The sequence below is a fragment of the Oryza sativa genome, chromosome 7 (assembly GCF_034140825.1).
Source record: "Oryza sativa Japonica Group chromosome 7, ASM3414082v1".
In the NCBI taxonomy this organism is placed as follows: Eukaryota; Viridiplantae; Streptophyta; class Magnoliopsida; order Poales; family Poaceae; genus Oryza; species Oryza sativa.
In genome coordinates this window covers 7,792,884-7,862,363 of record NC_089041.1, presented here as the reverse complement: position 1 = coordinate 7,862,363, position 69,480 = coordinate 7,792,884, and the positions used below count along the sequence as shown (strand labels likewise).

Here is a 69,480-nt window from a genome sequence, read left to right as displayed (position 1 = left end):
GATGAAATTCGTGGGTAGCGTGACCCTTATACCCTCTTTTGCCACTTCATTCCATCAGGCCTAACATCTACAACCTCCCCTCTACATCGTAAGACCAACCTTACCCCTAGATGTACACGTCTTCTTCCTATATTCATCTTCACTTCTTTTTTCCATGGCGACTCCTAAAATCTTGCCAACTTAAAACTTTTGATTGAAATAAAAATGGCCAAAATGTCATTAATATAGACAAAATTGTTTTTTTGGTAAGAGTGTAGGACATGTTTGCAATCCATTGTAACTGCGAGGGATGAATCTCCATTCATCGTATGACAATCTAACGGTAGGGGGAAACCATACTTCTTGCATCAAAAGACATGGCAGCTCAGAGGGTTGATTATGTTGGAATGGGAGGTTGAATGTGGATCGTTAGATCTTGATCGGATAGAGGAAAAAAAATCTACTGATTGGAGGGGAATTTGATATGAAAAACGACTAGTATTAATATCTGATATGAAACTGAAGGGACAAGACAACATTAACTGATTAATGGAAGAGTTTTTCTTAGCATTGGTCTCGCTGCACGCTTGTAATATGGCCATCAAATGTGAACGGAGGGAGTATAATATCAGAGAATTAATTAATGACGCTTAATGAGCTTCTCCACTCAAACCCAGGCACGAATTAGGGGGTGTTTGGGAGAGATCCCTCTCTCAAAAAATAAGTACTAAAGTTTACTCCCTCTTTCCCAAACACCCTCTTAGCCGTAGCACTTTTGATCACGGCCGGCGAGAAGAACTCCTTAGGGAACAGCACGGCCACGACGGAGAGCCGCCACTGCAGCCGCTGCGGTCGTGGTCGAGCAGTGTCACGGCTGCGGCGTGCCCGCCCCGCGACCGCTATGTCCGCAACAAGTTAGTGGCGCCGAGTAGTCCGCACGCAAGCCCACAAACTTCTGGCGGCCTTGCTGCAGGATCCGTTTACCTGCCCGCCTGCCCGCTGGTTCTACTTTGCCCAGATTAAAAGAACATGCGTGATCAGATAATCAGCTTGCTAAGAAGAATTCAGAATAAGCACTCAATCCCAAACAACGAAATTTCATCCAAGATTTTGAAGATGGCAAACAGAATGAAAGAAGTCACAGAACCGTTGCATTGCTCACTGAATTTACAATATTAATGTGAGTGGAATAATAGGACATTATGAATATCCTAATGAAGATCAAAGTAACGATTGTATCAATAACACAAGACTGTACATTGCAGCTGCTCTACTTCAATGCCTAATGGTGTTGAAGCTTGCAAATCCTCAGATTCTGCATATTGACAAATAATGATTATATATGAGTTTTTCATCAGAAAGCACCACTTCGTGAATATTTGAAAGAACAAAGGATGTATGTTGCTTGCACTAGTTCAGACAAAAATATGGTACTGCCAGCAAAAAAAACAGGATCCCAGGATATTAGCAAGCAGCCTGCTAACCATAAAGAATCAGAAGAATCTGCAGGTACCAAAGAGTTCCTTTTTGTAGGTACCAAAGAGAGAAAACAACCTGCAATTCTGCAGAATTGAGTTCTGCATAGGAAGTTTAGAATGGTATAACCAAAACTTGGTAAAAAAAATGTGGGCAATTCATGGCAAAGAATATAAAATAAATCAACATTCAGACAATTTGGAGGCTGCATTCAGCACAAAACCTCAATGTTCAGACTTTCTTCAGGAACTTCTCAGGAACTTCAGTACGAAGGTCCCTTGGAGGGCGCATTGGAGGCGGCAGTGCTGGCGGAGGTCTACAAGATCACCAGGAACAGCGGCGGTGGCGGTGGCAAAGGGGGCGGAGGAGGAGGCGGCATCGAATCCATGGCGACAGCGACTAGGTTTCAAGCCACAACAGTGACGAACTTGTTCCCCTCATCCTCTTTGACTCCTCGTTCCTCCTCTTTCTGATGCTCCCTCGATGTGGGCTGTGGTGGCGCCGCCGGACGCGGTGGGCTTGCCGCATCAACCATTTGGCCTAAGTGGGTAAGTGGGTAAGTGGTGCGGGCCTGCCCAGCGGCTGCATCAGCCCACGCATAGGGATGTAAGTGGCTAACCCGCGAAACCCACTTATAGGCTAAAATAAGCCGCAAACCCACTTATTTTGACCTATAAGTGAGTTCGCAGCTGACCCACTTACACCCCTACCCACACACGCCACTGCCAGCCTTAAGTGTGACGTCCACCTGCGTGAACCTCATGGTGTCGTGCTCCGTCACGAGCGTGGGCTGCACTGGCCGCTCCACAGCCATCAGCTCTGGCAGCAACATGCGCTAGCTCGAATGCCAGCAGTCGCGCCACCGCGCGCGGGCTCGCTTGGGCGAAGGAGATGTCGGACGGCGTGAAGGTGCTGATCCCGCTCCCGTACACGCAAGCGCGCTGCGATGGTCACGGTGGCGATGGCGCACCTTGAGCTCCTGCTAGAGCGCTGCCACGGCAATGCGAACATGCCGAAGTGGCCCGCGTCCAAGAGGAGCTACGTGACGTTCACGACACTGCCATGTGCAGTGGCGTACAACGGCGACAGTACGAGAAGGGAAGAGACGGCAGCGTTCTTGTTCATCGTCGTTAACCCCCCAGTGTTTCATTCCATTAGTAAAAAAAAAAACCCAGGCCCCAGCAACATTAAATGCCCTAGTTCTACATGTGTGCGTATTGGTATTTTAGCTTTATATAACCCGTCCGTTTCATTTAGAATTGAATATTTTGAAGGAAATAAAGGGTATACCTTAGGTCCTTAGCACTCATATTTTTCGTGGGAATTTCAGAGCAATTGAACTGCAAAATCCCGCATTTAGAATGAGCCAGTAATTCCTAAAATACCCTCGATATATCAACCGACAAAATAGAAAGATGCATCTTGGAGGAATTTTACAGGATTTTCATAGGAACTGACCTTAATTATAGCGAAATTTCATGAAATTAGATGTGTTCTATTGTTGTTTGGTTTTGGGGAATTTCTCAGGGTGTTCCTCACTGCACACCCCTTCATCTTCCTTCTATTCTTAAAATATTTTACAAGTAGACCATCGTAACATTACATATTTACACCAACACTCCCTCTCAAGATGGGCAAAAGATATCAATCATACCCATCTTGTTACATATTGATTGAACTTCACTAGGACCTAGCCCCTTAGTTAGACAATCAACTAGTTGTTCACATGACTTAATATATTCTAGCCCAAGCACCCCACTATCAATCTTCTCCTTGATGAAGAACCTATCAATCTCCACATGTTTAGTGCGATCATGTTGAACTAGGTTGTTTGCAATGTTGATGGCTGATTTATTGTCACAATGAAGCATCACAGTATCACTTCTTAACACTCGAAGCTCAGACAACAAACCCCTCATCCATACCATCTCACTCAAGCCCAGAGCCATAGCTCTGTATTCTACTTTTGCAGTAGACCGAGCCACCACTGCTTGCTTCTTGCTCCGCCAAGAAATAAGATTACCACCAACAAACACACAATACCCCGATGCAGACCTTCTATCATCCATACTACTTGCCCAATCAGCATCACAATATCCTTCCACGTTTAGGTGTCCATTCTTCCTGAACCATAACCCCTTTCCTGGGGTCCCTTTCAGATATCTAAGAATCCTATGAACAACATCTAAGTGACCAGTTCTGGGATCATACATATATCTACTCATAACACTTACTGCATAGGAGATATCAGGTCTTGTGTGACAAAGATAGATCAAACGTCCCATCAACCTTTGGTAAGCTTCCTTATCAACAAGATCACCTGACTGAGCACACAATTGGTGATTCCTATTAATAGGTGTAGTACTTGGACGACACCCCAGCATTCCTGTATCTATCAGTAGGTCCAACACATACTTCCTCTGAGAGAGAACAATCCCCTTTGATGAGCGAGCAATCTCAATCCCAAGGAAGTAGCGAAGGGGACCAAGGTCCTTCACCTCAAACACCTTTCCTAGCTTTTCCTCCAGGCACCTGATTTCTTTTACATCATCACTAGTTATCACTATATCATCAACATACACAGCCAAGATGGTAATGTGTGCTCCCCTATGTTTATAGAAGACAGTGTGATCTCCATTACATTGAGAATACCACATATCACACACCACTCGCCTGAACCTATCAAACCATGCGCGTGGAGACTGCTTCAACCCATACAACGATTTCTTGAGTTTACATACCTTTCCAACTGCCTGGCTATTCCCAAATCCTAGAGGGATCTCCATATAGACCTCTCATGTAAATCACCATGAAGAAATGCATTTTTCACATCAAGTTGATGAAGAGGCCACCCAAAGTTTACTGCACAAGATACCAAAGTCTTCACTATGCCCATTTTTGCCACTGGTGCAAATGTCTCATCATAGTCGATTCCATATGTTTGATTATAGCCTTTTGCAACTAATCTTGATTTATACCTATCCACCTTTCCTTCAGGAATTTGTTTCACTGTAAAGACCCACTTACATCCCACTGCTCTTTTACCTGGTGGAAGTCTCACAAGTTCCCAAGTTTTGTTCTTCACAAGAGCATTCAGCTCATCTTTCATTGCATCTTTCCATCTTGGATCTTGTTTTGCACACTTCCAATCGTTTGGTATGGACACTGTCTGTAATGATGCAATGAATGTTTTGTATGGTGTTGAAACATGGGAATATGAGATATAGTTTGCAATGTCATGCATACAACTAAGATGCTCAAAACCAAGACGTATAGGAGGTTTACCAGCATTTGATCTAGTCTCTCTACGATGTGCAAGAGGTAATTCTACTTGTTCAAGAGTTGGAGAAGTGTTACCAATTGTCTCAAGAGGAGCCAAGGAGGCTGGAGGAGAGAGGCTCTGAGAGGACTCTGGGACTGGGTATTCTGGGTGTGGCAACTTTCAACTTGATCTTGCACTGATTTCTTTCTTTTCTCCCCATGATTATCAAACCTCCTCCTTTGGTAAACTAGCATATCCTTTTGTTTCACCTTTTCGGTTTGCTCCATAGGACATGGAATTGTCCCTACAACCACTTCTCCATCTCCCTCATGAAGCACCACTTCTCCATCCCTCTCATGAAGAACCAATTCTCCATCTTTGTCTTGTGTAGCTTCAACAAATTTTTCCACCTCTTTACTCACACCATCAATCGAGCATGGTATTGATCCAACTACCACTGCCTCTCCATTCTTGTAACCAACATTTTTTTCATGTGTATCACCTCCCTCTGTCTCCCCCTCTCGGCTGTCATCCTCCATGACAGTCGAGAATTCCTCAAGAAATTGGTCGAGATCTCCTTAACTCTTATAATAGGGCTCAAACTCACGGAATGTCACATCCATACTCACAAACAGTCTCCTCCCAATGGAATCCCAACATTTATACCCTTTCTGACTCGAAGCATAGCCAACAAACACACATTTTACTGCATGAGGATCCAGCTTGCCAACAAAGGGTCGATGATCTCGCACAAAACATACATAACCAAACACTTTTAGAGGAACCTTGTACTCTCGCTTACCCAAAAAAAGTTCAACAGGTGACTTCATACCAAGTATCCTAGACAGCATCTGATTGATAAGATATGCAGTTGTCATCACAGCCTCACTCCATAAATATTTTGGCACGTTCATCTGGAACATTAGAAATCTTGCCACTTCTAGCAAATGTCGATTTTTCCTCTCAGCTACACCACTTTGAGGAGGGGTACCAGGACAAGTAGTCTGGTGAATGATCCCTTCATCTGAGACATATGACACAAATTCATTATTGATATACTATATGCCATTATTAGTCCGAATAATCTTAACTTTTGCATCAAATTGGGTTGTCACTAATTTATGAAAGTCCTAGAAGCATCGAAGGACCTCATCCTTGTGCTTAAGCATATAAATCCAAGTCATACGAGTATGACAATCAATAAAGGTGACAAACCACTTGAAACCACTCACAGAAGTAACGGGGCATGGTCCCCAAACATCAGAATGTATTAATATGAATGGTTCATAGCTACGAAGGCCAAGCCCAACATATGTAAAGCGAGTATGCTTACCAAGCTCACAATCATCACACACCAGTCTATGCATATCCACTCTACTAAAGAGGTCTGGATACAACTTACTCAAAACCCCAAAAGATGGATGTCCTAACTGACAATGAAGCAAACTGATCTCCTTCTCAACATCTCCAACCACCGCAGCTAGTCCCAGTTCCTCATGATTGATGTACCACAACTCATCATGCCTGACTGCAGTCCCAATCCTCCTCTCAGTTCCCTTCTCTTGGAACAGACAAGAGTTATCATCAAATACAACAATGCACTTGAGTTGATCAATAGCCGAACTAACTGAGAGAAGGTTAACTGGAAAGGAAGAAACATGCAGAACAGAAGATAAGTTCATTGATGATGTGCACTCTACCAACCCTATACCATGAATAGGTTTGGATGTACCATAGCGATTTGGATAGTTTCAGAGTGGATATAAGGGGTGTATGATGTGAAAGTATTATGCAATCCTGTGACATGCTTTAATACTCCTGAGTCTATGATCCAATCTATAGGATGTCTATATGTAGATGAAGTGCCTATGCCTGAGTACCTTCGCCCACTTGGGCGTAGTTGGCAAAGTTACCAAAGTGAGTGGTGGTGTTGGAGCTCTTATTGGTCTTGTTATTCTGCCATTCTTCCCACTGTGTCACCTATTCACCTGTTAGGGTAATAGCTTTACCCTCCTCAATGGTTGCATTGGCCTAAGGAGCACCTCTGCCCCCACCACGACCTCCACCACGACCCCCTCGGTCACCTCTTCTACCACTGCGGTGTCACCCAAAGCTACCACGGTCTCCTTCAAATCCACCACAGGTTCCACCAAATCCACCATGCCATCCTCGAATTAACCCCTTGCCGCCAATGTTCCAAGGAGTGGGACAATTGTAGCTCACATGACCCACTTGTCCACAGTTGTAGCATTCCCTATTATCAGCAACAGTGTATGTTGATCTTATAGGATTTGTGCCTCTCATCAGTTTCAATCTCATCTCCTCCTGCACCATAGCAAAAATAGCCTCTTCCATAGTGGGCCAATGTAGCCCGGTGGAACATAGCCGCTCTTCTATCCTCAAATTCCTTGTTCAGCCCCTTCAAGAAATGAATGAGTCTTCGCCTCTGCATCCATTTATTTCCAATCAAAGTGTCCTCCTCATGCTTCAATTGTAGAGGATCATACTGATCAAGATCTACCCATAACTATTGCAACTCACTAGCATACCCTTAGACTGGTCTCCCTTCTTGCTTCAAATTCTCTACTTTGTTCTAAGCCTCAACCATCATCATTACATTTCCCTCTCCAGAATACATGTTGCTCAATGTCTTCCATACAATTGCTACATTCTGAATAGTTTCTATCATCCTACCAATAGAAGGAGCCACCAAGGTCATCAACCAAGATACCACTGTTGAATTTGTTGTATTCCATGTTCTCCATGCTTGGCTCTCCTTATCAGAGGGCTCTTCACAACCCTCTTGCAAAAAATGATCCACCCCTTTTGCTCTCAACATTAGTTGAGATCTCCTACACCAACTCAAATAATTTTTGCTCCCTTCCAACCTCAACTTACTTGGCATCACTTCTAGTTTTAGTTCAAACCCTCATGCTACATTCCTCTGACCTATCATGTCCATCTTCAACAAATCCTCTAGCAAATCTTTCATATCATCCTTAGTGATAATGATGAACCCTGAGTTCCTCTCGACACTCAAGGCAGTTGTTTGGCCCGATCTTTCAGTGTGTTGATGATAACTACAATTTGGGAGAAACGTTGACGATCCGACTAAAACCGTATGAGACGTTGCGTTGTGCCTTAGTGATCGATACACCTCTCTGTGAGTTGTTGATCTTGCCGGTGCAAATCAACCCTATTCCTGCAAGCAAATCGAAGAAACAAGCAAAAACAAGATAAAAGCAATCTGATATTGCAAATAGGAACTGAATACAAATGATAAGTTGGGGTTCCGAAGAACAAGCAGACGGACGGTCTAGCCGACACGTGCGCTGCAAGCAAGTAGCAATGGCTAAACTTCAATCTATCAAAACCCGAGAAACCCTGAAGGGGTACCTAGCTACTTATAGGGGTGGAAGAATGACTAAGAGGGTCCTAGGGTCATGCTCCACCTGGTTGGGGCGCACCCCACATGGCCCCACTTGGGCCGGGGTCCCAAACGAAGTTACAAGCCCAAAGGCCCATCACAGGTGATGCTGCACCTTGTTTCTTCATCTGCGGTTGACTGGGATGGAATTTGGCGATGAGGCTGGATCCGTTGGAAAGAGGACTCCGAGAGCTTTCCATCAAGTACTCACGGGCCAAAAATGGAGCTCGTATGGAGATTTGGCAGCCGTTTGAAATCAACAGTGCAGCAGGTGGCCGAATCGGATTCCAGCACTTGGAGGCCTTGACCTTGATGTCTTCTTGTTCATCCATGATGTGAGCAATGGTTGTATCCATAGTAGCCATGGTCACATCATCCTCCCCTTCTTCACGGAAAACCGTCCTCAGTTTTTCCATATGGTGCTCTTTATGTAGTCCATTTACAACAACCTGTTTCTTCCAATCAAAACAAGCCAAACTCGAGATAATTTGGTTAGCAATAACATTTCTCTCTAGCTTGCATGTTTTATCCACATGTACAGGAGGTTCTAAATCCGAATATATGTAAACTCTATGCACCAAATATACTCCAACATCATTATTTTCGCCAAAGATATGAAAAGTAACATCGGTTGGACATGGCAAATCAGACATAACAAATAATTTCTCCTTCAAATTATCGAGCTCACAAAAATCATCAAACTGAACATAGCCTAAAGTATTTAAAGAAGATATCAATTGACGTTCCTGAACTTCATGAGCAATGTGAACAACATGCTTAAAATTAGCAGAATTAACATTAGGAATAGCAAATTCATTAACTTGTTGTGGCATTGATATAAGTAAAGCATTATCACACAACTCTTCTTTATCACAAGGAACAGCAAGTAAATCCACTTGTGACAAAGGAATTTCAGCATTTGATTCCACTAACGGTTGCTCTACTTTAGCATGAAAAGTGGACAAATTTACTTCATTAACAACACACTCACCTAGATTAATTTCAGCACCATTTACTTTACCTTTGATGTCCTCTTCAGATGATGGAGGTGCCTCGAACTTGAGTGTGAACAATGGAATTGGCGGCTCTTTCATGTCTCTCTCCTCCTTTTTGTGATTACGCACTTCCTGCAAATGGTTAGTAATTGGAGGCAAAGACATAGCATGTTTCTTTTTCATGTCCTCCTCTATTTTATTTTCAGCATTGCAAGCAAGACGAAACAATCGGGTCATATTAATGTAATCTTTATAGTCTACGATGTCATAAATCTCGCGATTTAAACCACCCAAAAATCTAGCCATGACAGCATCCTCAGTTTCCTCTAAATTACAACGAAGCAAGCCCATTTTTAACTCCTGATAATATTCCTCTACACTTTTTGCACCCTGTCTCAATTGTTACAACCTATTTAGCAAGTCACGTGCATAGTAAGAAGGAACAAATCTAGTCCGCATGACCCGTTTCAACGCATCCCAAGTTTGTGGCATGTTATTAGGATTTTTCTTGCATGTCTCGACGAAGATGTCGATGTTGAGCTAGGTCATCTCCAATGGTCTTGCATATCCCTGCCATTGTTAGTAGAAAACAAGAAGCATACACAAATATATGCACGCTCCTATCAACTACTAGGTAGTGGTACCTCAAATATTACACACACACTCAAGCTTTTAACCAAGCTCTTACAAGATCTTACCAATGCAAGCGGAATGGTGATATACACCGACTCAACCAAGCACCCCAACGGAGTTTGGATGTATCGATGCCTTGGCAAACACTTGCTGTATGGCTCCAATTAAATCTGTGGAGCTCTGGGTAGGCTTAAATATGTAGCAAAGGAATAGCAAATGCTCAACTCAGATAATGCAAAGTTGAATAATTGTTCAAACTCAAGTACCGTGCTGGTCCTAGGCTAGATAGTACTAGAGACGCGAGCCTAGACACAAACGGTACCACAAAATAGCACCAGAAACAACTCAAGCACACTCTGATGTATGGCAAACTCAAAGATACAACTAATTTTTCTTTTTCGCTTCTTTCTTTCTTTCTTTCTTTCTTTTCTATTTTCTTTTCTTTTTCTTTTCTTTTTTTGGTGCGGCTTTTCTTTTCTTTTTTTATGCACCTTTCTGCCTTTTTTTCTTTCTTTTTTTTGATTTTCTTTTACCAAAAACAGGCTCAAAGACCTCAATGTAAGATCACAAGGACTCAATTGCAGATATAAAAATTACAGGGACTCAACTGTAAAATTCCAAACAAAAATCAGAACTATACAAAAATGGAATGCTCAAGTTATGTCGGTTCCTTTTTTGCAAATGGATCTTGAATCCGACACCATAATAAAATTTCACCAAAGTGTTTGACCAACCCGGACAGAAACAATCATGAGGGAGTGTGCGTCGGACTCACAACTCTCGGCCACGAGATGACGCAAGGGAAGGAATCTCACTCGGCCTCGGTTTGGAAAGGTACCAGGTGATAAATAGAAACAGACTCGGCACTAAATAGAAACCAAACTAGTCAATCTAATCTAATCTCCACGCGCAGCTTCCTCACGCGCAACAAAACGACCGAATCACCACATGCGCACGGCGACCACACAAAAGAAACCCAAAATGCAACTCCAAAACTGACCGACAAAAACTTCTGAAAACTAAAAAAATAGAACACTGGCAGCGAGGCGGTTCCGTTTTCGAAGATCCCGACGACAACAAGCACACGACGATGACGATGACAGTGGTACAAAATGTGACCAGAACTCGAAACTCTAAACGAACTAAACACTAGACCAGCAACACGACTCGACGATGAAACGCAAACTCAGCAAAGCAAAAACTGAAAAGAACAATGCAATGGCACAATATATGGCTTGGTACAGGATACAATTTTTTTTGTATGGCAATTTTTTATGGTTATAGGTAGATAAAAATTCACCGAGCAACGAAAGCTCTGATACCACCTGATGAACCCTAAGTTCCTCTCGACACTCAAGGCAGTTGTTTGGCCTGATCTTTCGGTGAGTTGATGATAACTACGATTTGGGAGAAACGTTGACAATCCGACTACAACCGTACGAGATGTTGTGTTGCGCCTTAGCGATCGATACACCTCTCCGTGAGTTGTTGATCTTGCCGGTGCAAATCAACCCTATTCCTGCAAGCAAATCGAAGAAACAAGCAAGAACAGGATAAAAGCAATCTGATATTGCAAATAGGAATTGAATACAAATGATAAGTTGGGGTTCCAAAGAACAAGTAGACGGACGGTCTAGCCGACACGTGCGCTGCAAGCAAGGAGCAATATCTAAACTTTAATCTATCAAAACCCGAGAAACCCTGAAGGGGTACCTAGCTACTTATAAGGGTGGGAGAACGACCAAGAGGGTCCTAGGGTCGTGCTCCACCTGGTTGGGGCGCACCCCACATGGGCCCCACTTGGGCCGGGGTCCCAAACGAAGTTATAAGCCCAAAGGCCCATGACAGGTGACGCTGCACCTTGTTTCTTCATCTGCGGTTGACTGGGATGGAATTTGGTGATGAGGCTAGATCCGTTGGAAAGAGGACTCCGAGAGCTTTCCATCAAGTACTTACGGGCCAAAAACGGAGCTCGTATGGAGATTTGGCGGCTGTTTGAAATCAGCAGTGCAGCAGGTGGCCGAATTGGATTCTAGCACTTGGAGGCCTTGACCTTGATGTCTTCTTGTTCATCCATGATGTAAGCAATGGTTGTATCCGTAGTAGCCATGGTCACATCAGATAAGTGAGGAAGCATCTACAACCTCCTTTCCAACCGCTGAAAACATTTCTTTCTTCTCCTTCTCTCCTCTCTTCAGCAAGTAACATCAAATTTACCAGCAGCAAGTAGCAACCACACACTACAGCAAGATCCCAAATCTACCAGCAGCAAGCAGCAACCACACACAACAGCAAAATAAACCACACACAACAGCAAAATCCCAAATCTACCAGTGATAATACTCCTTTCTCCTTCTCCTCTTCTTCTTCTTCTCTTCCTTCTTCTTCTCACCCTTCTCCCTCTTCTTCCCTTGCCTTCTTCCTCTCCTCTTCTTCCTGCACGCACGCACGCTGTGGACACCGCCGCCTCACGCGCGCTGTGGACACTGCCGCTCCGGGCCCAGCGCGGCCCACGCACACGCGCCCCATCGCCGCCTCACGTGCGCCCCTCTGCGCGCGCGCCTGAGAGCGACACCACCGCTCCGGGCCCAGCCATCTTCCTCGCATACTCGCAACCTCCTGCTCTAGGCCCGACGCAACCCAGCTGCCTCACCCTGCACCGCAGATCGCCGGTGAGCTAGGGTTTGGCTCTGATACCATATTGTTGTTTGGTTTTGGGGAATTTCTCAGGGGGTTCCTCACTGCACACCCCTTCATCCTCCTTCTATTCTTAAAACATTTTACAAGTAGACCCTCGTAACATTACATATTTACATCAACATGTTCAAAATGGTTCCTGCTCATAGGTAATTTATAAGACAATGTCTTTGGTAGCGAATGGAGTTAGCATTTGAAAATAAAAAAAAACAAAAGATAGAGAAGAGAACATATGTAACAGACATTCATTGTAGACTATACTCAGAAGGAATCCAATAGTTATTCAAAAGAGTGTATAGCAGAATACATTATTGGACTAAGTGAATAACCATATTGGAAAGAACAAATTAAGTAAAGTTATTTTTGGCTAAAATATATATAATGTCTAATTCTGGTGTGTTTGGAGTAATGTGCGGATTCATCATTTGTTTGCAAAGTGGACGTTCAAATTCTGCAAAGAGTTGTGTATGAGAAGGGTAGGCTTTTCTACGTTAAAAAAGAAAACCCTAACATTAGCTGAGATTGCAAAGAATGAGTATGTAACTGAAATCACAAAGACGCAATGTGTGGTATTTTTTTCTTAGCAAATAATATTATGCACCAAATGTTTATGAAAATATATTAGCAAATAGAAAATTATTACTATCCGTCTAAAAAGAACACATTTCTGGCAATATCTAGACAATGGGACAATGGTAGTACTTGTTTCTGCACATAATTGTTGAGCCACTTATATCTATTTTAATTGTCCATTGTTTGTGAATTCCCCACGAGAAGTGTATAATGGTAATTTTGGGGAAAAACAAAAACATATATATTTGTTTCTTTAAACACCATGGGATCGCTGGAGAGTAAGGGGTGCCACGTCATATGTCAATTTTGCCAAAAAAAAAGCCCCTGCAATTTTGTTAATTACATGTCAAGCTCCATTGCCTTCGTTCGGTGGATCTCGCCTAATGTCGATCTGACCGTCCACATGTCCAATTGTGGCTGCCCTTCCTTAGTCGTGCACTCATGCGATCGTTGGCTCGGGAATGAACGGCGCAGATGTCGCCACGCCGCACCAAAACCCTAGCTGCCCTCCTCCTCCTCTTCTCACCCGCGTCGTCACAAGTAGCAACGCCACCCTACCTCTCACGCACCGCCTCGACCTCCTCCTCCCCTATGCGCGCCTTTGCCACCACCACCCATCCTCACCCGCGTGCCTCCTCACTCCCCCCTAGCCATCTTCACCACGCCTCCGCTGCCGCTACCGCTACCGCCACTCTCTCTGAGAGAGGCTGTCGCATCAGTCACCGATGGATCTGTCCACAGGGAAGCGAGGGACACGAGTCGTCGCCACCATCTTCTCATCTTCAATCTCCACTCCACCATCGCCTCCCTCTCCCTCGCCCTATTCCAATCGCTCTCTGCTTCGTTCAGTGCCAGGTCCGAGCGATGGTTAGGACGCCGGGGACGAGAAGGGAGATTGGGAGCGGTGGCTCGGCCACGACTGTACCAACGTATGGCGATGACTTGGCTAAACCCAATTTGGTATGCAGTTCTACTTAAAGCAATGAACATTTTTTCCCTTTGTGTTGTACTACGATTTCCATCTATTATATGCACATGTACCTATTTGATCTAAGCCACTGATCCATGTTCTTTGTTTGCTGCTCATTATTAGTTCAACATGAATGATTTATGTGGTCCTATTTAGGTTTAGTTGTTTTTGCTATGAGCAGTTTTTATTTGTTAATTTGTTGCCCGCTATTTTTGTACACAGGATGATAATACATATGCATCGATGGTATTCTTTGCGGATGATCTTACAATGGCAATGGTTCTCACGAAAGATTCTATGTATACCTGACAATCTTGGCATACTATCACATCCAACCTTTCAATTTGGCCACTCTGGAGGTACCATTTTTTTATTCTCCATTTTTTGACTTAATTTCTTGATCTGTATATAATAGCAAGTATTTACCGTTTTTATTAACTTAATTCCTTAATCTCTATGTAGTAGCAAGCTTATTCCAGGTCTATGTATTATACATTAATAGTTTTTTCTTAATTAGCTTCGGCTTATATTGATTTATTTTTCAGCATGTACTGGCTTCAGTGCCTAAATATATAGGGATCTATTTGGAGTTGTCGATGCGCTTTTGTTGTTTTCTACCAGCTGATGTACTGTATGGTTGTGTGATTGCTCATCAAGATTATTTAAGTTCAGTTCCATGCTAGCATCTGCTGTTCATCAGATTAATTAGCTTTTGTTTAGTGTTGGATCTATTGAATGTCCTCTGCTGCCTTCCATTTTCTTAATCCCTTGCCGCTATTGTCGTTGGCAGATTGACAGAAAGCATTTGCATCGATGATGTTCATTATGGACAATCTTACATTGGTGATGTTGATACATATGGCATAGAGGACTCTGAAAATGTGGCAATCTCAATATATTATAACATCATACCTTTGAATCTGACCACCCTATAGGAGTATAGGTACTGTTAGTTTGCATCTCCTTTTTGTTTACTTAAATTCTTGATTTCTATACGCATTCAGAGATAGCAACCTTAGTTATTCTAGGTTCATAGAAGATGGGATTCGCTCTAGCCTTGGCTTAAGATTGATTTTTGAAGATATTAACTTGATATGTTCAGCTATTTCTTTATGACAAAAGCTACAATATTAATGTGATCTCCCTTACCATATAGTCATATACTTTTATATGATTCATGCATTTTAGATGATGCTGACTATAATAGTACACATACTGATATTAAAATTTTCTCCAACGTTTCATTTTTCTATTTCTTTATCTCATCGTATGATTACTTTATGCATTGCTAATAGTTGACATGTACAGCTCAGTGCAATGCAAGAAACAAACGCAGTACTCTTGCTGCTCTTCTGATGCAAATATGGTGTAATAACTTCCTACATGAGGTAGTGGTCTGAATTCCAATGTGGAGTAATACACCCTTTTTCTTCATTTTTTGTTTGCATAGATCAATTTGAACTTGTTTCCATAAGTGAGAAAGTTACTTATATTCCGTGCAAGCTAGGTGATCTACAACGGGGAGTTTTCTTCTTTGAGCAAGGAGAGGTCTCTGTACCTTTTTTCTCCCAAGTTTTCTTTAATTATTTTAAAAATAAACTCTAAAATGGCTGTATGATCTGAAAAAAAAACAGACAAGATCATTAGCTCAAAATAATTCACATGCTCTGTATTATGGCTAATATCTTTGTCAAACCAAACATATAGATTGTACAATTCACCTTATAGTCAGGGAATGCAAATGAACAACCAAATTAAATATTTCTCTCGGCAAATTTTCCATCTCTGGTTGTTTGGATCGATCAAAGATTTGGAAATTGGTCAAAATTTTACTAGGTCAACATAACTACATTAATATTGTTTAATGTCTTCTTTCACTAAATCAGTTCAAGTTATATGCAACAATATAACATTTTCTGATCTACTATGTGATCCTATTATAGTGTGATTGACTCTGTAGTTTACATTCATCTCTAGGTGTTTCACATCCAGCTAACCACAAAGGATCAATGCATAGATTAACCCACAATTATTGCAGCCCTAGAAAGTATTGTTGAACTTCTCGTCATGGAAAGAGTATATGTACCACACAAAAGATCAATGCCTTGATTATATGCTGGCATTTGATTCAGTATAATTAATGTGATTCTACTTGAGTATTACTTTCGAACGTGTTGGGCAACTTTCTAAAATATCTGCCTCATTTCAATTGAGTTACAATAGGGCATTCTATTATATATTCCAATAGGGTGCACATGGCTTTTTTTTTTCTTACAGGCAACATTGCTGATGTGATGTGGTTTTCCTGCTCTAATGTTTTCCTGCTTTTAGAATTTGCTACTGATCTATCCTTTTGAATTGAGATTTTGCTTTCATGGACATGTTTATAAAGTGATAATTATTAAGTATTCATTATAGATTCACTTGCCAGTATAATTTCATTAAGATATCATCTTCTGACCATGAAATGTTTTATGGAACCCTTTTTGGAAGAGGGAGATATATATATGCCATGTAGAACTTACATATTATTGATTGCAAAGCAACTGCTATGTTAAAAGATTGCAACGGTTGATGAAGAGAAGTATGCGATGATGTTGCAAATAAAGAACCACCTTTTTATGATTGTGGTTATAGCACCGTTTCAGTTCTCCCATCCACTCCATTGTATGGTTACAGCATTTTGTTCATTGTATGGTTGCTAATTTTGCTGAAATGCATATGATTGTACAAATAGTGCATAGACAGATCAATAGGAACAATTCATATTTGAATCTTTATGGAAAACCTGATGTGTATGCCAGTTTGTTTTCACGGAATATTGACAACTATATATGTTTTGTCTTGCTTTTGTTATCGAGCACGCAGCGTAGCGCGTGATTATTGCTAGTTATTTGTTAATGGAGAGAGTATATCTATATTCTTAAGAGTTTGTTTACAAGGAATTCAATACTTAAGAGTCTAATAGATGAATACCTTTGGGGATTAAGTGAACTTTTTTGACAGGCTGATGCAGCAAAGTTATTTTGGGCTAAACAAAACAATTCCACAATTTTAGTGTTTCTTTTTAAAGATGAATTTTAGTGTTTCTGCTGTTATCAGTAATATTTTTTTGGGGGGAGGGTGTGTTAGAGGACAAAATCATCTTTTTATGTGCATGGTGGAGGTGCAAATTCTGCAAAGCCTTGCGAATGATCAGAAAGACTCTGTTTGTAGTTTGATTTTTTTCTAACCAGAGAAAATGCCTGTGCGTTGCAACGGGTGAATGCTATTTTAATTTTATTATTGTTATATGGTTTAGTTAATGTGAATTTCACTGTAGAAATTCGCTTGGATATATTTTTTTAAAAAAAATCATGAGTTGCAGTAAGGAGCCCGACCGTGTAAGTTAGAATGTGATTTTTTTAAAGAGATTTCTAAAAGCAAACGAACTTAAAACCCACTCAAATATGGATATGTATTTCTAAAAGTAAACAAACTTAAAAACCGACTCATACACGGATGACGTACCAAAGTACCGGCAAAAACATCTTCAATTTTTATAATAGTAGAGATGTGTGCATCACAGACTGGACTAAGTATTTATTGGTGGTTTTTATATATTGCTAGTATTAAATTAAAGAAGCACCATGTCAATTTGTACTGATCTACACGCAATTGTTCACCAGTCGCACTATAGAAAGCAGCTGCTTAGTTTCAATGGTGCATCACTTCGCAGGCGCTTAGTAGTGATAATGATTATTCATGAATGATGTTTGTGGCCCATAGCACATTAGCGGCAGGGTTTCATACCGTTTTCGTATTTCATAACACTAAGCATGTTAATTCTTCATATATAGATGTTCATCAGCATAACAAGGGACAACATGAAAGTGCCTCGAAATCCCTACTTGATTTTTTTTTTTGAAAAAAGTGTATTTCCCACTTTGAATCCTAAAATCTCATCAGAATAGAAATCAACATAGTAAAGGACAAGATGACAGTGGCTCGAAATCCTTACTTCTTGGGAATTAGAAATGCCCTTGTAATCCAATTCATGCATAAAATAATGTTGTCAGAAATTAAAAAAATGTATTTTCCACTTTGAATCCTAAAATCTCATCAAGAAAAAAACTTAGAAAGCTGAGATACTATTCTGTCACTTCTAGATGAAATTCATGTAGTGTGACCCTTATACCCTCTTCTGCCACTTTATCCCATCAAGCCTAATACCTATAACCTCACCCTCTACATCGTAGGACCAACCCTAGCCTTTGATGTACACGTTTTCTCGCTAGATTTGTATTCAACTTTTTTTCCATGGTGAATCCTAAAATCTTGCCAACATAAACAACTCTTGATTTAAATACAAATGGCGAAAATGTATTTAATATAGACATGATTGTTTTGGGTAAGAGTGTAGCATATGTTTGAAATACACTGCATACATATAGATGGGATACCCATTCTTGCCAGATTCGTCTTCAATTCCTCTTTACCACGGTGATTCCTAAAATATCACCAACATAAACAACTCTTGCTTGATATAGAAGATATTGTTTTTTTTTTCTTAGTGTGTAGCATCTGTTTACAAATTAGGCTTCCTCATTTACGGCAACTATGAGCGCGAGGGATTAATTTCTGTCCATCGGATGGCAATGTAGCTAACAGTAGTGGGGAAACCGTCTATATTTGTTGTATGATCATAATTTGGCATCAACATGGCATGGAAAAATCTTCTAGCAGCCTCCGTCATCAAGCTAGGGAGGAGGACGTGTGCCACGTACCGTACGTGTCTAAGATGGCGGTGGTGGTTGTGTAGGAGTTGGAAGAAGCAAGGGTTGATTATGTTGGAATCGGAGGTCGAGGGCTTGTTTGGCGGTGCTCTAGCTCCTAGATTCAGCTTGAGTGGAGCTGGAGTAGTCCAACCAAACGGGGTCCAGATCTACCAAAAAAATAGATCAGAGCAAGCGAGGTAGAGTAGCATTTTGGGCACTCCATGGCTCCAGGTCCGACCGCATTACATAGCTTTTAGCCAAAATTACCTGCAAAATAACACTGCCATATCCCTCCATCCCTCCCTTTCGTACCGTTTCGTCATGCCTCCTCCAACATCATCTCTCACATAACAGAGCAACGCAAGCGGGGGAGGTAGAAGAGCAGGTGGAGGAGGAGAAAGCAAGCAGCGGTGGTGGTGCACCGCCGAGAAACAGGCGGCAACACGCAGGATTCACCTCCTTGTGTGTCCCTCCTCCATGTCTCCTTCCCATCTCCATGCACGGTGGTTGAGGGCAGGTCCAAAGGCGGCACACAACAGCTGATGGAGGCGGTCGAAGGTGGAGGGCGAGCACAGTGGTGCCAAGTGGCACTGTCCACAGCCGACGCCACCACCTCGCCTCCCCTTGTCCAACTCTTTCAGATCTGGAGCTTTCTAGCATGAGTTAGTACTAAAATATATTGATTTAATTCCGATTTGAGGTGGTTCGTACTGTTGCGCATATGTGCTTGTGGATTCTAGCATGGTGGAGGTGCAAATTCTGAAAGTCTTGCGTATGACTCTGTTTGTAGTTTGATTTATTTTAACGTGTGCATCACAGAATGGACTAAGTATTTATTGCTGGTTTTTATATATTGCTAGTATTAAAGAAGTACATGTCAATTTGTACTTCTACACGCAATTGTTCACCAATCGGAACTATAGAAAGCAGACGTTTCAATTTAGTGGATATGTTGATGCAAAAAACATACACTGGCCTGGAAGATCTGCTTAACTTCAGTGCAGGTCCAAAATCTTGCCTTTAGGTTCGTGAGCATGCCAGTTGATTTGATCCTATAATCAACAAGAAACAAAGACAAAAGAAACCGTGGTTAAATCCATAAACGATAGCCGATCGGCCAGCCGCCGATGACATATCATTTATTCTTGAGCCGATGTCATATGTAAATCGATCGGCAGTTATAAATAAGCAAAATAAGACTAAATCTATTCGATCGGCTGTAGATATTAACGCTATATAATCCTTCTGTCGATGTATATTTAAACCAAGTGATTGGGATAGATCGGTCGCCATGCCGAGACAGTATAAACCACTTAGGTCGAAATGTACATCAACATGAAGATTATAAATGCCTATAGCATTGCCGATCAGATAGATCTAGCATGTATCGGCTAATACTTTGATACCACTCTACGTTAAGATATTAAAACAGATAGAATATATCAAATAGAAGCCTAATATAATTTATTGTGACAAGATCTTAACATAAAGGGCAGACTTAGCATATCAATTAAGCATATAAAACATAAAGCTAAATCAGGTAAGATCGGCTGAAACCTCGATACTATCTCTATCGATAATCATAAAACAAGCCAGATATCACAATTATAAATACTACTTAATAGATCGAACTCAATCGATGCAGCATTAAGCATAAATATAAGTATGAGATCTAAGCAGGATGATGAAAATCTACAAGAGATGGTAGATACACGATACAATCTAGATTAATAACAAAACATAACTCTACCGGTTGTTTCCTAATGATAAGAACTACTCGATAACAAGTCATATAGCGCTATTAACGTAGATTGCAACATGTATATGATAACTCGACGGATTACATAAACAGGGTTAAAGTATCATAAAGATGGAAGCATTAACCCTGAGAACGCAAGCCGCCATAACAAGCTTTACCTTTAGTTGAAGATCGAATCGATGCAGCTCAACCCGAAAGCAAGAACTCGTCGAAGTAAATGAAAGTAAAAGAGTGGCGATGCGCCGAGATTGTATTGAACGATTGTTAATTGATTACATGGGTTCGGGTCATATTTATACTCGAGATACAAAATATGTCCTTGCCGGACACGACACTTATCTCTAACAAACTCTAAAATACCATAAGTCTTTGCGGCTGACTTTTGCCCAAACATATCTGTAAGGAAGTTACATGAAATATCCTAATTAATAGATGCAATTGCCTATCCGAGAGCCCTATCTCCATCGCGGCAATCTTCGTGAAGCACCTTGATTGATTCTAGAAACATCTTTGAAACCACCATTATCAGAATCGGCTGCATCACCTTTATCGGTTGTATCAGTTATCCTCTGTCCGATCCATCTCAGTCGATGCAGACTCCAGCCGATGCCTTCGCAGCCGATACATACTCTATTTTTCAAATCAATCTCTTTATCGAATCTGCCTCGATCCCAATGTCGAACCCGGTTCATGACCTACCAAATTTGGTTGTCAACAGCTTCGTAGGCGCTTAGTAGTGATCATGACAATTCATGAATGCTGTTTGTGGCCCATATCAAATTAGCTGGATAGTTTCATACCGTTTTCATATTTCATAACACCAAGCGCATTAATTATTCATAGATGTTCATCAGCATAACAAAAGGACAACATGAAAGTGCCTCGAAATTCCTACTTGAATTTTATTTGAAAAAAAGTGTATTTCCCTCTTTTAGTCCTAACTAAAATCTCATCAGAATATAAGTCAACATACTAAAGGACAAGATGAAAGTGGCTCGAAATCCTTACTTCTTGGGAATTAGAAATCTCCTTGTAATCCAATTCATGCATAAAATAATGCTATTAGAAATTTAAAAAATGTATCTTCCACTTTGAATCCTAAAATCTCATCAAGATAGAAAATTAGATAGCTGAGATGCTATTCTGTCACTTTTAGATGAAATTCATGTAGCATGACCCTTATACCCTCTTCGGCCACTTCATATCCCATCAAGCCTAATATCTATAACCTCACCGTCTACATCGTAGGACCAACCCTAACCCTAGATGTACACGTTTTCTCGCTAGATTTGTATTCACTTTTTTCCATGGTGACTACTAAAATCTTGCCAACATAAACAGCTCTTGATTTAAATACAAATGGAGAAAATGTATTGAATATAGATTGGATTGTTTTGGGTAAGAGCGTAGCATATGTTTGCAATACACTGCAAACATATATACAGAATATCCGTTCATCGGATGGCAATCTAACGGCAAGGTGGGGAGCCGTTGCCGGCAGCCTCCAGCGTCAAGACAGAAGGCACGTGTGCCACACCCTGCATGTGAGATGGTGGCAGCGTCTCGGTGGGAGGTGGAGAGGCACTAGGTTGATTATGTTGGATTGGGAGGTCGAATGTGGATCATTACCTCTTGATCAGATGGAGCAAAAAATCTACTAATTGGAGCGGGAATTTCATGTGAAAATAGTTTGGCAGTTTTCATGATTATTACACTGTAGCCCCACCATGTACACCGTGGCACTAAAACCTATCCCTAGATCTACGACTCTTTCTCGTCAGATTCGTCTTCAATTCCTCTTTACCATGGTGATTCCTAAAATATCACCAACATAAACAACTCTTGTTTAATATGGAAGATATTGTTCTTTTTTCATAGTGTAGCATCTGTTTACAAATTAGACTTCCTTATTCACTGTAACTACGAGTGCGAGGGATTAATTTCTATCCATCGGATGGCAATATAGCAAACGGTAGGGGGAAACCGTCTATATTTGTTGTATGATCATAATTTAGCGTCGACATGGCATGGAAAAATCTTCTAGCTGCCTCGGTCATCAAGGGAGACTTTATTGGTCCAAATTACATTAGTTGGAGAAAAAAAATTATTGTCCCATATGAAGGGGTAATTTCATGTGAAAAATAATTAGGCGGCCCCTCCTCTGGCTTCACTATCTGCCATCATTTTAGAAAGGAAAAAGTACGTTTTACCCCCGTGAACTATCGCAGTTGACCGAATTACACCCTTAAACTCAAAAACCAGACATTCTATACCCTCAACTATTGAAACCGGACAAATAAGGCCCCTGAACACTGTTTTGAGTGGTTTTGACTTGACCTTGCACACGTGGCGCCAAAGTGGCAATCTAACCAGCAAAAAAAAAACATGGCCCACCTGTCATACCTATCCTCAAACCAATCTGACAATCTCTCAACCATTCAATCTCTCTCACGCACACACTCGGGCAAGGCAGCGGGCGACCGGCGGCGGAGGTGGAGCTCCCCGGGCGGCCGGTGTCTGAGGCAGAGCGGGCGACCGGCGACGGAGACGGAGCTCCCCGAGCAGCAGGCGGCGGAGGTGGAGCTCCCCGGGCGGCGGGTGGCTGAGGCGGAGGTAGAGTGGGTGACCGACGATGCCGTGGTAGAGAGCGCGGCGGTGGCGGCGATGCGGGAGCAGGCGTGTGTGGCGTGCGGGTGATGGCAGCGCGCGGGGCCGGGCGGTTGGCGGCGGCGGAGGGGGAGCTGGAGCCGACGACGGCTCGGCGGGCAGCGGGCTACGGCGTCGCCGAGAGGCAGCGCTTCTCTGCCTCTCTCTCTCTCTCGGTGAGCAGATGAGGCAGCTGTGGCGCGGAGGCAGAGGCAGCTGCGGCCGGAGGGGGTGGAGGCAGCTGCGGGCGGCGGGCGATGAGTCAAGGACGACAGCCGGAGGCAGCGAGGGAGATGGCATGGGAGCAGCTGCACGACGACCGACGAGCCGCCCTCCGTGCGCTCGGCATGGGCCTCATCATGGGTGGCGACCTCCTCTGCGCCGAGCTGGAGTACGCCATCACGCGGGTGGTGTCCGACCGTAGCCGCGGTGGCGGTGGCGGTGGCGATGGCGCGGGAGAGACCGTTGCCTCCGTGCCGCCCGCCTGCTGCCGCGCGCAAGAGAGAGAGGAAGAGTTAGAGAGAGAGGAAGAGGAGAGAGAGGAGGTGAGAGAGATTCGGCGGCCGGTGCGACGAGATCCACGCCAGTGGCCGCTCTCCATGGCCTTTAGCCTTGAGCTCCGCTGCCCACACCCATTCTGCCCTCTCTCACTCTCTCGTATAATCAGAATAGGTGACTGACAGGTAAGGCCCACCATTTTTATTATTGTTATTTCTATGTTGGACTGCCACATCAATCAAACTAGTGCCACGTGTGCGCCACGTCAAACCAAACCACCCCGGATTGACTTAGGGGGGTAATTTGGCCGGTTTGAAAAATTTAGGATGTAAAATAACTGGTTTTAGAGTCTAAGGGGGTAATTCGAACGACCCAAATAGTTCAGAGGGTAAAAGGTACTTTTTCCTTTTAGAAAAAAGAAATTGAAAATATAACTTGTTTCTGCCATCATTTTAGAAAAAAGAAATTGAAAATATAACTTGTTTTTGAAGTTTTTGCGATTATATAGATGTTTTTAGAAGAATTGCGAAAATATATACGTCCCGCACGATGGAAACGTAGGACCGACTATTTAGCACAACATCAAAACGCGTCCGATCTAACCTCTTGGTACTGTCTATCTCTCTTTCAAATCCTTTGTTTTTTTCTGTGTAGCATCTAAACGGTTTCTTATATACTTTTTATGTGTTTTCCATTTCTTAGAATTTAAGGTGTGATGAAATTTTAATCTTGCATTTTTTTTTCTTGTTCTTATGTTTTGAGAATCCTGCTTTTCAAATTAGCCCTAATATTTATATGAAATTTCTTAGGACCAAATGAGCCCCTATCCTTGTTATAAAACTTTGAAATCTTATTCAAATATAAACAAAATCAGATTTGAATCGAAATCATTTTCATCCTAGGAATTGCTTTTTTTTCCCGGCCCACGTCGCGCCCCTCTCGCCAGCTTCTTCGCTTCGCTCCTCTTCCTCCTCGCGATAGCCGCCGCGGCGGCGGCCGCTCGCATCCGCCTCGTCGCGCGCGCTCCAGCGCCGCCATCATCGCCTCCATGCGCGCGGCCTTGATCGCATCGTTCCCTCGCCTCCACGGCTCCACCGGCGGCCAGCGAGCTCGTGATGTGCGCGGCGAGGAAAGCTGCGGCTCGGCTGCTCTCGCCGCGGGCTTCCACGCATCCCTTCTCTGCGGCCCTCCTCCTGCGGGGACGAGCCGCCCGCGGGGGATCCCTCGAGGCACGCTTGGCTACGGTGCCCCACGAGCGTGCCTCGGTTTTGCGGTTCTGGGTCAGACGCCGCAGATTCCACGACGCCCGCGGGGTGTTCGACGAAAGGCCCACGAGGACCGCGCCCGTGTGGACGTTGACGATCTCGGGCTGCGCACGGCGCGGCCGGTATGCGGACGGAATGCGCGCGTTCGCGGAGATGCTGGCCGAAGGTGAAGCCACGCCGAACGCGTTCGTCCTTGCTGCCGTCGTCAGGTGCTGCGCCGGTATGGGCGATGTGGAGTCCGGCAAGCGCGTCCACGGGTGGATGCTGAGGAACGGGGTGCATCTGGACGTGGTGCTGTGCAATGCTGTTCTTGACATGTACGCCAAGTGTGGCCAGTTCGAGCGTGCCAGGCGGGTGTTCGGAGCAATGGCCGAGAGAGACGCCGTCTCCTGGAACATTGCCATCGGTGCATGCATACAGTCCGGTGATATCCTTGGGTCGATGCAGCTTTTTGATGAATCGCCGCTGCGTGACACTACAAGCTGGAACACAATCATCAGCGGCCTGATGCGGAGTGGGCATGCTGCGGACGCCCTGAGCCACCTGCGTCGAATGGCGCAAGCTGGAGTGGTGTTCAATCACTACACTTACTCCACAGCGTTTGTCTTGGCCGGCATGCTTCTCTTGCCAGACCTAGGCCGGCAGCTCCATGGCCGTGTTTTGATTGCTGCACTGGAGGGTGATGCATTTGTTCGGAGCTCTCTCATGGACATGTACTGCAAATGCGGCTTATTGGAGGCAGCTGCGTCAGTCTTTGATCATTGGTCACCACTCACTAGAGACATGAACTTTGCCTGGAGCACAATGGTTGCTGGGTATGTCCAGAATGGCAGGGAGGAAGAAGCTCTTGATCTCTTTCGAAGGATGCTGCGCGAAGGGGTTGCTGCTGATCGGTTTACCCTCACTAGTGTAGCCGCAGCTTGTGCAAATGTTGGGATGGTTGAGCAAGGAAGGCAAGTGCATGGCTGCGTGGAGAAGCTATGGTACAAATTGGATGCACCATTGGCATCTGCCATTGTGGACATGTATGCTAAGTGTGGCAACCTTGAAGATGCTCGTAGCATATTCGACAGAGCTTGCACCAAAAACATTGCTGTCTGGACTTCAATGCTGTGCTCCTATGCATCTCATGGCCAAGGCAGGATAGCTATTGAGCTCTTCGAAAGAATGACAGCAGAAAAAATGACTCCTAACGAGATTACCCTTGTCGGTGTTCTATCTGCCTGTAGCCACGTTGGATTGGTCAGTGAAGGAGAGCTTTACTTTAAGCAGATGCAAGAGGAGTATGGAATTGTTCCAAGCATTGAGCACTACAATTGCATTGTTGATCTTTACGGGCGATCTGGACTGCTTGACAAAGCAAAGAACTTCATTGAGGAAAACAACATCAACCATGAGGCTATTGTTTGGAAGACGCTACTGTCAGCTTGTCGACTTCACCAGCACAACGAATATGCAAAATTGGCTTCTGAAAAATTGGTTCAACTGGAGCAATGCGATGCTGGATCATATGTTATGCTGTCAAACATATATGCAACCAACAACAAATGGCACGACACTTTTGAGCTTAGAGTTTCAATGCAGGAAAGGAAGGTCAGGAAGCAGCCTGGTCGATCTTGGATCCACCTGAAGAATACTGTGCATACATTTGTTGCAGGGGATGCGTCACACCCACAATCAGCTGAAATTTATGCTTACTTGGAGAAGCTGGTGGAGAGACTGAAGGAGATTGGGTACACAAGTAGAACTGATCTTGTTGTTCATGATGTAGAGGATGAACAAAGGGAAACAGCTCTTAAGTTCCACAGTGAGAAGCTGGCCATTGCATTTGGGATCATCAGCACTCCAAGTGGGACTCCACTTAGGATCTTCAAGAATCTGCGTGTTTGTGAGGATTGCCATGAAGCGATCAAGTACATAAGTCTGGCCACAGGTAGGGAAATAGTTGTTCGTGACTTGTATCGGTTTCATCATTTCAAGGATGCTAGTTGTTCTTGTGAGGATTTCTGGTGAAATTTTGTTGACCATTCATGATGACTAACTGAGTAACTGAAGATTGTTATGTACTGCGTCGTGCACGTGCATGGCTGTACTAGAGATTGTGGCTCAAATGTATATTGATTTAAGGAGAATTCCTTATTAGCCATCTGATGCCAAGTATATTCCTCATCTGCGGAGAAGCGCATTAACAGGCTACCTCACCTTGATGAGCCAGACATCCTCACCTCCACCTACGAACCATTATCATCGGCAGTCGGCATGGACTACTCGCCATTTAGCAAGGCTGTGGTGAGGCAGGCGGTGGATAACCTGGTGAAGGCCAGCAACTGGATCATCCTGATCCATGTCCTTCCCAGAGGAGCAGATGCCAGCCACAAGGAGCTCTGGAAGAGCACCGGCTCACACATGCAGAGGCATTGCAATTTTTCTGCTGCTTCTCTTGTTCAGCAAATTCTGACTGCTGCTTCTCTTGTTCAACAAATTCTGACGCAGAAAGCTTAACAGGTTTTGTAGCTGATCTACCATTGCTTTCTGACTTTCTGTTTCTCTGAACACAGAAGCTTTGATTCATGTTCTGTGGTTAACGTGCAGGGAGGTGTTGGGTCAACCCTGATAAGGAGGTACTAGCGATCCTGCAAGCTGAATCGAAGTCCAAGCAGGTAATGACTCAGCTTTGCCAGAAGATCACCCACCTTTGTATTTGGGTGGTTTGTGAGGAATTCTGCATAGGGGACAGGCGAATTATGCTTGATGGTTCTATAGTTGTAACAATCTGCAACTGCCTGGGCGTCTGTACAGACTATGCTTGAGGTTCACCATTCCATTTCCCATGCTGGCATTCTCATTTTTCTTGGTTAGGACAAGAGCTTCTTGACATTCATTGACAAGTGTATTGAAGGTTCTTATTTTGTAATGTCATAGTAAATTCCTTGTTTGGGGTCATGTCTGCAGTTTGCAAGGAGTCCAGGGAAGGTTCACACTTGAACCCAAGCAGTGGGCTGTTCCAACCAAATGAGAAGAAGGATGTGGTAACATCAACTGGCTAGCAATGGTTGGGATTCTCGCTGGTTACCTTTGTGATGGGGCCTCTTAAGATGTTAAAGCTCTATGCTGTTCCTTACATGGTAAGAGCATGATGTTATAATTAGTTTCTGCAAAACGATAGTCGGGATCGATGGGAGTGTATGCCAATTACATTTTATGAACCCTCGTGCAGATATTGTCATGTGGTTGGATTTTGTCACATACTTGCACCATCATGGCCATGAAGAAGCTTCCCTGGCACCATGGAAGAGTAAATAACATTATTAATGTTGTGGGATTGCTATTTGTCAATGATGCAAGGATGGCCACTAGGGTATAGTCCATTTTTGTTCAACATAGGGCATAGTCTAGTTTTGTTCAACATAGGGCATAGTCCATTTTTGTTTGCTAAATGGCAGAAGGTTTATTTGTTCAAACATAGGTTCTGCGTGTAAAAATTATTGAGTAGAGATTTATGCCTTTAAAGATAATTAGCTGAATTTCCCGTGCAACTAAACTAAATGATTATGTGAAAGTAGAATTGTATTTGACATACAACTCTTGCATCTATATATGTAAATACAAACCATACATGCTGTTCTGACTACTTTGTGTTTTTCTACTATGTGTCTATGTATATGATTTTACCAAAATGCTGACATTGAAAGGATTTTTTTTACAAAAATTATTCACTTGAAATTAGTAAATTCTGTGCATTAGGTTCTCTTTCCATTCCTACAAGCAGGTAAGCAGCTATATGTCATGTTAGATGCCCTGATACAGGACAAGCACAAATTTTGCCACATTAAGTGATTCTTTCTCACGTTTTTATCTCTCCTAAATGTTTGACCCCTTGGCATGCTTCTTCTAAACAAACTTTGAATATGATACTTCTAAAAAGAGAAAGCCACTAACCAAAAGCAAGAGGAGGAAACGGGACATACCTCTGTTCGAGATACAGCGAATCGAATAAATAAGTCTTTGGATGAATGTTGAAGACAGACAATACAAAACCCAACTAGGAGAATACATTCATCCATAATCTTGCTTAGATCCGTTACTTACAGATTCAACTGCTTCACAAATTGATGGAAATGAACTAAACTGTTTCAACTGTTGCACCAATCTTTCTGATGAAGTAAACAGTTGCACCAATCTTTCTGATGAAGTGAAAGAAAAGGTTTTGAAGATTTTTCTCTATTTAGTGCTGAGATGGGGACTGTTATTTCAGACATGAAAAGAACAATCGTAGTAATGCCAGCTACGCCGATATATATGGCTTTGCACCCTGTATCTGCACATACCTGTGTTGCTGCTACTCATGATCTAGTAGTCCACCCAAATAGTAATTTTCAGATGGCAGTTGCATGATCAGAAATATCGTCAGTTGGAATGAGATTATGGGCAAAGATGATGGTTGGTATGCATTATTTGTTCAATGAGTTTTCTTTTTTGCTTGGTGCAGAATGCTTAGATCTCTGGGCCAAGATACTAAATTGGGTCATACAGGTACAGGCAATTGTTGGGAAAATGTAGGCATATCTGATGATCCTCTCCAGACTACAGTTACCGTCTGAGAATGTTGGCATATCTGATCTAACTCTGCTTTCTTCCTCATGTAACGTCTAGATCAGTGTACTATCTGCTCGATGGAATTGTGTGCGAAAATTTGTCTGTTTTATATCAGGCCTGTGTACAGGAGAAAGGGAGGAATTTTAGCCTGTTTTGAAGATTTTGCTAAGGTGGATAAAGGCATAAAAGCAACCATTGTTATTCTGGTGCTTACGGAATATAGAGCAGACAAATAGGCATTCATTTCAGAAATCTGACAGAGGAAGGTAGTCATGCCAGTAATCCTCTCTAGAGATTAGTTTCAAAAAATCATCCCGAGAGATTAACCGTTTGTTTTCAAGAATATACCTGTAACATTAATTTCATGTACTCTATCTTAGGTCCTATTTAATACAGCTTCTTATCTTAAATCCACGATAGATTTAAATTTTATATATTAAATTATGTGGTTTAAATAGGCAGGTCCAACAAATTTTGAATTCGGAGATGTGCCAAAGAGGTCTTATGGGTTCTTGGTTGTTCTTCACGAAACTTGGCAAAAATGATCGTCTATGAATTTCTTTTCAAGCTATCAAAAAGTTAACCCAGTTAGATATTGTTTGACCTCATAAACTCACATTGTATAAAATAGGATAGGTACTAAAATATGTAGACCTAAGTCGATAAACCTTTACTCAAATATAATACTCTTCTCAATGAACTCACGAAGTTTGATAAACCTTTACTCCAATCATGCTTGAGTTTCCAATTGATAATTTGAAGAGGATTAGGTAAGAGCCATCAGGCTAGACATACTTCTCTTCTTCTCCACTCTCCTCACCCTCTAGTGTTTTTCCTATTTCATATTTTAAGTTCCTTAACGGTTAAGTGCAAACCTTCATATAAAGGGAATTTTAGCCCAATACTTATCTCGCGTTTGTACTAAAGGTTATATATCGTTTTATTTTATTTAAGTTTGTTTCTATAAGTTTACAACGTCAACCATGGTAGCATGGCAAGACAATGCAGTGCCGCGGTGCAACGGAAATATTTGACCATCAAAAAGAGGTTCTCTACTATTTTTTTTTTCTAATATAAAGTTTTAAAAGTAAAAAAGATTCTGCACACCTATTCGTGTTGGAGGAATACTGTTTTACGATCCGGTTTCCACTTCTCACCCGATCCCTCTGACCTCCGTTTTACGAGTTCGGTTCGAACGGAACGGATCGGGGCGAAGGCGAGGCGAGTGTGTGCGAGACCCGAAATAAAAATAAATTAAAAAAAAATCTGCTTCAACGAGAGAACCCAGAAAAAAACCAGCAGAGAGAAGTCTCCAGATTCTAGGGTTGGGGAATCGCGGCGAGAGGAAGTAGCAGCGGCGGCGGCGGAGGGAGGGGAGGTGAACCAGCAGCCTGAGCAGGAGCGGCGGCGTCGGCGGCGGCGGATTCCAAGTGAGTAACGATCTCTCTCCCCACGTTGTTTGATTGAACCAAAACCCTAGGATAGTTGCGAGCGGTTGAATCAAGGCAAAGTTTATCGAGCTGTTTTTATGAAGGTTTAACCTTCACCTTGTAGTGGACTAGTAGCAAGTCGTGAAGTTTCTAAAAAGAAAATATAGTCCTGTTTAGATTGATGGGAATTGGGAAATTCGGGGGGGGGGGGGGGGGGGGGGTGTGAATCGCTGTGTGTGCTGTGAGCCACGCAGACTGCATTGCAATCCGATTTGCACGATTCAAGCACCGGATTGTAGATCATTGAGTAGATTTTGCCATCCTTATCAGTGGATTGATTTGGCTGCGTTTTCACCGCAGCTCTGGGTGATTGCTTTTTCTTGACCCATGGATGGCTATGATATTTAGGGGATCTAAAATTGGTTCTCAGCAATATGTTCTAGATTGGTTCTATATATTTTGGTTGTGTGTGATGCTCTGCTTTTTCTGGTCAATGCCATGCACAGAGAAAGTATTCACTATTTCATATGAAGTTCATGCCCAAGTGTCCATCACAATACCTGAGCAGAAGGGCCTCTAAATCCAATAGGCAAGAAAATACTTGGCAAAGGATCTGTCGTTCTTCTATGCTTTAACAAAACCTATCGATCTGCACTTCACCTTTTTTTGTTGTTGTTGCCCGATTTGGCTGTGGGATTCCCAACTTTGCCTCTCAATGCTGGTGGAGTGGCGGTGTGCTGGTTTCTTATAGCATTGAGGCCTATGCTTCCATTTTTTTTATTATGTCCTGGGACTGACTGATATGGTTATTTCGGTGAACCCTGGAGACTTAATTTTCTTTTTACCTATTTCTGCATAAAATAAGTTATTTCCTATGAAATATGTATGAATTTCCTGATAAAAGAAACCATAATGAATTCCTTGTGTTCCATACTACTATAGGCCCAACAATCCAAATGTGCTTCCCTGTGCTGTAAGCCTTAACTAGGAAAAGGATTTTATTTTTCCTTCATAAAAAATTCTGTAGGACTGAGCCCAGAATCTTATGTTAATTGACAAGAACTTCCAGAACCATTTCATATTTGCAAGTTCAAATGCCAAAAACATGATTTATTATTTGTATTCCAGCGCCCAGAATCTTGTCACGATTTACTTGAATTACACTATAACCATTCGGTATGTATGTACTATATGTTGTAAATGGTTTCCTAAACCCTGTTGGGATTCAGGTCGTTATGAATTATTTAGAGAAACTGAGCTCAATTTTTTCTGGGTATGATTAACAGTGTGCCTGACAGATTGTGCCCATTGCATCTGCCCAGCTGGGATGCCCATGAAGCATGCCTGATCTTGGCTTGCCCATGAAGCATAATTGATACAATATCAGCATTACTCCACAGTCCACAATACTAGTGAATTTAGTGCCTGTAGGGAATGTTTCAAGTCTAGTTGAAAAGCTAAATCAGTGCTACTCTTATGCTTGGATGGGGTATACTGTGGTGTGTTTTTAGCTTTCACAGATTGTATAAATATGTTTCTGTAGATGCTAAGAAACTTATCGCCTGTTGGAATTGTTTCAGGTCTTCTTGATGCTAAACTGGTGTTACTTAATTTTATTATGCTTAAATATGTTATTATGCCATGAGTTTGTTTAGCTTACACAACTTGCATTAATATGATTTGGAGAAAAATATTCTGGCAACAAATATAATAATGCTATCAGTTTTTATTCTGATCTCACAATCAATTCATGCTTGTTGGGTGCATTAAATCTGTATCTTGGATGATAGTACCAATTCATGCTTGTTGCTACTTGCCAGGTTTTGTTGCAATGGGTTTCTTCAGGACCAGCTTCACATTAATGTTTGGAATGGGATGTGGTGTCTATGTAGCTCAGAATTATGACGTCCCAAATGTCAAGAAGCTATTCAACACGTACATGTTCCTAGCCAAGCATATTGAGGAAACATATCGTAAGCCAAAGAGAGACGACTGATAGATTGCAAAGTTTTTTCTTGCATCACCCTTGGATTGTGAAGTATATCTCTGACATGATACAGAAAATGTAATCTCTTCAGAAGTTTCATAGGAAGTTTCTATTTCTCGACAACTGTTGAACTATGATCTTGGTTAGCTGTGAGATTCTACCGATGTAACAGTTTTGCGGATAATTTACCGGATGTCTAGTTGAGCACTTCTTTTTTGTTTGATTGCCAATTGTAGGCAAATGGAAAGTTTATGCTAATTTTTTTCAAATTTTTGTGGCCTGCCCGATTGTTTTTTTAATCTTCTCGCTTTGCCTCTTTGTATTGCAGCAGCCATTAGCCAAAACGACCCTTCTTTTCTCTAAATTGTTGTGCCAGATGACTTCTCCCTATTACTCCTGCATATCATTTCTGTTCCTTGTGTAAATCACTATCTGCTGATTTTTTATCAAACTTATTTTAACTTAAAACTGTCTTCTTCGTAAGCTTTGACCGATTATTTCTCTTAAAACATATTTGTGATGGTTGTATAAATATATGAAAACACTTTGAAATCTAATTGTTGCCTTGTTGGTCGTAATTCACAAAGTTTGAGGACAATCTATTTATCTTTCAATAGATTTGGAGTTTTAGGGTGTGTTTGGATAATGGGAAATGGGGGGTGGGATTGGGATTGGGAAATTAATGAAGAGTTAGGATTAAATGGATCATGGAGAATAAATGGTTAGGATTTAAAGATGGGTGGGAAATCATTTCCCTTTCCCATTTGCCAAACACTGCCTTAGATATTGTAGAAATTTCAACCAATACATATATCCCGTTTTGAATGAAATAAAAAAAGAATAATCATGTCAAAAATTGTAAATCTAGATAAACAAAGTTATAAAATCTAATTTTTAGGTGCTCTGTTATGAAGTATAAGTGCTCCATAACCAAGTATAAGGGCATCACCAATATATATGACAGTGATCCATATAGATGGGACCACATAAATAGTTTATCCCTATGGCAATATCTAGATACAAGGTATCATTAGGAGAAGAGAGAGGAGTAGAGATAGATAATATAATTTATTCCATATGGGTATCTTTTGCTATTTTTTCTATATGGACTAGTTGCACAATGGTAATAGGTGGCTGAATGGAATATTCTATTGCTTATGGACTACTTTTACACTACATTGTGGATACCCTAAGTGCGCTATGATTGAGTGTAACTACAAGTTAGATCTACATGAACACGAATCTCGATGAAAGATCCTAACAAAGAAAAATAAAAAAAATAGGAGCCCAAATATTCGTCATAACTAAAATAGTAAAACCCTTTTTTTAAAAAAAAATCACAAGATACCTTATAAAAATAAATAGAAACTTTGCTCCATGGAAGCACCTTATAAAAATACCTCCTAGCCCATTCTTTCTTTTTGAAACACGGTACCTGCACATACACGATACATGAGCACATACTAAACAATACTCCCTCCGTTCCATAATATAGGACGTAACTGGTTTTTGAAGTGCACCAGAATATAGGGCGTGCATGCACATGCAGCAAGCAGCATTAAAACAAAAGCATGAAACTTGGTGCGCTTTCAATGCGTGGAGTTAGCGCTTCGTTTCTTGGGTTGCTTATCTCTTGCAGATGCGAAGAGCTGCATGCATGCTGCACACGGGCAGATCGAAGCGTTGCATACGTCGTCACCTCGAGAAAACAGTTAAGCCTCCTTGGTATTAGGGTTTGAAGCAGTTGCGCCCTATATTAAGGAATGGAGGGAGTATATCTTAATATTAACGAACCTACAACAGTTACGGATGTCTTGCTATTGACGGATACATCACCTACACAAGGGATCTAACCCATCTAACCCACTGGGTTTCGCACCTTCTAGCGCATTCTAGAAGAGATGAAAATCTTTGACCTAACTAATTCCTATTGATTTCATCCGTGCATAATATTTACGGGTAATGGGAGCCGTGCATAATATTTACGAGCACTACGAATTAAACCTCTAGTGCTTCTTCATGTTTGGGCATTTGAACTACTCGCGGATATGGTATTATAAGAATTTTCATATAAATTTCACTTGAAGAAAACATCTTTCCACTCCATATATTTTTCATATTCATATAATCATATTGATGATTTCATAGGGTATAGTCCGGAATTTCAAACCGTGTGCAAATCCCCGATTCAGCAGTTCAAAACTTTTGGATTTTTTTAGAAATAATATTATTTTAATAAAGAATCGTGAAAATAGAGGTCTCTCAACTAAAATCACGAGTTTATTACCCTGTTGAACAACCAAAGTTCAGCAGAGTACATATCGAACAATTTTAATACGATTAGTACTGAATGTACCACATCAGTTTGTTCGATATGGTTGTTAGTGTATTTTTTAAAAAATAAAAATATATGAAAAGAGAACATCCATGCAGGAGGCAAGGTTGTTCAATAGGTCCTCCCACCCAACACCCAACTGCAATGGCAGACTGTGCACTGCACCATGAGCTTTTAAATTTTATTTTTTAGCACGTAACACCTACGAACAACCGTAGTTTGACAGGTACTTATCGAACAATATGGTTTTAGTCGGTCGATCTATATTTTTACAATTTTCTATTAAATAGTATTATTTCTAAAAAAATTCAAAAATTTCAAACCTCGTATAAATAAATCCATGCTCCATCAAACCAACAAACTGGAGAGAGATTTCATTTCTCACCCGCGTCCGCGTGTATAAGTGAAAATCCATCCGATTTAAAAGTCCACGGTGGACCGGTTCCACCACCACCACCCTCCTTCCTTCCTTCCTTCCCCTTCTCTCTCTCTCTCTCCCCCTCCCTCCGATCTCGCCGCGTCCGTGTCCCCTCGCCGCCGCAGCCAGCGTCGAGGGCTCGGCGACCGGAGGAGGAGAGGCCGGAACCCGCCGCCGCCGCCGCCGCCTCCGCCTGTAGCGAGATCGCTCGATCCGGTTCGCCTCCCGCGCGCCAGTCCGCCAGCCCAGTTCGATCCGTTGAGGGGGAGGGGACGCTCTAGTGTGGGGATTGGGGGAATCGATGGCGGCGCCGCCGGCGAGGGCTCGGGCCGACTACGATTACCTCATCAAGCTGCTCCTCATCGGCGACAGCGGTACGTAGCTGAATCTGCGCCATCCCGCTCGCTCTCCCCTCGCCGCGCGCTCGGCGATCGATCCCGCGCAGCGCGCGCGAGATCTGGTTGGGTTTCACCTGCGAATTTGAGTTCCGATTCGGTGGGATTGTTGGTGTGAGGTGAGTTTGGGGGTGGGGGGATCTGGGTCGGGGTGGATCGCTGAGGCCGGTTTGATCAGCCGACATGGTGCTTTGCGCTCAAGCTCGCGTGGAACAGCTACCCGATTCGGTGAATCGGATTACCGTACATTTTCGACGTTTTGGTGCAAGATGAGCCTGGAGTGATTTCGTGCATGCACCGACAAGTTGCATATGTTCCACTCAGGAGCTATGCTGAAGACCCAAAGTTGCTTCAAGCACAGGAATTGTGAATGTTGACTGTACAAGAGCTTTTTTTTTTTCCTTTTCTGTTTGTTACTTTGAAATTTTTTATTATCAATGTTCAATTGCTCATGAAAATGCACAATATACATGCGGTTATCTTAACAATAGACATCACTGCAGTAAGACTACTCAAAATTTATGTATAAACCTTTCTATGACTGTTATTGTTTGTTGCGAACTTGCGATGTGAAAACATTGTGAATGTTTAAGCTTCCTTTCGTTCCTTATCCTTGATTAAGCAAACTCTGAATGCATTAATAGCTCTGTCACGTCTACTCAGTTGAATCAAAGTGAGTAAAGAAACTCATGATCCCTTGTATGTCGACTTGTGAGCTGATAAGCATTTTTCAACTCTCTTCCTTAATACAGTTCTGCAACACGGATCTCAAACTACTTAGTAGTATGTCTTCTGTCTTGACTTAGCTAGTTAATGTCACACTGATATATCATCTAGCTACTCCTTCTGTGATTTTTATCGGGGACATTTTAATTCCAGAAAGTCAAAATTTGTAGGTTTTGACCAACAATTAGTCAAACTACAAGCGCATTTAGTGTATGAAGTAAAATGCTGATCTCATTCAGTAGCATATGCCATACGTTGTGGCTACACCATCATTAAAATTATGGGAAAAATACATATACTGGTTTCTCAATGAATGTTACTTAATTGAGTTTTCTGGGAACTGGGAAGCCAATAAAAAGAAACACAGAAGTGCTTACTTCTTCTCTCTAGTTCCATTGTCCTTGATAATTTATTTTGTACTTTTTGGGTGCTGCTTTTTCAGTCAGTAACAATTCTATGGTCGTTTGTAACAAAAAAGAAGTGCAATATTTTTTTTTTGATTTGCACTTCTTTTGATCTTCTTTGCCTAAAATAACAGTTTGCTTACCACAGGGTATGATATGATATGATATCCATATTATCATTAAAACCAGATCTATCTTTGTATTTAGACGGTTACTAAATTTTAATTATTGAGAAGAAGCCAAGCTGGCTAGCTTAAGTGTTGTGTAGATGTTCTAGTGGAAAATGTGAAATGATATATGTTTGTTGAATGTATGACTTGATCGTATATTGGTATCCGTTTTACATTTCCACTTTATCTTCATCAAGTTGTTTTTCATGGACTCGCTATCGTGCTTGTTGTAAACATACTATAACCTGTAGGACTAATCATATGTCTGATAATGCACCTGACTTTCTTTTTTTTTTAAAAAAAAATCCTTGTATAGGTGTTGGGAAAAGTTGTCTCCTCCTACGGTTCTCTGATGGTTCCTTCACCACCAGTTTTATTACCACCATCGGGTAAGTGCTGTACAAGTTAGAAAAGAAGCTTTTGACTGGATTATTGTTGTACAAGTTATTGCAGTGCATCTAAAAACTTTTTTATTTTTAATTCTTGAAAAAGGATTGATTTCAAAATAAGAACAATCGAACTGGATGGTAAACGGATTAAACTTCAAATCTGGGATACAGCTGGTCAAGAACGTTTCCGAACTATTACAACTGGTATGGTTGTTTATTTTCAGTTGAAGTCAAGTTTGTTTTGAACAATTACATGGATATACTGCTGTTCATCTGAATACTTTGTGCAATGCAGCCTACTACAGGGGAGCAATGGGTATTTTGCTTGTTTATGATGTCACCGACGAGTCATCATTTAATAGTACCGACTCTTTCACTTCTGCTAATCTTCTGTTATGGCACTTCACCTTCCACTTCTGATCTTGGTGGTGTTATTGACAGATATAAGAAACTGGATTAGGAACATAGAGCAACATGCTTCCGATAATGTGAACAAGATTTTGGTAGGCAACAAAGCTGACATGGATGAAAGCAAAAGGGTATGTTCTGCTCAGTAACTATTTCTCATATAACCTTTGCAAGAAAGTACAGACTATCAAAGTATGTGTTCCATACAAGCATATAATGCTGTTTTAACACAATGATATATATGATGAGTAGCAATAATTTATAGAACTAAAATGCAGAATAGCAATTAAAATCAAGACGTGAAAAAGCTCAATGCAAAAAATAAAAGCAATTAAATGTTTGGTATTTTGTTGTTCCATTCTCAATGTATGAAAGCTATCTTTCTGGTGCTATGGTATATAGCGTTATCTTGGGGATTACTCCAGTCTTCAAATTATTATTTTGGACACCTTTTGGCTTAATTTTTAATTGGTTGTATTATATTAACACAGGCCGTACCAACTTCAAAGGGGCAAGCACTTGCTGATGAATATGGCATCAAGTTCTTTGAAACGGTTAGTTGTTAATCTGTTTTAATATCTGCGCTTCTGTCTTAATAATATGTAACCAGTTGTGCAATGCACGGTTTCTCATATAATTACACGTGCATAATTTGTTTGTTGGCTACAGAGTGCAAAGACAAACCTGAATGTCGAGCAGGTTTTCTTTTCAATAGCAAGGGATATTAAGCAAAGACTTGCGGAGACTGATTCCAAGACTGAGGTATAAATCTCCATCTTCTCTTCCCTTCAAAATTAGCAACATGATACTTGAAGGTTATTTAACATGCTCGATTTTCAGGATCGCACGATCAAGATCAACAAACCAGAGGGTGATGCTGAGGCCACAACTTTGCAGAAATCTGCATGCTGTGGATCGTGAGTGTTATGTTGTCGGATGGAAGATAAAATAGTGATCATAGTATCATACAACGCTTGTAACTTTTATCCTTTGCCTTTCTTGTGACCTATCCTCGTGCCTCCTTTACGTTAAAATTGCAATTGCTGGTATTCGGACTTCTGTGTTCAGTTGTGACTTACACTGGTAAAAAAAAGTAACTTTGCTGTAGCACAATAAGATTGGTGGAGCTGATGTTACGGTTTCCAGAAGTTGTCCATCAGGAGACTACTGGGTAGCCATTTCAGTTCAGTTATTATAGGAGTAAAGGGCAGGGCATGCAATTCTTTCGACCATTATTACTGGGTTCCATAGGTTTCTTTATTTCTTGATTCGTCGTGTAACAGCATATATTCCTGTAGTGAGACATACGTGCCACTCTCCGTACAAGGTTGCAGAATATCTGGTCATATCATTTCTGGTAAATGCACGTTTAGTACAAATTGTTATACAAAGCAGTTCCACATATCTGCTGCTCGACCCGATCAATTGTCACGCTAATTTAGTTCAGATATGTAGGAGTAGGGGTGGGCATTTGGTGAGACTGATCAATTTGGTCTCGGTCTTTCTTTTTTGAAATTTCTGTCATCACCGAAATCCACTGCAAAATATTCAGTAGTTATATGACCAAAGTTGGAAGTATAATTTAGTCTAAATATGACTCAACTTGATGATTAATCAAATATAAATTGCATACATGAAAAACATGGACAAACAAGCAATTTTGGTCCTTATATGCCAAAAAGATTTGCTTGAGTCACAATTCCATTTTCTAAAAGGAACAAAAACGAACATTCTCATACTCTCATTTGGCATTGGTATAGCACGACAAGGTGAAAATGCATATCATTATGGTGCACCGTGGCCTTAAAACGGTTTCAAAACGGTTTCGCTGAAAAATATTCGGGGTAATATGGATGGAATTGTTTTTAGAAAATGGTACTATATTTCATAACGTGGCTTGTGCAAAACTAATTTTTCCTCACTTTTTTAATATGATCAGATTTTTCTATTATTATTATTATTATTTTACTCGTTACTCAATAACCTGATTAGTAGTCTCTTTAGTACTACTACATCCTATAAATTCATAATTCACATCGATACCCTTGCCTCTGAACGCATTTTCTCCTCCACTCCCTCAACTTCTCAAGAATTTTGACCTAGCCCCCGCTTCCCGTTTCTTCCAATCTTCCCGCCTCAATGGCGCCCGGTTCAGCAAAAGACCGGGACGGCCACACCACCGAACCGGTTCTTGGGCGCGGGGACTACGAGGCGGCCCACCAGAAGCCCAGCGCCGCCGCCGCCGCCAACGCGCCCTCGCGACCGCCGCCGCCACCGCGCGTCGCCAAGAGTCTGCCCCGTGAGCAGCCCGGAGGTCGGGGCAGCGGCCGCGGTGCCGAGGGTTCGGCCTCTGCCTCCCCGGTGGCGGTGGGTGACCGGGAGGGAAAGAAGACCTCCACGGCAACTCAGGGCGGCGGCCATGCCTCCTCGTCGCCGCGGCGCCTCGGCGAGAAGCTGGCCCGCGACCACCCCGGAGGCGGAGGCCGCGGCGCCGAGGGATTGGCCTCTGCTGCCTTCCCGGTGGTCGACCGGAAGGGAAAGAGGAAGGTGTGCGCGGCAAGCGAGGGTGCCGCCAGCTCGTCCTCGCCGCCCTTCGAGAGGCTGAGCGGTGAGGAGCTAGGAGCAGGAGCAGGAGGGCGCGGCACCGAGGCATCGACCTCCGCCTCTGCTGCGGCGGTGGTGGATCAGGACGAGAGAGAAGTCCGCGAGTGGCCAAGATTTGCTCTTCTCAGCAATTCACACCTTCTAGAGGTAATTTTTCACTTCTTGCTTTTCTTGGGTGGGGTGGGGGTCTAATGATGATATGTTTAATTCTTGATTCATGTGCGTTTCATGTTTGCTGCAATGTTAAATTAGGATATTGGATTTCTTGATTTCTGTTTGTTGAGGTGAAACCATATCTCATTTAGTGTAATTCGGCTGCCTGTGTAATTTGGGGATACACATGTACATGCTCATGGTCATGCTATTATTGCTGTCATATTTTGTGATAAGAAATCAAGAAGTCCTGAAGCCATCTATTCTTGAGATTTCGTGCACACCTGGAATATTTCCAGAAAAAGTAAGCTGAAGTTTACTCAATTTTCTAGTTTACGCTGGGCATTCCTGTGTCAATTTTTTTGTTGGGAATGTGGCATTTGGGATCCTAGCGTTTGGGTGAAATGTTGGGATTATTACGTTGCTTACATGCGGTTCTTGTGTCAACGTGGTTTGTTGTAATTTGGAACTGGAACCTTTGGTGTCATTCATTTCTATCAATCCTGTGGATTTGCTGTAATCCAGAGATTTTCTTGGTTTAAATGATTAGGTATCCAGAGTAGAGTCGAAATTACTTAAGAAAAATGTTTGGGGGTGGAAATCGGCCTTTTGTTTTGACTGTATTAAACACGTGCTACGAAACTTTGATACATGCAACAACTATATCTTGTGCTTTGTTGAAACATTTGAGATTTAGTTGCTCTTGATTGCGCTAAGCCGGTTTGCCGTTTACTGTGATGCATTTTCGTTGAACTGTAAAAGCATGGGAGATTATTTGTTTATATCACAACATAAGAAATTTTACATTCAAATGATTGAGCTTTTAGTCTTGTTAAATGGTGTTACAGATGAAGTTAATATAAATGTGTACATGGAATTTGGCAATGTGGAATTAATTGGCCACTAGTAAATCACTTAGATCACTGTTAGGTTGAAAGATTCAGCCTCTGTTACATTTTTTTTTCTTGTTTTCTGGAATGCTTGGTCTTAGTATTTCTTCAGTTGCAACCTTATGTACACTACCAGGTTTGACTGATTGACTCATTATAAAAATGAAAGTGTATGATTTAAAAAATTGTGAATATTTGGATGTGTATTTCAGAACGCAACCAGTGGATATGTTCATTTTTCTGGTACATCCCTAGTAAAAAAAAGGCATGATATACACGAGGTCTTGTACGACTAAATCTCTTTTATGGATACTATAAAATAGTAAGTTTAACTATGGATTCTAGTTGCATACACTAATTTCACTCTTTTTTTGTCAGATTGGTGCAAGATGTGAGGGACACAAGGATCTTAGTGCTGATGCTCAAGAAAGCACCTATACTGTAGTGAGCTCTGTGGTTCGTAACTTCTCCGCGGACTTCAGTTGGTGGTCCATAATGGGTAATCCCATGAAACAAACAATACCAAGTGAGTACTAACCAGAATTGATTTCTCACTTCGTAAAGTAGGCCAAGAGATTAATTAACCATGCCTTGTGTTTGTGTTTTACCTGCAGATACCTGCACCATTTTAGCATGTGCTGTATGCATTGAAGCGCTACATCGTTTGGAGTGGGAGCGGCTGCACGGTCCTGGTACCTTCCTGTGCCGGGCTGCAGCTCCTCGCAAGCTCCGCAGGGCCTGCATACGGGATGATATTTTGCACCCAGAGGAGGGAGTCGAATCAAAGAAAATGGTTCTTTTACTGAAAAAGATAAAGGGCATGGGTGGTATTCGCACAACCAATGCTCCACCACCAGCCCCCTTTCTCCTCCCGCTCAAATCGTGGCGGATGTACCGCCAAAAAGGTAGTCTCACACGAGAGCGCGCTGTGCACCTCCTGCGCACGGGTGGCCCTTACATTGGAATCATTCGGGTGTCCCTCCTATACCACTTTATTGATGCCTCAGTTAATGATGAACTAGTCTATAGGTGGGTACCCCCTGAGTTGAGAACTGCTGCAGACGTCTGGCTGATTGACGCTCTTGTTGCGGGAAGGGCCACGGACAATGATATCTGTGATTTGATCAGTGAGACAAATGGTAACCACGTTATTGTCTGTTATGGTTACAGACATCGTGGAGGGGAGCTACAGATTCTTATATTGGATAACCATGCGCAGACTGGGCCAAGTAGGTGGATCGGATTTGAGGAGCTGGAGAAAGTGTGTGTACTGAGGGTAGATCCTCTCCCTCTGGATCTGGATCAACTTAATCCTTTGCCAGTGTATCCTATTAGTGGTTGTTAGGCAGATAAATAAGTAGTTTGTATGATAAAAAAGTCCTTTGCCAGTGTATCCTATTAGTGGTTGTTAGGCGGATACATAAGTAGTTTGTATGATAAAAAAGTTGTGTTTCAGTTGATTTTTGAACCTCTATGGAGCCTACTAAATTTGTCACACTTCACCTTACCAAATAGTAGTACAAAGTTTGCCACACTTCAACTTGGTTTGGTTTCGCCCTAAAGTTTCTAGCCACATGTTGCCACACTTGTGTATGTCTTGTGGCAAAATAAAGCGTTGCACCTTCGGCAGCCAACCGAACAACCTCTAGATTTGTTAAATTTTTAGTTCTGACTTTCAGTTGGCTCTCCGTTTTTAGTTTTGACTTTCAGTTGGCTCTCCATGCATGTTGTGTATTTAAGCTTTCTTGTCTATTATCTATTTTTGCCAATATAAATATAAAACGCTAAGGTGCACTATTTTTGCCAATATAAATATAAAACGCTAAGGTGCTGCATGCACATTGACATTTTTTAGCTATTCATAAGCTGATACTCCATTTCTTGTAATTCCTTGAATAAACAAAACATGGAACCTATACAATTACATGCAGTAACGAGAAATTAGATATTGCGCCACTCCTAAAAAAGGGTTTCGCTAGAATGCTACTCCACCAAATCGTTTTGTTAAAAAGAGACTCCGTAGCGTTGTCAACCCGCTACCATGCCATATTTACCATTTAATGGGATTTTCTCCTTTTTTTTCATAGCTGATCTGACCAAAATACCCATACGGTTGGTTGAACAAAGTCGAGCTGGTGTAGCCATTCATCCTCGCCGCGTCGTAGTTCTCGTTGACAAGGGCTGCCGCTTTGCTTAGGCACCATTGTAGATTCGTGTGGCTGGAGTTATGGAGGCGTTGTCGTTGCCGTCGTAGTCACCCTTTCATTTCCTCCTCCCACCCGCATGGCTGAATGTCACACCCTGAAGTTCTTTCTCAAGCCTAAATTGAATTTATAAATCACCTAGAGAAAATATCGGTGTAAAAGCAAGAGAGAAACCCTAATAAATTAATGCAAATAATAATCGGAATTGGCATGTGGAATTTTTCTTGAGTTCTACATGTCGAAATATCCTAACAAGATTTTTAGTGGAATTTTTAGAGCTCTAGAAATAATTTAAACCAATTAAAAATAAGCACAAGCAATATTTAATCTCAAGAAAATTCATTTCCTCCTTTTTCTTTTCCTTTTTCCCCTTTTTTCTTTTTCGAATGGGCCGCCGGCCCATTCTCTTCCTCCTCCCCCTCCCCGCTGGGCCGGCCGAAGGCCACGGCCTAGCCGGCCGCCCGAGCCCCCTCCTCTCTCCCGGGGTTGTCGACAGGTGGGGCCCACCTGTCGAGTCCTCCCCCAACCTCCAGCCGCCGCCGCGCATCCCGCAACCGCCGCCGCCCCCTCGCGCCCGCGCTTCCCGGGCCACGTTGCCCACGTCGCCACCCGCGCCCGCTTTCCCCGCGACCCCGCGCCCACTCCCTCTCTCTCTCCCGCCCGCGCCCACGCCGAAACGGCCGGGATTCAATTTTGAATCCCGCCGGCCACGCCCTCTCTCCTCCACCACCCCACGTCGGCCGGCGAAATCGGGCTACTCCCGGCCACGTCCGAGCCCCTTCTCCCCTATTTAAGCATCCCCGCTCTCCCCCTCTCTCTTTTTCCCCATTTCGCCGAGCTCTCCCGTGCCCTCTATCGCCCTAGCGCCGTCGCCCTCCTCTCCGCCGCCGCCGCCGCCGCCGCTCCGGTAGCCGCTAGCCGCCGCGCCGAGCCGAGCCGTCGCCGCCGTCGGGTTCGCAAGCCCGATGGCCACGCCGTCCGCCTCTCCGCCGCCGCTTTCCACTGCGGGAACCCCGTTCGCACCGCACGCCGGTGAGCTCCGCCATGGCTGCCACCTTCGGTCGGCTTCCTCGCCCTCTTCCATCTTCCTCTCTCTCTCTCTCTAACCCCTTTCTTCGTGTTCGCTAGGTGGTTCCGGAGCTCATCCCGTTGTCGCCATCGCCCTCCGTCGCTCGCCGTCGTCAATCGTCGACGGTGAGGCCCCTCCTCCCCTTCCTCCCTCTCTCCCGAGCCGCTTAGTTGCCGCGTCGCCGCCGAGCCGCTTAGCCGACGCTGTCGCCGTCCGCGTCGCCGCGATGCCGCCGCCCTCCGCCGCCGGCCGGTCGCCGCCGGTCACCGCCTTGTGCTGCCGCTGCGTCGAGCCACGCCGCCGTGCGCCATGGCCGCCGGGCCGGCTTGAGCCGCCCGTGCGCGCAGGCCACGCACTTCCACCGTCGTCCAACCCCACCACCCGCGTGGCTGCCACGTGGCAGCCACGTGTGCGCCGCGTCGGCGCCACGTGTGCACCACGTGGTTCGCCGCTCCTTCCCCGGTCCGTGGACCTGGTCCACCATGGACCGCCCCCTCGAGTCACTGCCATGTGGGGCCCGCATGTCGGCGCCGCCCTCTCTCTCTCGGGATTTTAATTATTGCGCAATAAATCAATTAAGGATTTTTCTGTTTAGAGTAAAAACACAGTGAATCTTCTAAAATTCATATCTAATTCATCCGAGCTCCGTTTAAGCCCATTCAAGTCTCAGTAAATCAAGAAAAATGCATAGAATCCATTAAAAATGGTTTTGTTCTCTGTTTCAGTAGTCTTATAGCATGTTTGTATTGTTTGCTTTGTATGTCGCTTAGATTCCGGCTCTCCCGACGCTCCGGTGTACTTTGAAATAGTCGCCGAGGTTCCTCCAGCAGCAGAGCAAGGCAAGTCATACTTGTCACTTGAACATATTGATCCTATATTGCAAATGCTCTACCGTTTTCCCTTAAATACTGCATTGTTTTATAATGTTACTATGGGATGTTTACCTACTGTTACAGCCATGCTATTTTTGGTACCATGCTCCTTTGTTAGCTTGGGATATAACATGACTAGGGATTGGACTAGGGATTGCTTAGCCTTGCTTAGTTCAACTAGCACACAATGGGGGAAATCACATTAATGCTTAGACATCAGGTTCTAGTGTTGGTGTTGGATTAAAGCTACTGTTCTGGTGTTAGTCAATTAAAATATACCATATGATGGGATGTGGGTGCATGGTTTTGATGGTCGCGCCCATGGCACTTAAGGACCGGTTCGCGGGAAACCCTGGAAGAATTCCTCGTACTTGCCACAAGCCAGCGTGGGCAACGGCTGGGCGTGTAGTGTAGCTTTCCTCTAGCTGACGCATCCAGGCAAGGGTGGGAGTGATGGAGTTTGGATGGGCCCTGCGACGGCCTATGCGGCTTCCGGATTCACCTAGGCACGAGAGGGGACTGCCCGTTGCCTTGCGAGGAGTGGGGGTGAAACCTGAGGTGTGGTGTGCTTGGTTAGAGGGGGTTATGCGAAAAGTTCTGTCACGGCCTCTATCTGATATGTCATGGTGGCATGTTGGCACACGGGAACGTGTCGTGGGGCTGTGTCTTGTGGGTACAGTTGTACACCTCTGATCAGAGTAAAACTATTCGAATAGCCGTGCCCGCGGTTATGGGCGGTCAACCAAATTCACCGTGATTAGTCTCACCCTAGCTTAGTCTTATGGAATTGATTAGTTCAGGTGGATGGTTGGGCCTGTTGCAACGTGGTGTAGCGTTGGACAGTGGATGGTTAATATTGATTAATTATTACATCTGTTTTACTGCTTTCAACTACTGTTTATAAATGCTCGCTTTATGCAAAAGAACCTCTCTAGCTATCCTTTGGTAATATCCTGCATCATACCTCTTGTTCCGATATGATTTGCTGAGTACGGTGGTTGTACTCAGTCTTGCTCTATTTTTCCCCAAAACCCAGAGTTTGAGTAGGTGTCAGATGGTGGCTTCTCCGAGGAGTAGGCTTCGTCCGAGCCGTCGAGGATGCCTGTGGAGTGTTGTTCCCGCTGCAGTTCAAGTCAAGGCTTAGCTCCATTTATCTTTTAATTTTCCGCTGCATTTATGTAAGACCTTTTATAATGTTTGTAAGACGTGGATCTGTATGTCAACTTTGTCGTTTGTGTACCCCGGCCGGTCCTGGACGGGGGTTTTGATGCACATTCTGCTTGGAATTCTATTCGGGAATTTCTGGGCGTGACATTGAATCCCATTCGTTGGTGCAACTGCTCGGTTTGCTATAGGTCCTAGTGGCCTTCCACTCGTTCATTGCTCTCGCTGTGGTAGTGCAGTAGTGGAGTGTAGATCGTGGAGGCAAGTTGACACCTGGCAAATGCTACGAAACCTCAGAACAGGCGTGCCACATCTTCCCATCAAGGAAGAAAACCAGTAGTTGGAGTGCACACTAACGCTAGTACATGCCCACATCAAAAAGCATTAAGCAGAAAGAAGAAGCATATGAAAAATGCATCTCCTTGTATATCCATGGATACTCGCATAGAGTCTCATATAACCAATAGAAGTTGGCAATGAGACCTATTATGGGCAATGTCTTTTTAGACAACAAAACTCATTGGCAGTCAACCAGGAGTTGAATGGAATTAATGAACTAGAAGTTGAAAAGAAGAACTCAACCTGAATGTTGATAAGCATTGAAGATATAATCAATTAATACATTTTAGGAACTTGAATCGAACACTTGCATAACAGTACATGAAGAAGTACTAAGTCTTGAACTAACATAGGATGAATAGGGTAATGTAGAAAGAATTGAAGAAACAAACTTGTTTGTTTTGAATTTGAGTTTGATTTGAAATATTCAGACGAATCCAGATCATGCTTATGCTTACAGCTAAAGGCATGCGATAGATGGAAGTCTAGTACATCAGTCCAACCACACTTAGAAAATGTTCAAGGTGCATGGTTTTTGAAGAAGTCAATTATCGCCAAAATGGGACGGAATTCCCAAACACAAACACAAGAGTGTCATAGCAGCACACGAATACTTCGCTAATTGAACTAAACCGAACTAAGTATGGTTGAACTATTCAGAGCCTCGACATGGTTTTGAGAGATGGTTGTCCTGCTTCAACAATAGTGGTTTGAAAACTATCTCAACCCCCATCATATATGAAATTAAAGCAGCATATGTCGCGCATATGCAAATGAATAACTTGCGAAGCAAAGCTCATTAATCACATGAACTCCAAGCTTTTCTATATACATGAATTGTATAGAAGCAACCAACTAAGTTATGTGGAAATCTTGCATATTTTTTTACTAACTCATTATTGACATCTTCTTTTGAATAGGTGTGTCCGAGGAATCGAAATAATGAGACTTAGAAAAATGTAAAATTAAGGGGGAGAATTTCGCTGACTCATTCTAGATTCTTGATATAGAAAATCAAGTACCCAAAATCAATCTAGAAAGATTGAACGAAGAATTAGGTGAATTGTACTCTTTTCTCTTAGATAAGTTTTCCCAGCAGTTTCTTATCAAGGTTTTTAACGAGGCGATTCGTGTGACATTGCAAGCGTATGCTATGTACTCTTTCTCTAAATTTTTCCCACTGGATTTTTCTGAAGTTTTGATGAGGCATAGACATCACGCGGTGAGTGCCAAGGGGGAGTGTTAGGAAACCTATGGGGTTGGGTCCATGAAGGCCCAACCCATATACACTAATTGGGCCCACACCTAAACATTCCATATATGCAATATGGCTATATAAAGAGGAGGCTGCTCACTTTGTACACTTGTGCTTAATCAATGAAAAGAGTGCCTCACCCTATATCTTGTGTCTCCACTTTTGTAGAACTATGCAATCCCTTTTGGACTACCTCAGTAGCAGGAGGGGTTGCATAATACTTTCTTTTTTAAAAGGAAAAAGTACGAATTACCCCCCGAACTATCGCGGTCGACCGAATTACCCCCTTGAACCCGAAAACCAGAGATTACTCACCCTGAACTTTCAATACTGGACGAATTACCCCCCTCTCCTAATCTAGAGCGGTTTTGTCCTATGTGGCATACGCATGGCAATCCTGTCAGCATTTCTTTTAAAAAAATTGGTGGGACACACCTATATTTCTCTCTCTACAATCCAAGATCACACACATTCTCTCTCTCCTCATCATCAATGTCGCCCTCACTCACTCTCCTCCTCTTCCTCTCGGTAGTGGCTACCGTCGGCGCTGACGACGTGCGCCAGGTGCTTCATGAGCCGCTCTTCCCCATCGAGTGGACACCGTCACCGTCCTCGGACTTCTCCTCCGACCCCCCAACACCCGCCACCGCCACCCTCGTGGACAACAGCAGCCCAAGGCTTCTCCCCGCGCCGCTGCCGAACACGATCGCCGCTGACGTGTTGTCGTCGCGTAGCAGGCCGGACCCGCAGGCGTCGTGTGGAGGAAGCGGTGGCATGCCCAAGGCTGCCATCGTGGTCGCCTCCGTTGCCGTCGCCGCGGTCCTCGCGCTACTCGCCATTGTGGTCGCGTTCCTCCTCACGAGCCGGCTGGCGCGCCACCCTGCCGCCGCCAGGCCACGCGCATGCTAGAGCTGGCGCAATAGCAGGGATGCAAACTGACGTGGTAGGCTGCTCAACGGTGGTCTGCCCGTACCGCAAGGTCCGCTCCCACCGCTGCGGTGAGGGGCGTTTGCGCTGACGCAAGGGTCGTCTGATGAGGACGCGGTGTATTACATGCCGGGTAGCACTCGGCCAGCTCTGGTGGTGGCGGCGGCGCGGATCTTGGACACGCCGGCGCTGAAGAAATCGGACACGCCGGTGCAGAGCTCGCTCTCTAGCTGTTGCTACGGCGGCCGCCTCCTTTCCCTTCCCTGCGCGGAGCCCACTTACCGATTCCCCGTCCTCGTCTCGCGTCGCCGCGCACTACCCACCCCACCCCGCACACCGCCGTACACACCTGCGCCTGAGAGAGATTAGGAAGAGGTGAAGAGGAGGTATGTCACATGGGTCCCACCAATTATTTTAAAGGAAAATGCTGACTGGGTTGCCACGTGTATGCCACATTGGATAAAACCGCTTTGAATTGGGTTGAAGAGAGTAATTTGTCCGGTACTAGGGTCAGGGGCGGAGCTAGTATATATTAAGGGGGTGCCCAGTAACCCGGTCAAGAAATTTTTTTTAGCTATACCTCTTCTATTTTCACCATGTATGCACCCCTCAATACAAACTTAGGCAACCGTATCAGCTTAAACTCGATCTAAAGTAGAGTAAATTAAGCAAGTGGCACCATTCTCTGTTTCGTTATAGCTCCGACCCTAACTAGGGTGAGTAATATCTAGCTTTTGGGTTTACGGGAGTATCTGGTGGACCGCGATAGGTCTTTTTTATTCGGCCGCTGCAGATGAGCAACTGCTCCATCGGATACGGAGCATGTATCCGAATCGGATAATTCGGATCATGAGGCCGGTCGTTATTCGTCTCCGTTTTTGACACGGGTCCGAACCGTCTGGCTCAGTTGGGCTCTCCTCTCTATATAAAAAAGGGAAAGCCACGTACGAAAATCGAAGTGCGTGGAGAGGGAGAGAGAAAGAGGAGACCAAATTGGAGTGATATATGGAGGATTGGGTGATGGGATCTGAGAGTGGATGGACGTCGCCGGCGTTCGAGGAGCTTCTGCCGCAGCTGCCCCGCGGCGAGCAGCTCCGCCTGGAGACCCACCTGCACGACCGCGACCGGAGGTGGAGGCGAATGCGATACAACAACACTCCTCCGCCGTCTTCCACCAAGATTCGCCGCCAAGAGAAGTACGTATAAATCCTATTCCCCTCCCGATCGATTAGGATTTTTTTTTTTGAAAAAAAGGAGAGTGATTCTAGCCAGTAGATTTGCTGCTGATTGCAGTGCGTGTAGGATTAATTTCGTGCATTTTTATGGTTATTTTATTTTATTTTGGCGGTTAGATTCGCGTATAGGTTTCTTCCTAACCATCATTACGATTCAGTTAGTTTCTCTACGCCTGAAAATACAAGAGTAATAAGTTGAATATGAAATAAATAGTACTCGCTCCATCCTCAAAAGTACTATCTCAGACCATATCGTCCGCCTCGCACGCCACCGCCTCCTACGACACGTAGTTACTGTTAGTGAGGATGAGACTCACACCAAAATAATGCTCTCGTAAAAAATAAAACATGCCATTTTGGACATATTATTCTTGGTTTGGTGGCGAATGTTTTCAACATATTGTAGTGTAAAAGTTAGAGATTAATATATTTTTATGAATATTGGACACATGAAAATCACTTATAGATTTGTCTCAAAATAATTTTATAATATCATAATTAATAAGGTTTTTACTAATCTATTGCAATATAAAATGAGATGTGGTACAAATTATATTTTGGAGACCATGATTTACTGAAAATAATGGTTATTTTCGATAGATCAGAACAATTATATCTGTATATTATGTATATTTTTCTGGCTATTATGTATATCTCGCAAGTTGAATATATAACTAACTTACAAAATCAAACTACTCTAATTGTATTGGATGCAGAGAGCGTGACACTTGGATGATCCCTCACGTCCAAAATGCTCTCCGCCATTACAATGCCAGACACCCGGTATGTGCATTTGAGCGATTCATTTAATTTGAGTAGTAATTAAATGAGTAAAGTTTATTCTTAGACTTTTGCTCAAAGTTCATTTTTCACCTTGAACTACAAACCGGTTATTTTTCTATGTAAACTTTGAAAATTAAACTAGCTAACCAACACCTTAGGGCAAATTTGTTAGTGGTTTTGCCTAAAATGAAGATGGCTTTCCTTGCTCATACTCTTATTAATTATTATATATACCTATGTTGTTGATGCAAATATGTATCACTCAATTAGGTTCACAACCATGAAACTTACATAATCAAAGGTCATGCTACTGAAAAATCACTATAATATCAAGCAAAACTATCATAAAACCTGGTTTAGGATGTCATGTCCAGTTTCCAAAGTTGACAAAAAATCACCGGTTTTGCATATAGTTTACGTTGAAAACGGACTTCGAGCAGAGTTAGGCCTTGTTTAAATTCAAACTTTTTTCTTCAAACTTTTAACTTTTTCGTCACGTCAAATGTTTGGACATATGCATGGAGCAGTAAATGTGGACGAAAAAAAATCAATTGCACAGTTTGCATGTAAATCGCGAGACGAATCTTTTGAGCATAATTACGCCATGATTTGACAATGTGGTGCTACAGTAAATATTTGCTAATGACGGATTAATTAGGCTTAATAAATTCGTCTCGCAGTTTACAGGCGGAATCTGTAATTTGTTTTGTTATTAGTCTACGTTTAATACTTTAAATGTGTGTCCGTATACTTAAAAAAAAATTTAGCCCACGAACTAAACACAGCCTTAATGGCCAAATATGGAATTCACCTTATGTTTCCCAATTACTGATTCCTTGCCGTTGCATGATTCGTGATTGGCACGGCCGGTGTAGGGTGGTGAGTTCGATGTAGTGAAACCCCTGATGCAAGCAAGGGTGGTGTTCAAGGGGCAGCACTGGTTCCACATCAACTTCTGGGCTCGCAGCCGCAGCAGCAACAAGATCAAGCGCTTCTTCGCTGAACTGCACTACAAGCCATTGATAACTATAAGCGGATTTGTCAGCTGGGAGCAGCTGCTGCCAGATCCACTCCCTGCTCCAGTTGCCATTGTTGAAACATGCACCATCATTGGTAAGCATAGATATATAACTTGCTTTAGTTTGTCAGTGTGTGGTTGTGTTTTTCTTTTCTTTTTTCCTGATTAAAGTCTTATAGAGCTTTAATATATCTTGTATTTTTTCCATCTATATCGATAGTAACACTGCACCTTTTCGTTTGAAAAGAAAACTTGCTTTAATTTATTTCTTTGATTTCTTCTTAACTAGACTGGTCTCGACTATTATTTGATGCTTCATCCATTCATCCATGCATAATATTCATTCTGATATGTGCGTTCAAAATTATTAATTATTTTAATCTTTAACATGCAGAAGAACCACTTGACCAGTACAAGAGAAGCTGCGCATTTTGTCCGGCCGGGTTTGACATTTTGCACCCCAAGGGCGACCGTAAGTTTGTTTGCGGAAACGACAAGGACCGGTTTTACCAGAAACTAATACCCTGCAAGCAGTTACAATTTGGTTTACCATTCATGTAGTTTATTTCCAACTCTGAACATTTTGGCCAGAGATATTTTTTTTTTATTTTATAGATAGATATATATGATAATGATGTGGCTGGCGATAGCCACTACTATAAAAAGGCACATAGAGATCGGCACTATAGGTGCTGAAAATGCTAAAACCGGCACCTACAGTCTTTTTCTCACCTCCATAGGTTTTAAATAAAAAACCAATACATTTAAGCAACTATAGTCTATAGGTGTTGGTTCTAAATTAAAACTAGCCCTTATACTATAGGTTGGTTAATTAAAAACCGGCACCTATGTACTGAGCCGATTAAGTTGAGCCAGTCAATCCTACCGACTACCTCCGTCGCTCCATACCCCCACCTTATGCACTCCCTCCCCCTCTGTCTTTCTCGCTCTCGCTCTCTGTTTCTCTCTCGCTTTCTCGCTTCATCTCTCCACCTCGATATGGCGACGGTGGCTAGCGCGTGCGGATACGGCGGCGGCGGCCGCTCTGGCGCGCGCATCTAGTGGTGGGTAGCTCCCTCCTTCCCGGCATGATGGCATCGGAAGCTGCTCCCTCCTCCCCAACGTGGCGCCTGCTGCTCCCCTGGCGACGGTGGCTACTCCCCTTCCTCGGCGTGGCGGCAGTGGCAATGGCAACAGTTGCTCCACCCACCCTGGCAGCTAGCCCTGCCTCCACCACCGAACTCTTGATTTTTTCCTGGTAGATGTTCTTGATTTGTTCTAGATTGTAGATGTTCTTGATTTCTTCACCTATGGAATTGTTGTTTCTGAGAGCATTGGCTCGATGCGTTCGAGGCGACCTCCTTTTTCAATTCTGAAACCTCAAAGATGCCGGTTCCTAAATCGACACTTTTGATTCTCCACATCTATGCCACCATCGGGGGAAATCTAGCACCTAAGGCCGGTTCCCAACGGGCACCAATGGACTTTTTTTTTTTGCAGTAGTCAGCTTCCTACACAATGATAATGAAAACACTGTGATGAAATTTGAATTACGTTATGCTAAGCTAAATAATATATATTCAAGTTGTTTTTCCATCCATCTGGAGTGATGAATTTGCCAGGCTTGTTTTTGTTCAATAATCTGGCGTGAATAATACTCCTACAAGCATATGTATTGGGCCTGTTTGGCACCAATTAGTGGATTAATCCAGACAAAAAAAACAAAGAAATACTGTTGTTGACGATCCTTAAATGCTGAATCTAACCCTCAACTTCTGCATAAAACTAAACAAAATGAAACACCGAACGTAGTGGTAGGGTTTATTACTAACCATTTTCCACGAGTATAATGAAATATTTGTAAGCAAGAGATTTTGGATGAAAATACACTCGCCATGCAACGAAATACAACTCCGGCCAATCAAATGCGAGTCCACGAATTGGAGGGTCCAAAAATCAGAGCAAACCAACATTATGGATGCCAATCCACCGTGCACCATCATAAAATCCCACCTGTTAGCTTCACAGAAAAAGTCGGTGGCCAGAGAAGATGGGAGTGATTCAGGCGAACCACCCATGTGTCCCCAAGCCACCAGCTTCCACGTGGCGCTTCATCATTGCTTCCCAATAGCGGTTAGGGGTGTTAAAACAACTTAACTACCATCATAGGATGCTTATAAAAGGAGTTTATCATTTCATTTGAAGACACTCAACAAGTGGAAAACTCTCAATTTCATTCAAGACTACTCTCTAGTAGTGTTAGAAAATAAGGAGAGAGAGTGGGGAGACGGGGACTTCTAGAGGTGTGCCAGAGTTGTTGGTAGTGTCTCCACTCTTCTACCTCGGCAGATGTTTCTTTTATAAAATTTAGTATTCAAGATTTTTTGGGTATTTAATTTTCTTGTTTAAGTAAGATATATTTTTATCATTTGGGGTTCATCCCTTAATATTTATATTTAATTCTCTAGTACTAATACTAAGGCTACAAATAAAGAATGATGTTTTTGTGCGAGGCTAGAGTAGTAATCGATAATGTAGACGTGGTGTCTAAGTTAAATTTTACTTTTGTTTGTTGCGTGCACCACGAGTTATAGAATAGACGGTAGGTGGTGACAACCATTTCTCTGTCTTTTGTAATCCTCCACATTTGGGTACATCATAGAGTTGTATACCTGATTCGCTTGGCAGACCAAGGGAAAACCGGTACCCGAAGCAAGAGATAAAATTTTACCTTAACTAATTTCAGAATCTTAACCCATAAAAATCCCCTCTATATATCCTCAGCTCCTTGGATGAACCTGTTTCCTAGATTTCAAATACACGTTTTTTGTGATTTGATATATTTAAAATACTCTAAGGTGAAGTGCTACAACGGTATTCGTACGTTTGCAGATTTATCTGTGATTGTAACCAATACCAACAATTGTGCCCTCAATCGGTAGGATTATTAGCGGGGATTTACACGCATGGTACTTTTTCATAAAATTATTTATAGTTTTAACTGAATTTGAATAAATTTTGACCAAACTCACACAAATTTGGATAAGTGCAAAATATTTGGATGAGATAGTTGCTTGCGGGGGCTCTAAGATTTTAGAAATTTCAAACCGAAATTTCAATCCCTGGCCATGCGAGCTGGTTGGCTATTGTTCCAAACCCTATAGCATCATGCATGTAGCGGTAGTATTTCTCTTAAGGACATCTCGATGCAAAGAGCTGATATAAAATCCTAAATATAAATATGTGTATAACCATATGCTTTTGTCCACGGTATAGAACATCACATCCATAACGCCCTTATAGGTGTCGGTTAAGTTTAAACTGGCATCTATGAGAGGTTTTCCGTGCAAACCAATCCTTTTGACAGGATTAATTTAAAAACCGATAACTATAACCACATATTTTATCGGTTCGTAACAAAAACCGATATTACCGGTTCTTATAAAAAAATCGGCACATATCAAATCTTCATCAGTATGTTTTTTAAAAACTGGCACTTATATTATCAGTACCAGATTTCTAAGAAACGGGCAGTGATGGATCAAGTCGAGCTGAGCTGACCGGGTGGGGTGCGTGGAGCCGCGGAGGCCACGAAAACATCTCCTCTCTTGTTTTTTATTCCCTCTCCGGAATGATTTGTTTGAAATGATTTATAAAAATTGATTTGTTTGAAATGAAAAAACAGTTACTGCGCTGGTAATTATTGGCCAATCATTCATTTGATAACTGCTAATAACTACTGCTAACCATCCGCTCACCCATAAATAGTGGGAATGATTTGAACAGTGCAAAGTTTAGAGGTCATGTGAATAATCCATGCATGTATATTGTGAAAATCATAAAAGTTATATTTTGTTTATTATTATGAGTGTAATCAACTTACTATACTGAATCCCTTTGAAGAAAAAATTACTATATATACTGAAACAACTCAAATTTGTATTTTTCTTTCTAAGAAAATATGCTGCATCACACAGGCTTTTAACTAGTACTAGACCGAATTTTTTTATATAATAATTAATAACCTCAAAGTTAAATAAATAGTAAATTCGAATCAGTAATTAGAAAAATAGGAAGGACGCTACAGACAACAACGTCCACAAATGGACGCTGGGAGGAACTACGTCCACTGATGGACGTTGTCGTTGACAGCATCCACCACGTGAATCGGCCCAGCATCACACGCAGCAATCGTCGGCAATCAGCACGACGTCCTGAACCCTGGGAGTCGGGAGCCGCGCGACTGCGCCGCTCTCGTCGCGTCAGGTCACGCCGCCTCTCGCCGTCTTAGTGTGGCGTCGTAGATACTACTCACGACAAATCACGAACACTCTGTTTGCATTGTTCGTCTACAAGTGCGAGTGGCAGCCGTAGGGCAGCTCACCATGAGGCAACAGGTGCATGCCCTAACTGATCTGGATAATATACTATTGTTGTTGTACACACCCTCTCTGCATGTATTATTGTTTTTATCTTGGTCTTATCGTTCCTAATCTTAAATTAGACTAACTTATTAGATGTAAAAGTGTTTTCTGCAACGTAGCTTCTAATTGATGTAAATTATTATGAACTAAGTAATAGATTTCGTAAAACTAAAATTGCTGATTTATTATTTTCCCTCGCAGGAGTAACTGATAGAAAATGACTATCATTGTTCTAGCATATGTGGATGGGAGTATCCAAAATGGAATTACAGGTCCGGAATATACTATTCCTCCGAAAATAACTTTTCCAACATCTAACCGTAGCACTTTTGAAGACGTCAAGAATGAAATTTTCAGAGGACTCGGATACACTGAGGATGACTATATCATTAGTATCCAAGCTCGATTTGATATCGGGGCTCCTGGGCCACATTATTTCCAACTAATTCCGATTTATGAAGAAAGAGGATGGAAGATGATATTTGAAAAGACACAGACACGCGCAAGTTGGCATATTATTGAGTTATATGTGGACTGTAAACCAGCCCAAGTAGTTTTGAGTCAAATTACAGAATCAAGCAGACAAACTGAAAGGAATGACACAAATGTTTATTTGCAGCACAGAACAATCCATCCAGCACAAGTTGCCTCTCAAGGTAATATGGAATCCATAATGCCAGCACATATTTCAGATGCAACAAAAAATTGCAGAAGATGATTATGTTGGGGAGGAGACGGACCTTGCAGAGGACAGAATTGAACAAGATGACGACAGCGAGCATGATACTGACGGATCCACAGACCATAGCACAGATGATGAGCATCCTGAACCACAGCCTGTTGTTCATTCTATCAATTCATTTCCATTTATGCATGCAACAGGCAAAAATCCCATAAAGGCTTTTAGTGATATTTATGTACTAAAGGAAACAATTGCAGATGAGAGTTTCTTTGGGCATAAGAAGCAATTTGATAGTCCACTAGCAAGGGGGAAGACTTTTGATTCAAAAGAGCACCTGAAAATTGCCATAGGTGAGTTTCACATAGAAAAGAATGCTGAAGTGAAGTACAGTACCAGTAGCAAATCCAAAATTGTGGCTGAATGCACGGACAATAGTTGCACATGGAGGCTCTATGCAACACCGACAGGAATTGATTGTTTCTTATTTCATAGGTGCATCATTTCGCTGAACATACAACTGATTGGGAACTACCAGGAACTTCCAGCCTTATGGACGCAACATTGTCGATCAGATGTGCCCCTTTTTGTTATTATTTGCTTTATAGCATCTTGTGCCCAGATATTGTAATAACTGTTGATGGAACTGAGTCAGCATCACATATGTTATATTTGTACGACTTATGGAGAAAAATTACACTGATGTTTGGTTTTGGTGTTTATCGATCCAAATGGGCTATCTAGATCTCTGTTCTTACATATATATTACATATATTTGCCTGCAATAGTAAGAGTGAGTGAGTAAAAAAAGTTGATATAGTGGCACCCACATGGAACATAAATTTAGAGCTCACATGCACTACATAGAATTCGACACAAACTGAACTTTAGAGCTGCAACCTAGGAGTAGTATAATAATTTATCTAAAACAAGCACGTTGTTAACAAGCTGTAGTTTTCACTATTACAACCCATGGACCACTATCTTAGCAACTCACACATCGAAAGAATCTCAAACCTACAGCTCTACTCATCTATCCGTGTCACTTGGCCTAGGTCTTGTGTTGCAGCTATCCCACCTGCATGGAGATATCTTTCAAAACCTCTTCCTGAGTACACCCATTCATCAAATATATCAGAATTAGAGTCTTTCGGAGGACTTGGGTGGTGAACATGAGCTGAGAGATCATCATCAGACGGAATATCTTCAATATTGATTGGCAACCCAGCATCAGTGAGCATATTTTGCAACCTAGGCTCTAGGTTTAGATCTCTCAAATTACCCAAGCATGTCTTGAGTATTGACTTGCCTAACTTCTTACAGCTATTAGTAATTGCACATTTGATCCCCCAAGCAGCATTCTTTATCACATGTAAGCTCTGCATTTAGAAAAAAAAAAGAGTATTGTAGTTTGAACCAAAATGGCAGCAAAAGTTTACTATGGATTGTACAAAATAACTTACAATTCGTGCTAGTGGTGGACCACTGGGCATGTAGCCTGTCCATTCAAATATGTCCCGGGGATATGGGATTGGGTTTTCAAGACCTCCCAAGCACTGAGCATCGAAAAAACACTATACATACCATTTTGTTGGAATCAACGTCTATACTCTGGCAAGCTAGCTGGATCAAAAGGTTGGTCCTCTTGGACCATTACTGCTTCCAAATTGTCATATTGGTGTATATATTTAGCATGTACTATCTCCCAACTGCGCATTTTTCCTCCATGTTTGATTTTACATAGTTTGCGGTGCTCAACCTTGCCATATGGAGGATGAGGTGGAATGTTCTATCGACGACCAAATTGGCGCATCACCCTATCTAAGTAGTGGAACTCTACAATCCAGAAATGAATTAGGGGCAATCTAGCAAACCACCAAGCACGATCATTACAAATTTGGATGGGCATTTCATCCATAAGGTTACTGCCAAACAATTACTCCTTCTCGAATCAGATTAATTTGACTTCGGTAATATTCAGTACCTGCATAACATTACTATAGGATAAGTAGACAAGTACACCAAGAAAAAAAACCATAATTGGGACATATGATATAATCAAAATAGAAATAGTACCCGCATTATGTGGGGCACGAAATTCATGTGAGAGACACCACTTTGCTCCAAATACAAGGCAATAGTCCAATTCCTCCTGTTCATCTTCTTCTTCCCTTTCTTTCGTGATTTTCATTGCCTTAACAGGTCGACCAAGTGGCAAACGTGACCAAGACCACAACTGCAGTAACAATAAAGGTCTAGATATTTCAGCTCTCTCCTTCTCAGATGCTATGCTTAACTGTCTATATAACATGGAAAGTGCAGCAGCCCCCCAATTGTACTCTGTTTGTTCACTTAAGTTCATCATAAATTGGAGGTACATTGCAGGTACACCATCTCCAGATGTATCAGTAAAAACCATGGACCCAATAATATCAAGAACAAGTGCTCGAGTATACCAGTTAATCTCACGTTCTGTTGCGTTCTTTGGCATTACACGAAAGCGGTCACGCAACTTGCTTAAGCTGATGGAGTACCGCGAGTAACTCACCATAGTCATATCATCCTCTTTTTTCCTTTTTTTCTGCTTCATGTGTTGTTCTTCCATAGGAATTCCAAGCAACCGTTCAATCATATCAACCCATGAGCCATCAGCTTGGCCAGTAATTGGTCTACCATGGATAGGTAAACCCCATAAGCAACTTACATCTTGTAGCGTAATTGTCATCTCACCCACTGGTAAGTGAAAAGTGTTGGTTTTAGGTCGCCAGCGCTCCACCAGTGCTGATATCAAATATTTATCATTATTGATTTCCTTCATCCGTGCAATCTGAAAGAACCCAAGATTCTCTAAAGCTGTCTGACATAATGAGTGGTAAGGAATGCCGACACGATGAAGCCGTATGTTAATGCAATTAGTAGGCTGTAAAAATACATTTCATCAATTAGTCAAACCATACAGTCTGTTTGAAGTTTTACACACAATGGACGAATAACGTAGAAAAAAAATCTAGCAACTCACACTATCCCATATTTTGGAAACTTTATGCTGACAATGAGGCATCCATAACAAATCACTGAACCGATCATTGGTGGCCATCTTATCTAGCTGTATTTGATAAACACAATAGACTGGGTTGCATTCTAATTTATAAATAATATTAATCTAGTATTTCTGCATTACAATATGGAATCAAATAGCAACAGGGGCAGGAGCAGTCAAGGGCACCGGAGATGCAAGGCCTTGCAGAAAGGGATTGGAGGGCGGCGGCGGCGGCGGCAGCAGCAGGGGAAGGGGTCTTCGATTATACCTGTGCGGCGGCAGTAGCAGAGGGAATCGGAAGCTAGGATTCACCTAGGGACCAGGCTGGAACCATGCACAGAAACGGATAGGGGCGCAGAGGAGAGGGGCGTCGCGCCGCCGCCGGCTTGCCGCGCGAATGAGGACAGAAGTGGAGAAGGGTGAGCGCTCTCCAGACGACGCACACGCGCAGGTGAGGCAAGCCATTTTTTTCTCCCGTTTTTGTTTGGAGGAACTTTACTTGGGCCTTTGCAGCATGAGTTCTTGGGCTAGGCTGGGATCAGCTAGATGTACGTGCTAGCCTACAGCGTCCATTAAAGGACGTCGTCTCTCCAGCGTCCACTTGAGACGTTGTTGCTCCCAACGTCCTTCCTATTTTTCTAATTACTGATTCGAATTTACTATTTATTTAACTTTGAGGTTATTAATTATTATATGAAAAAAATTCGGAGTACTAGAGCCTGGGGCGCGCCGCCTGGATACAATTCATTCATTAGCAGCTAATAATAGCGATGGATATCCTTGTTAACAGAGTATATTTAGAGCATTAAAGCAGAGTTAGAGGATGTGCAATTGTGATGTTGTAGTGCAACATCATAATAGCACATAATTTGGTGTACTGAAATAAATAGATACGTAGCTCACTTGTTAGTGATGGCTATGACTATTGACAGGACATGTTTACAGCAAAATTTGTTAGGGACAATACATAGAGGACAAGCAACAGTGTGACAGCGTAATAACATAATATGTTTAGGCAAAAGATGCAACAGTGCTGGTGCTATGAAAGAAGGATTAAGATTTGTTTGATCAGATCAAAGAAATATCAAATGGTAACTTTATAACACCGAGGGCAATGGTGTACTGACAAATGTTGCACACCCAGATCCAAGTTTATGGAAGTGACCTCAATGGTCCATATCATATCTACTGCTATTTCTTTAAAGCCACAGCTTGTATAATCGAGAATAGAATAATAGAACAAACTAACACCTTACATTAGGAGATTACCCAGACCAGAAATATCAAATGGTAACTTTATAACACCGAGGGCAATGGACAGGAGGAGGAGCCACAGAGGAAAGATCTTCATGCACAGTAGCAACAGGGACTTTTGTGCTGAAAAGAATAGCATTAAGAACAATTTCAGCCTAATTTTGTACGATGACTAAAAATGGTGTAAAACAAAGAACATCACTTATAAGCTGTAAACAAATCTCATTGAAATGTACTTTGTATTTTATTTGTCAGTAGCACACAAGAAAACGTGCTCCCTAGTTGTATATGATGGCCTGTATTGAAGTGGCTTACAGTACAACGGTTAAAAAGTAAAAGTTCCACTGATAACTGATATGCAAATAGCAACGTAGAGTCATAATCAAAATGGCAACACTAACAACCAGCATATCTTTTATAAGAAAAAAAAAGCGATAACACCTTCCACATACCTTCGCATGGTCAAAATGTATTGTCTAGTACATAGTGATAATTACTGTACCCAAGCACTCAGAATATGTTACATCAGATTCATCCAAGCTACAGATTAACATAAACAGTGCAGCATATTAGTTGTTAAGTATTGAGTAGATTACCCAACCTCTTTTCACAGATTAAGGCTTTTGGGTGGAATTGTTTGGCGCGTATATGTTAACAAATAAATAATTCTTGCAAACTCTACTACTGCGCAACATAATCTGGATGGCGCATGGATCCCACGAGAAATCACCGCAATGCCATGTTTGGATTGATTAAAAATAATCCACCTTGCTGAGAGGTTAAACAAGGCGATAATCACCTTGGCAGGCGCGGTCCTCTGTGGTGTCGAAGACCCAGTCGGTGGCCTAAAATATCAAATTCCTGAACCACAAAATATTGAGAAAGAATTATATCATTGATGTATCAACTTGTCTAAAAATGGCCAGACAGAAGCTTTGCTACTTGTTTAAATGTTCTGCATGAAATCTTCATGCAGTTGGGACACAGGCCCCAACATCTAAAAAGAAATATGGAAAGAAACTGTAACAGCATAACCCAAAACCGATTTTTTAGGAAAGAGAGTAAAGGCATAGCATTTTCCTGCAAAAGAAACTGACTTTAACCTATACAAGCACACAACTCTGGCCCTGGCAAGGTGGTAGAGCAAAATTATCCCTTTTCCTTTAAAAGGCAAACATTTTCTTGAGCGAAGTTACTACTGTAAAAGAAAGTGATGGCTCGATGATCTATTGGGATTAGCAAGCATAAATCTATGTTTCTTGCAGAGTAAATTGTACTCTTTACCAAATTCCCTTACCTAATTATGAATTGTCTAACAGCAGAATATAGGCTTTTTTTCACCATCCTACAATTGTGTGACCGGAGTTCATCATCAGTAAAGCCCATACAAAAAAAATGTGCAGCTGGAACTGAAGAGACAAGCTTGAACAATTTCAGGTCTGATATTGATAGATTGTTGCAAGTAAATGGTAATATAACTTATATAAGTTTTACTAACACAGAAGTAGAAAATTAGAAATAGATTGCATCCAAAGGTGAAATCTGATCAGCATCTGATGTTTTCATTGAATCTTAATGCTTGTACTACCAGAGAAATTATTAACCCAGAAAACTGAGTTCAACTAATATAAATTTTCACTCAATCATAGCTAGGCACCAGCTTGTATTACGAAGAACACACTAATCAATCAATATTCTCACCTCATGGCGGTATCTGATTCCACCCTTCATAGGTCCCCTAACATTGTCATGTTAAACCCTAAACCCAACATGTAAGATGCTAAAGTCCCATCATCTTTCGGAACTGTGCATTCAACCTGCAATCAACCACAGACTTGTTGGCACTCCAAACCAAAAAGAAAATCCTTTACTCCATTGAACCTGGTCGCAGCAAGAACTTTCAACACTCTCTCTCATGTTCATCAGAAAACTACTTCGAGCAAGTGAAGCCAAAGAAAACAGACTACCATATCTCAAGAAAACTGCGCTAGAATCATCACCTTGATCTCCCTGAATGGGATGAGCAAGTTCTTCTCCAGCTTGGAGTCCAGGCCCAGCAGTTTGGCCGCCTGCTTGAAGTTCCTGGCAACGCATTCATCTTGTTCGACGAAATTCCCCTTCAGAGCCGCACCTGAAAACGGGCCAAGAAACCTAACGAGATCAGTACCAAATCCAACAAGAACCTAAACATGATCCCAAAAAAAAAAAAACCAGAGAATCAAACCAGTGAATTAAAAACAAAGAAAGATTTACTTATATGCAAAAGTAATCGACTTGAACACCTCGTCGTAAGTGGTCGGTGCCGGCTGCAGGAGAGGGAGTCCAAATCCATGGTGAGATCGAACACAGAATGGGTTGATTAGAAGACGAGAAGACAGAGGGGATGGGGGAATAGGATCGTGCGTGGCCCTCGGGGTGGAAGCAGGGGTGGATGATGCCGTTCATGTCGAGGTAGAGGTTGTCGAACTTGAGGCCGTTGGGGTTGGGGCGGCGGAGGTCGACGGGGACGAAGGCGCCAGGCTCGAGCTCCACGGGCTCCTCCTCCACCGCGTCCGACACCGTCTGCGGGTACCGGTCCGCCAGCCACCGGTAGAACGCCAGGACTCCCATCTTGCCGGATCCCTCTCCGTCCTCCGCTCTCTCGCCTCTCTTCCTCCTCCTCCGGGGCGGCGCTTCCGATAGCTCCTCTCGCGGCGGTGGCGGCGTGCGGCGGCGCGAGGCGGAGGCGGAGACGGAGACGAGGACATGACGACGGTGGCGGCGGAGGAGGAGGCGGCGGCGCGAGGAGACGGGGACGGCGTGAGGCGGAGGTGGCGGCGCCGGGAGAAGGAAAGGGAGAGGGAGAGGGTGAGACGGGAGGGAGGAGAGGATGCGGGCGGCGGCTAGGGTTTGGGGTTAGTGGGCGACATTTTGCGAAAAAGTCCCTCGGTTTTCACTGTTTACAGCACAGTCCTTATTCTCGATTTTTTCTCTCCTTATCGTGGAATATGAGGATTTTGTAAGGGCCTATACGTAAAATAGCACCTCATAGCTACTGTTCCGAAGGGACTTAAATCGAATTACGCATAAACCGGAGGATTTTCGCAAAATTTACACCGCGCGCCTCAATCCCAGCCGCCCACGCCTGATCGGACGGCGGGAGGAAAAAGAGGTGACGTGGCCCGCGCCGCCATCGCCCCAATCCGCGCCCCTTAATAATACTAGCAATAAACGCGCGCAGCGTAGCGCTGTCCATAGACTAAGGGGATTGAGGAGATTGGGAAGATACGCAAAACGAGGTGAGCCATTAGCTCATGATTAATTGAGTATTAACTATTTTAAATTTTAAAAATGGATTAATATGATTTTTTAAAACAACTTTCCCATAGAAATTTTTTGCAAAAAACGCACCGTTTAGTAATTTGAAAAGCGTGCGCGCGAAAAACGAGAGCCAATCTCCCCTATCACCCCTAAACGAACGATGCCTAACAATGCATAGGAAAAAAAAGACAGAGACTTCTGATGCATTCAAGAACCATTTCATATATGGCAAACCGCAAATCCGCAATAGACAAATCGTTCAAGACAATGCATATGCAACATCAAGCTCAGTATACAGTTAACTTGATTTAATTGAGATATATGATGCAACATTAGTTTCGGAACCACATGAGTTTTCCCATGCATATGTGTGAGCATGCGTGGGAATCTTCATTGCTAATCCTATTGGCATGGCTACACGGAAGCTTGAGTAGTAATTGAAGGAGCTCTAAAAGTCTTATTAGCTGTCAGATAGAATGATGAACTATAATGTAAAGTTTTCACCTGCAGGGCATTGGTAAAGTTCCATTATTTTATATTGTGCAATCGACAACATAAAGGATTATATGCGCTAAAAAATATAAATTAAAGAACAGAAAAAACGAAAGATGGGCATTGATTCATTCAATTTTACTTTTCAGAGTAACCGGCTACATCTATCTTACAAATATTTGATGCACTATCACATAATAGCTCACAACTTTACTTAAATAACTTTAAACAACTTTTCTTCTTGTTGTTTTCTTTATTATTTTTGTCAAACTGAAAACAACTTCTCAAAGTGCCTTTAGCAAGAATAATTGATTAAAAACTTGCTGATTAATTCAGCTTTGTCTCAGGCCACACCAAATCATCTCATATCCTGGTTTACTTATATGAGCAAACTATAGTACTATTCTTCTCTACCAATATTCATGCTTGTAAGTAAACATAGAAAAAACAGGTAGGTGTAAAACACAAGCTGTCAGAATTTTGATGAAAGCTTGGCAAGAATGAATCTCAATTGACCTATGATGCACCAAAGAAAAATGACAAAACTTTGAATTTGTACTGATCACTAAATATAAGTGGCAACCCTAAATCTTACCTAAATTCTGAAACATGAAAAGTTCCATATTTAGAAAGGCGATAGTTTGGCAAATATGTACATTAGTACATAACGTCCATGATCCATGTGCTTGCCTTGATAAATTTGGAAAGTGCATAGAACAGAAAGGGAGCAAATGCTTGAAACCTGTAGTTGCAGAAAAGTTCATGTAGTACCCATTACCAGCACAGATTCTTGACTCTTGAACGCATTGATAATGGGACATGGATTTCTTATCAATCAAATCAACTTTGCAAGCTTGGCATATTTCCGTATGTTATCTTCATCGGTAAAGAGCAATCCTTGATTAATTTTTCAGGTCACAATACATGAATAGATTTCACTAGACCCTGCAACATTATTCAGTAGATGCACATAAAAGGGAAATTAGAGCTGATACAATAGTTCACTTAATAGAAATGAATGGGGAAAGCCTGAACAGAACACTGGATTATTAGTTCAGAACAACACATTTATGTAAAAATTACCTACAAACAGAAAAAAATTACATGTCTATACAAAGAATAGCACTCCATTATGTTTGCTTAGCCAATCCACACAACAAACAGATAAGAAGGTATAATGCACGCTTAGTTATATGCTATGAAGGCATGGTATCATCAGTGCAAGTACAGAGCAGGAATGGTAAGAAACAATTGCAGCAGATATTGATTATTAGTTAGATCTTCCCAACATCAATTTGTTGTTCGATTAGTTAATTCTAGGATGAAAAGCTATTCATAAGGCAAAACTGAATTCTGAAATGCAAAATACAAAGGAGCAATGTGTTTTTGCATGAAGTAAAGATACATATTGAATCTCTCTTTTTCTTTCAAGTATTAGGATTAAGATTTGTTTGAGGACAGAAATACGAATAGTTCATAGCTCTTCAAATTGGCCGTGAGCAAAAGAAATGACCAGTGGAAAGATTCGGACTTATTCATGTGTGTGGTGCACGAATTAAGCAAAGATTTTGGTCATGTAGCCTTTTCTCGCCATGTAAACACAACATGCACATATTTAATAATCCTGGACTCTTTGATTATCTGGAGTACTACATACTCCTAACTCAGAAAAAATAAACAGCTGTGAAGGTAGGATGTGATAAATATTTTTCATTTTTTAATCAAATCTAAGTGAATCTTGAAGTCCGTACCCAAACATATCATCCTACTATGTTGTTCTGTCTTTTGTAGGATGTATAAATTCCTGCAAAAGGAATGTAAATGATAGAAATATGAACACAGGAAAAAGGGGGGAAATTATTCATGAATTTGGCAGCTGCTGAGATAGGTTCATAGTTAATTCGACAACTACAGCAAGGCCACCAGCATTGCCATTTGGTATTGAACCACAATTAGCGACCTTGATTCAAATTATCATATCTAAAGCATTCTAGCTTCAATGAATCGCTCATTGTTAAATAGAGAACACAGATACATACTCGTTCATGAGATTTTGGGTCTAGCAGAAATATGAGTATACCTAAATCCTTGTGAGATATCGTAGGAGAGCACCTGTAGGCTTGATGAATTATGTAGGTGGACTTTTTAGATTCATGCATAATGTAGGCAAAACTGCAGGAAAAAGTACATAAGGGTAGACCCTGCTTTTCTTAAGAAAAAGACAAAATGACAGGATCAGGTACATACCTCATTGTCAAACTTGTCACTCATCCATTCATAGTGTTAGGAATCATGAACGTCAAGAAAATAATCAGTGACGAATTGGCCATTCCTGATAGGTTCATAATGAGGCAAAAATCAGCAGTTGCTCTAGGCAAGATGCCATATTAGTTCAAGCAAGTCCAAAAGATCTTTATTCAAAAAAACACACTGCAACAAATGATTGGTAATATCTAAAGATCACCAACTCAGCGCAAGTTCTATTTTTCAATGGAATGGATGAGTACATGATTTACTTTAAATATGCATAAGTGAGATTGTAATCAATAGTAACTATGCCCAAATCAAATATCTGTGGAATACAACAACAGTAAAATTGCAGTACCATCAATAACAACAGCCATGACCCGTTAGCACAGGCAGGAGAGAAGCATGGTTGCAAGCCTGCAAAAAGTGGCCCCCAAACTCACCTGAAGAGGACGGAGAGGAGATGAGGAGATTCTAGTGGAGCAAGAGAGGACGGCGTGGTGACATGTACAGCGGCACGTGTGGCACTGGGCGATGGCCTTGCCGTAGTTGTCGCCGACCAGCAGCTATCGTCGTGGCAGCCGTAACTGAGCTGTGCTCTTCTCCTTCCTTATCCTCCTCGATCTCCTAGCAATCACTGTTCAACCCCCAATGGTCCTACCACCTCCTTCTACCGCAGCGAGACAGCCGATGTCCCCGAGGTGGATTTGGCGCCGCACTGACCGGAGCGGAGAGCGCGTCTCGCCGCGGGCGACAGACGCGGGGCCATCACTAGCTGATGCCACGGCCTCCCTTATTGGTGGCAGCGGCGCGACGATGATGGCTGGAGGAGGGCGAGGATGCGGCGGCCATGGCGCGTGCAAAGGGCGAGGCGGCGGCGTGGCTGCGGGCGAGACAGGCCGGGGAGGGAGGGCTAGGGTTTCGTGTGGGTGGACTAAATTTACGCCGTTCGTTCCCGATTCGACGATCCCACGGCTGAGGAAGGGCCGCCGCAGCGGACACGTGGACGGTTAGATCGACCCTGCCGCGAGATCAAACGGACGATGTTGATGGGAACTGGTATGTAATTAACAAAAACACAGGGGTTTTTTTGAAAAAATTGCTGACGTGGCGCACTAATCCTCAGCCATTCCCACGGCTTTTAAGTAAACACATATATGCGATGTACATGGTTGTATTGTCTCTAGCAGCCCATATCAGACATGAGCCAATTGGCCTTTCTAACTTTGAATATCAATTTTTTTAAAAAAAATATAGTTTAACATCAAAACAAATGCTTTTTATAATTACATATATACTTCAATGTTTTCAAACTATATATATGAATATATAGATT

The 69,480-nt window shown here is 42.5% G+C and overlaps 7 protein-coding genes and 1 long non-coding RNA gene across 24 annotated transcripts; 5 read left to right on the top strand and 3 right to left on the bottom strand.

Annotated features, from left to right (window-relative positions):
• Positions 1-24,613: 24,613 nt before the first annotated feature.
• On the top strand, positions 24,614-28,568 carry LOC4342804 (pentatricopeptide repeat-containing protein At4g21065). Of its 3 annotated transcripts, none has more exons than XM_015789755.3 (4): positions 24,614-27,442; positions 27,530-27,597; positions 27,890-28,062; positions 28,155-28,568. In XM_015789755.3, exon 1 carries the CDS (start codon positions 24,788-24,790, stop codon positions 26,948-26,950), a length of 2,163 nt encoding a protein of 720 aa, XP_015645241.1. In that variant the 5' UTR covers positions 24,614-24,787; the 3' UTR covers positions 26,951-27,442; positions 27,530-27,597; positions 27,890-28,062; positions 28,155-28,568. The 3 variants fall into 3 exon arrangements, with proteins under 3 accessions (XP_015645241.1, XP_015645238.1, XP_015645237.1); XM_015789752.3 differs by having other exon boundaries at positions 27,530-27,748; XM_015789751.3 differs by having other exon boundaries at positions 27,530-27,791.
• A 2,238-nt stretch (positions 28,569-30,806) lies between these two features.
• Positions 30,807-33,219, top strand: LOC4342803 (uncharacterized). Its single transcript, XM_015790016.3, has 2 exons — positions 30,807-30,963; positions 32,784-33,219. Exon 2 carries the CDS (start codon positions 32,795-32,797, stop codon positions 32,957-32,959), a length of 165 nt encoding a protein of 54 aa, XP_015645502.1. The 5' UTR covers positions 30,807-30,963; positions 32,784-32,794; the 3' UTR covers positions 32,960-33,219.
• A 2,748-nt stretch (positions 33,220-35,967) lies between these two features.
• Positions 35,968-39,427, top strand: LOC4342802 (ras-related protein RABE1c). Its single transcript, XM_015792161.2, has 8 exons — positions 35,968-36,077; positions 37,715-37,787; positions 37,891-37,991; positions 38,083-38,148; positions 38,229-38,326; positions 38,687-38,749; positions 38,865-38,957; positions 39,036-39,427. The coding sequence occupies exons 1-8, from the start codon at positions 36,005-36,007 to the stop codon at positions 39,114-39,116; spliced, it is 648 nt and encodes a 215-aa protein (XP_015647647.1). The 5' UTR covers positions 35,968-36,004; the 3' UTR covers positions 39,117-39,427.
• On the bottom strand, positions 39,419-42,603 carry LOC136357223 (uncharacterized). The gene is made up of 2 exons (XR_010742415.1): positions 42,451-42,603; positions 39,419-39,732 (listed from the first exon to the last, which is right to left on the bottom strand). It is a non-coding gene; the product is annotated as an uncharacterized lncRNA (long non-coding RNA).
• LOC4342801 (uncharacterized) lies at positions 40,294-43,376 on the top strand. The gene is made up of 3 exons (XM_015790164.3): positions 40,294-40,946; positions 42,221-42,368; positions 42,457-43,376. The coding sequence occupies exons 1-3, from the start codon at positions 40,335-40,337 to the stop codon at positions 43,185-43,187; spliced, it is 1,491 nt and encodes a 496-aa protein (XP_015645650.1). The 5' UTR covers positions 40,294-40,334; the 3' UTR covers positions 43,188-43,376.
• Positions 43,377-50,565: 7,189 nt separating this feature from the next.
• On the top strand, positions 50,566-53,483 carry LOC107275774 (uncharacterized). Of its 2 annotated transcripts, XM_015790432.3 has the most exons (4): positions 50,566-50,868; positions 51,624-51,690; positions 52,566-52,803; positions 53,103-53,483. In XM_015790432.3, the coding sequence occupies exons 1-4, from the start codon at positions 50,678-50,680 to the stop codon at positions 53,267-53,269; spliced, it is 663 nt and encodes a 220-aa protein (XP_015645918.2). In that variant the 5' UTR covers positions 50,566-50,677; the 3' UTR covers positions 53,270-53,483. The 2 variants fall into 2 exon arrangements, with proteins under 2 accessions (XP_015645918.2, XP_066168678.1); XM_066312581.1 differs by lacking the exon at positions 51,624-51,690 and having other exon boundaries at positions 50,598-50,868.
• Positions 53,484-58,628: 5,145 nt separating this feature from the next.
• On the bottom strand, positions 58,629-61,304 carry LOC136357270 (serine/threonine-protein phosphatase 7 long form homolog). The gene is made up of 4 exons (XM_066312291.1): positions 60,831-61,304; positions 59,888-60,731; positions 59,275-59,795; positions 58,629-59,190 (listed from the first exon to the last, which is right to left on the bottom strand). The coding sequence occupies exons 1-3, from the start codon at positions 60,906-60,908 to the stop codon at positions 59,734-59,736; spliced, it is 984 nt and encodes a 327-aa protein (XP_066168388.1). The 5' UTR covers positions 60,909-61,304; the 3' UTR covers positions 58,629-59,190; positions 59,275-59,733.
• Positions 61,305-61,933: 629 nt separating this feature from the next.
• Positions 61,934-69,029, bottom strand: LOC4342799 (uncharacterized). 14 transcript variants are annotated; one of them, XR_001547670.3, is made up of 9 exons: positions 68,588-69,029; positions 68,145-68,229; positions 67,978-68,069; positions 64,388-66,842; positions 64,106-64,236; positions 63,807-63,922; positions 63,403-63,450; positions 62,905-62,966; positions 61,934-62,228 (listed from the first exon to the last, which is right to left on the bottom strand). XR_001547670.3 is itself a non-coding variant. In XM_066312294.1 (5 exons), the coding sequence occupies exons 1-4, from the start codon at positions 64,713-64,715 to the stop codon at positions 62,582-62,584; spliced, it is 585 nt and encodes a 194-aa protein (XP_066168391.1). In that variant the 5' UTR covers positions 64,716-65,482; the 3' UTR covers positions 61,934-62,228; positions 62,558-62,581. The 14 variants fall into 14 exon arrangements, 5 of the variants coding, with proteins under 5 accessions (XP_066168391.1, XP_066168392.1, XP_066168390.1 ...); XR_010742499.1 differs by lacking the exons at positions 67,978-68,069; positions 68,145-68,229; positions 68,588-69,029 and adding an exon at positions 62,558-62,645 and having other exon boundaries at positions 64,388-65,482; XR_010742497.1 differs by lacking the exons at positions 67,978-68,069; positions 68,145-68,229; positions 68,588-69,029 and having other exon boundaries at positions 62,558-62,966; positions 64,388-65,482.
• Between the last annotated feature and the right edge of the window lie 451 nt (positions 69,030-69,480).

What these genes read in the sequence shown, in the direction of transcription:
- LOC4342804 (XM_015789755.3), top strand. Translation starts at nt 24,788, where the DNA reads ATGTGCGCGGCGAGGAAAGCTGCGGCTCGGCTGCTCTCGCCGCGGGCT.
- LOC4342803 (XM_015790016.3), top strand. Translation starts at nt 32,795, where the DNA reads ATGGGTTTCTTCAGGACCAGCTTCACATTAATGTTTGGAATGGGATGT.
- LOC4342802 (XM_015792161.2), top strand. Translation starts at nt 36,005, where the DNA reads ATGGCGGCGCCGCCGGCGAGGGCTCGGGCCGACTACGATTACCTCATC. An exon ending in CGACGAGTCATCATTTAATA is followed by an intron (nt 38,149 to 38,228) that starts GTACCGACTCTT and finishes TGTTATTGACAG; the next exon opens with ATATAAGAAACTGGATTAGG. An exon ending in GCATCAAGTTCTTTGAAACG is followed by an intron (nt 38,750 to 38,864) that starts GTTAGTTGTTAA and finishes TGTTGGCTACAG; the next exon opens with AGTGCAAAGACAAACCTGAA.
- LOC4342801 (XM_015790164.3), top strand. Translation starts at nt 40,335, where the DNA reads ATGGCGCCCGGTTCAGCAAAAGACCGGGACGGCCACACCACCGAACCG. An exon ending in GCAATTCACACCTTCTAGAG is followed by an intron (nt 40,947 to 42,220) that starts GTAATTTTTCAC and finishes TTTTTTTGTCAG; the next exon opens with ATTGGTGCAAGATGTGAGGG. An exon ending in CATGAAACAAACAATACCAA is followed by an intron (nt 42,369 to 42,456) that starts GTGAGTACTAAC and finishes TTTTACCTGCAG; the next exon opens with ATACCTGCACCATTTTAGCA.
- LOC107275774 (XM_015790432.3), top strand. Translation starts at nt 50,678, where the DNA reads ATGGAGGATTGGGTGATGGGATCTGAGAGTGGATGGACGTCGCCGGCG. An exon ending in AAGATTCGCCGCCAAGAGAA is followed by an intron (nt 50,869 to 51,623) that starts GTACGTATAAAT and finishes TATTGGATGCAG; the next exon opens with AGAGCGTGACACTTGGATGA. An exon ending in ATTACAATGCCAGACACCCG is followed by an intron (nt 51,691 to 52,565) that starts GTATGTGCATTT and finishes CGGCCGGTGTAG; the next exon opens with GGTGGTGAGTTCGATGTAGT.
- LOC136357270 (XM_066312291.1), bottom strand. Translation starts at nt 60,908, where the DNA reads ATGGCCACCAATGATCGGTTCAGTGATTTGTTATGGATGCCTCATTGT. An exon ending in TTTCCAAAATATGGGATAGT is followed by an intron (nt 60,732 to 60,830) that starts GTGAGTTGCTAG and finishes GTATTTTTACAG; the next exon opens with CCTACTAATTGCATTAACAT. An exon ending in TCGTGCCCCACATAATGCGG is followed by an intron (nt 59,796 to 59,887) that starts GTACTATTTCTA and finishes AATGTTATGCAG; the next exon opens with GTACTGAATATTACCGAAGT.
- LOC4342799 (XM_066312292.1), bottom strand. Translation starts at nt 64,715, where the DNA reads ATGGGAGTCCTGGCGTTCTACCGGTGGCTGGCGGACCGGTACCCGCAG. An exon ending in CACCGACCACTTACGACGAG is followed by an intron (nt 64,237 to 64,387) that starts GTGTTCAAGTCG and finishes GCCCGTTTTCAG; the next exon opens with GTGCGGCTCTGAAGGGGAAT. An exon ending in TCCCATTCAGGGAGATCAAG is followed by an intron (nt 62,967 to 64,105) that starts GTGATGATTCTA and finishes TTTGTGGTTCAG; the next exon opens with GAATTTGATATTTTAGGCCA.